A 72,089-nucleotide genomic window follows, 5' to 3' on the forward strand; every position below is an offset into this window, starting at 1 on the left:
CAAATATCTGTGGGAGGATACATAAATAACTAGCAAGAGCAGTAGCCTCTGAGGAATTGCTTTGTACTGATTGCATTTTGCTTTTAACATGTGCATGAATTATCTATTTATCAAAAGAAAGAAGGGGAAAGGGAGGAAGAGAGAGAGGGAAGAGGAGGAAAGGATGGAAAGAGAAAAAGAAAGAGGAAAGATGGAAGAAAGAAAGAAAAGAAAGAAAGAAAGAAAGAAAGAAAGAAAGAAAGAAAGAAAGAAAGAAAGAAAGAAAGAAAGAAAGAAAGAAAGAAAGAAAGAGAGAGAGAGAGAGAGAGAGAAAGAAAGAGAGAGAGAGGGAGGGAGATAGGGAGTAGGGAGGGAGGGACATAGGGAGGGAGGGAGAGAGGGAAGGAGGGAAAGAAAGGGAAAAGAGAGAAGGAAGGAGGGAAGGAAGGAAATAAATAACCTTTGGAGGATGGTAAGGAGTTAAGCTTTAGACTAATTTTACACATGCTATTTGCAGGACCTCCAGAAATATATTTTCTGTAAGCAGTTGCAATTCCAGTATAGGGAATGAAAAAGGGAGAAATTACAGGTAAAAAAAATAGTGATCGTTCAATGTGTAGTAGAATTTGGAATAATGGATAAGATCACCTTGAGAAAGAATAGAAGTACGAAGACAGGCAACATGGGAAACTCAACATTTAAAAAGTAGGCAGGAGTTCACAGGATGATGTTAAAAAAAAAATAAACAAAAAAGTAGGCAGAGGAGGAGGAGCCAAGAAGAGTCAAAGATAAGTGACCAGAGAAAGAGAAACAACAGAGCAAGAGGGAAGGAAGTTTCAAGAAGACCCTTCCACAGCTCTTGATTTCTTACCGTGCAGAAAGACCATATATTGTGCTGTATGAACAGCAAACATAAGCTGGAACGTAAGTTCTTTTGTGCTTATGTTAATTAAAGACTAGAGCATTATGTGTGTTTATATGGAGATATAAAATACTACATTTTGAATTAGTAAAAGAGCTTGTGTCCCTATTCATGATAATCATTAGTTTTGCTCTGTAAGGGCCTAACAAAGGGTCCCACAAAAACCTAGCATTTAATATTTGACATATTGAAGGAAATCAATAAGTGGAATAAGTAGCTATTGAATAAATGTTGACTAAACACAATCACTTTGTCAGGCTCAACAAAATGTTAATAGTTTCATAATTATAATAAACTCTGTACCCATCAATTAAACTAAGCAGCTATTAAATGGAGAAGTGATCAACTACAAAAGAGTTCCTTTTATATATTTCTAGCGCTTCTCCCTGACTGTAAACGATGGATTTAAGATGCTTGTTCATTTTCCAGCTGTGGCAGGAAAGAGGGAAGGGGAGAGGAAGGAGGAGGAGAGCTATGGATTCTGAGACACACCATGACACATACACTTAATTGTGCAAGTCACAAAGAAAGAAAGAATAAGATTCACAAACATAGGTGCTTTCTAAATACTATATTAAAAGTGATTTAAAATGTCATTTAAATAATAAGAAACTATTATAAAATAAAGGAAGCACTTTGGAAGACATTTTGGCAGTTACTCACAAACCTAAACATACTCTTACCATATGACACAGTAATCGCACTCCTAGGTATTTGAGTTGAAATTTATGTTCACAAAAAAACCTGTGCATGAATGTTTATAGCAGCTTTATTCACAATTGTTAAAACTTGGAAGCAAACATACTGCATGATCTCAATTATATGACATTTTGGAAAAAGCAAAACCATGAAGACAGTAAAAAGATCGGTGGTTGCCCGGGTTTGTGTGGATAAATGTGTGGAGTAGAGAAAAGTTTTAGGGCAGTGACACTACTCTGTGTGATATTGCAATGGTGGGTACATGTCATTAAATATTTGGCAAAGCCCATAGAATATACATCACAAAGAGTGAACTTTAATGTGAACTATGGACTTTAGTTAATAATAATGTAAGAGGGCTGTCCAGAAAGTATCCAGCCATGTAACTGTTCTCATTATAATAACAATAGCTGGATACTTTCCAGAAAGCACTTGTACGTTGGCTTATCAATTGTAATAAATGCATCACACTAATTTTCTATGCTGTCCTCTATCCCAAATCACAAAGTACACCTGGAAAAAGCATTTTTCAAAAAAAAAACAACCCACCAGATTTAAATGTTAAATGAAAAAATTCAAGTGAAAAAATGCAGTGTCCAATGATTCTATATGAAGTTTAACTATGTAATAAATGGTAGTTAAGTCATATGCTTTACTGCACCCTCTCAGTTTTTGAATAGTAGTAAAATTATCATATTATCATATTTGATAATGCATTTTAGTTACTTTTAAATGTATTTAACTATATCCTATTAGACTTCATCCTTATGAAGTGCAAGGATAGACTAAATCTTATTCTTCTGTATCCTTGACAACTAATTACATTATGCCTACTATCGGGCATATGAATTTAATAAATATTAGCTAGATTTAATTGACTTAAAATTTATATGAAGGTTTAGAGATGTTCAATCACTCCTAGGTCTTATCTGCTTGAGGGAATATAAGATGCCAAATCACCCCACTTCTATTTTTTTCTCTTTTGTTATGAGCAGATACCCAGCAAGAACAAGAATATGAAGAAGCTGAGTTGTGTTTGCACACTGAGGAAAGAGCTTGCATTGCTTAAGGTCCGACTCCATCAATACCAAGTTTTCCTGAGTAAGAAGTGGACATCAATTTGCCAACTTATCATGTTTTATACAGTGCCTTAGGCAAACCTCAATGTAAAGTCAAGTTCCAATTAAAGCCCAAAAATAACAAAGTTAGAAGTAGGGTTTGAAAGGCAACATGACTATCAAATTTTGAATCAAGCAGGTAAACATTGTTCTGACAATATTATGAAAATATCTCCATTTCTCCAATTTTCCTCAAGGAAATAAATATAGCATCATTTTTGTTTTTGAAATTTCTGACAGTCTTATAATATTTCAATGTTGAGCCAATATTTATCAATATTTCTCTCTATCATTTACATATATAAACTTGATCTCCACTTATTAAATTTATTATCAAGTGAAGGAACAGACAAAAAGTTAACTATCAAAGTAAGAAAATAGTAATAAATTGTACTATGAGGAAATAAAAAATAAGGTCAAAGACAGGGAGATAAGCAATGATGACTTTAGCAAGTATGGCCAGGGAAGGTCTCTTTAATGAGGTGCTATTTAATTTGAGTTTTAAATGGTGAAAGATAATTCCTGCAAAAGTCTGAGGAAGAAAATTTTAGGGAGAGGAGATGAATAAATCTAGAATAAAGAATGGTGAACACTGAAACGACTTTCTGAACTATTGTTAGCTTAAGGTGTCCTGTAAAATGGGCAAATCTACCCAAGAAATTGCTATCATTTTTTTATGAGCAAAGGCCAGACGGAATAACCAACACTTCTTGAGGAATTTCTGTGTGTCAGGTACTCTTTGAAGTCCTTTGTACGTATAAATTCTCTTAATTATCCCAACAACCCTATGAGATTTTATTATTCCCATTTTATAGATAAGGAAACTGAGACAGAATGAGACTAAGTAACTTCTCAAAGTCTCAGAGCCAGATACAAAGAAGGATTTTGACTCCAGCGTTTATACCAAAATGCTGTTCTGCTTCTTCTATGTTATGGAGCTTTTAGGAGGCCAATATGGGAATATCATAATCGAGCTTGCTTGGACAGCACTGGGATGGGGCAGAAGAGGGTACAAGGAGGTGAACTTAAGTTCTGCAAAAGCCTCTCTCTCCTACATACTCCCCTCCCCTCTTCATCTCTCTCTAGGCCTGAGGGTAAAGATATGGGAGCCTCAGGGTTATTAGTCCAGTAGATATAAGTCCGATGTTGGTCTAAAGCCAGGATATCAATTAAAAGAGGAAAACTTAAACACAGAAGCTGTTATTAATAGTAAGGCACTTCACATCCTGGTGCCCAGCACTTTACCTATCTAGCGGTGGTGGCTTGGGCCAAAAAGGTGGTCAATCAATCCTGAAGTTTCAAGTTTAGGGGTATAGGTATAGTTTCACAGAATTTTTCCCAGTGGATAAGACATACCTAGTCACAAGATGGCTGGAGTTCAGAGATGGAACTTTATTCAGAGGATGACTAGAGGCAGAGATTAGGAAACTGGTCAATGGAGATCTGAGGGCAAAGATGGAGAGCTAGTGGAAGAGAAGAGCTCAAAACCTGGAGAACTAGAGTAGCAAGGTCCTAGGCTGAGAAGTTGTACTGACTTCTTATAATTTTGTATTGCCTTGGCATCCATTTTGAATGTAAATTGGACTTTCTCATACTAGAATCTGGGCTTAGTCTCCTTTGACAGAGTTTCTAGCTCTCCACCTCACACCAGTTCTTCAATGGGATCAATCCAGACATCTGTCTTATACGCTCACTTCCCTGTGGATATCTAGATACAAACCTCTTGGCTCACCCCACAACCCCACACCCTACATGGACTGTGCAGATGCACTTCAGTGGCTCCACAGAATGCATGTCTGCTTGCTGTGAACCAACCAGTCAGAACTCCCCAAAGGGAGCCTGCCTGAATAATGCCCTGGACCCCAGGCAAGACTCTGGCCCACAAGTCCTTCTCTCTCACTTGTTCCTCACCTGCTGCTTAAGCCCAGTGTCCCAGTTCTCCCTTTCCAATTGGCCATGAGAGATGTGCTGCCCTCTTCTCTTTGGGATCTGTAAGTAATACATGACTTCCATGTGTTCTGTTTTGCGGCCTCCTCTGTATCTCCCCTGATTGACACACCCAAGTTTAACTGTCCTGGTCAGGGCTTTCCTAGAGAGTGGCTATCTTGGTTGGAATAAATTGGGCACAGGTCAGACAAGAGTTATGAGGGAACCTGCCAGCATAAACCAGTTTCCTGTGAGAGGGACACCTGGTCATGGGTCGGATACTTAGGTATTATGCTGTCCTCTAGGTTAAGGAAGTATTCCATGAAAGACACACTGTGAACAGCCACGACCTCCCCCTGGAGCTCCGTCAGGGCAGGGCTAGAGTTTATAGCCACTCTACAGAGAGAGACCTCAAGCCTACATTAGAGAAAACTTTGACACCAGTAGTAGTACGGAAGTTGACCTATTACCAAGCTAAATTTCCTCATTGCTTCCTTGCTTAGGTAGAAAGCCCTGGGACTTCAGCATTAGCCTAAGTGTTAAGTGACACAATCTGAGAGTCATGGAGTTTAAAGATGGAAGAGCAGTTTATATCACAGGGCAACAAAGCAGAGGCTACCCAACCCACAATAAACTCTGAGGCCCACCATGTGGCAGGAGCTGTTCCAGCTCATGGGATCCTCCCTCAGTGGCCACCTCCTCAGACACGCTGGAGCAGAGGCAAAGGTGTCTTTGGGCTTGACTGTCCTTCTTCAACCTGAATCCTTACAAATGGGAGGAGAAGTAACTACAATAATTTCTGTAATTAAAAATAAACCAAAACAATCAGTACACACACCATGTGCTTCTGCCAGGTAGAGATTCCTGAGTAGATCTAAGCCAAAATGTTGGAAACACAGAGCAGCAACAGAGCCAAGCAGCGTGAGAGCATCAGAGGTCGTCGCCAGGACAACAGAAAGTCTCGATGGCTCATCATGTCTTTATCTTAACTCATTCCAACTCACCTTCCAGAAATCTTCAGTCCGTTTTTCCGTCACCTTGTCCTGCCAACGGGGTTAAATCTTTATGGAGGAAGGGCAAAGTAGACAAGAAGATAACTTCCCTCCTTTTATGGAGAAGGTCTGTGTGTCAGACTCCACTGGATAAACATCCCTGACGCTCTTATTCTCTCACAACTCACAAAGCAGTTATTTTTGTGTTACTGGGAACTAAAATTGCAGAATGCTCCACAAATTGTCCTCCATATATCTGTGGGTGCAAAACGAGAGACTATGAAAACAAGAGTCTTACCTGTCACGTGTGGAAAATCTCGTGTACTCCTCAGAGAGAGTGTGCCAACACTGAGACCAATGCCAAATGAGAAAGGGAGACTGGAATAATTAAAGCAATACCTCACTCTGTGCCTGAGCAAGCCCTCAACAGCATGTTTAAACCCTGAAACAGAGCAAATCACTGAGGCAATGAAATAAATTTTCCAATCTCTGTTTCAATAAAGTAAATGCCTCCTTGAAGGACACAAAGAGCTAATGGAACTTTAGAGAGTAGAAGCTGTCCAGTTTTCCATTCAATGTGGTGGAGAGACTGCAGAAAGGGGGGCAAATTATATTAAAATGAGGTGAGCTCAAAGACATATCTGCAGTGGGAAGTTGAGAGGTGTCCCTTGTTTGTTAAGTCCTCAAAGAATTAATGGGTTAATATACTAAACACAGGGGTATGTTATATGTAGGTCAAAGAGAATGTAAGCTTTGTTGCTTCCTCCCCTGCCCCCCCCCCCAATTCTCTCTAAGCCAGAAACTGGTTTTCTACCTTTTGGAAAATTATTGTGTACAAGCAGGCACCGAGACCTCTGCTCAAGAACCAGCCAAACTGCAGCCCGTGGTTAGTGGAAAAACTTATTTGTTCTGGGAAGCAAAACCAGTGGAGGGGCGAAGCAACTTTTGAACAAAATACTAAAAAGAAACAGATCCGAGGAATCTGGTGAAATTGAAACTTTTAATCCAAAAAAGATAATAATGACTAAATGGAAAATAATCTTCATACCCTCATAGTTTGATTTCAAGCACTGGAAATTCTTTTATGGTCTAGAATCATTGCCATGGCCTTGGATAATTGTGCTTGATCTGCAGTAGTTCATTGGAGATATTTCTTCTTTTAACCTCAGTTTAACTGATGGCAGCACACACACACACACAAAAAAAATTAGTTGGGGAAATTGCTTTTAAGATAACTATTTTAAGTGAAAGCCCATCAACTAATAGTGGGCTCCTTTGACTTCAAGTGGAAGAAAAATTACACTCAAAACTAAAAGCGGGAACTATACATAGGCATGACTGGTTTCTAAACTTAGCATCTGAGCTTGGCTCAAGAGCATCTCTTCCAGGTGTTGGCATGATCTTACTAATGAACAGGCTTACATTTTAGGGGAAATATCAGTGTATATATTTTTCCATTCGCAGTTCACATCCAAAAGTGCTATGTTGTTTCCCATTTGGCAAATAGATATTGAACAGAAAAGATAGTATAAATTAGAACTGGAAAGATAGCATTTTCTACTTATTGCTCATACTGAGAAAGGTGTTTATTGTTTTTCTAGTTTAATAGGCCCTTCTTCCCTCAGTGAGTACAATCTCTTGGTTACATATTTCTTAATGGAAATATTTATTTTTTTCCAAAGTCCCCTCAGTCCTCCATGGAAAGGTCTTGGAAAAATTGTTTTTCTTTTTTTTTTCCATGTAAAGACCTAAAGTGGAAATGTAGTGAAATTTTATACACTTTTTCAGTGAATTAATTCTTTATAACATGAAATGATACAGTAAGGGTATCTTGTATTCTTCCTTTACATTATTTCCCAAATCACTTGTGTAGAGTGTGTCTGTTTGAATAATCCATCAATAAGGCAAATCTCAAATTAAGCTACTTTCTTTAAATACCTGTGAATCTGAGATAACAAGTAGACAAATTTTCTTTAGTGATAAAACAACAAGAAAATGTATTCTAGAGAAAAGGTTAACCTATTTGGAAGAGCAGGAGTTAACATTACCTGGTGGTTGTTATTGTCACAAAAATGTTTCCTTGAATAGTCTTTGACTTCTATTTAATGTCCCAACTCTCAGTTTGCCCTTTGCCCAACTCCAGACATCTAATTAGTCTTCTGAAATAATAAGATAGTGTTTATTCAAAGATCTATATTTGCCTAAATTTTATTGTATTATACTTAGATTACATATCACTTCTATTTTTATATTCATATTGGAGTCTAGTTAATTTCGGCATCTAGAATTGTAGGTTGGAAAACTATTCCTACTTGCACAAAATTCTGGAATCAAAATGTTAATACAATTAAAGCAAAGTTAGTTTTTACGTTACATATGTTAGGTGCTAGAGGTTTTTTAACTGTACATAAAAGTGAATGCACTTTCATTATTATATTAAAAATATCTATTGGAATTTTTTCACAACTGTCTACCCGTGAAACCTAGAATTACGAAAATGAATGCTCTTTTAAACTTGGGGGGGGGGGTCTCTGACAAGACTATCAGAAATTTGATGAAATCTCTCAAGTGGAAGAGTTTAAATAGAAGAATAACCTATTAGCATTTCAATGTGGCAGAACTCTGGTAGTTTAATAAATGTTTAACAAAATAAATAGTGCAAAACTAAAGCTTTATTTTTATTTAGAAGTAGAAAACACTGAAAAAAAGTCTGATCTACAAATTCTATGGTTGCATCAGAAATTAAATTATTTAAAGCAAAACTAACTTTAGGGAAGAATCAAAAACATTTGTCCATCCAAAGTCTAGATAATTTCTCATGGTGTAACTATGAGTGATCATAGCAACATATGGAGACTCCATCTAAGACATGGTTCCTTGATTTTCTTTACACCAACTACTTTCATTTATTTCTATAATCACTTGAGTTTTACTATATATAATAACAATTATTATTATTATTATTCACAAATAGTTATTTGGTATTCAACCAAGAGCACTGCCATTATTCAAAATCTATCAAATTCTCATTAATTCACTAGTCATCATGTCAAGAAAATTATGTACACAATTCTTAAGTACAATTGAGCAGTACTTAAGAGCACAAGTTAGAGTCAATTTTAACAGGTTCAAATCCTGGCTTACTTACTAGGTGAAGATCCACTTCCTTATACTATGCAACTATCCATCCAAACCCTATTCAGATTGAAAAGTAATGCAAAGATGCAGCCTTGTTTCTGGCAGTGTGGTAAAACAAACACCTTGAAAAATCCTCATACTTAAAATTATTAAAATTTTGCATAAAATATTGGTTTGTTTTAATGCATCACTAGACTGACATAAAATGAAGGACTCAGAAGCACAATTTATCAAAGGGGAAGCAGGTAGGTAGTTTCATAGGAGACTCCACATAAGGAAGGGCCCCTTCAATGTAAGAGAGAATGAAAAATAAACCCACCATGCAGAAGAAGACAACAGGAAAATTCAGCTGACTTGATCTTGGCACTAGGTGGTGAGATAATAAAAGAACAAGCCAATCCTAACATGACAATTGTTTCTAATCTGAATCCACTCTGTCTTTGTGGTCTGAAAAACCTGAATCAGGAAACTTAAAGTAGTTCCAGACTACTGGTAGTGTCTCTATGGGACAAACTGAAGCAAAGGAAGTTTCTCGTAGAGGAACTCAGCTTCAACCCAAGCTTCAACTAATGTACAGATAAAGATCCTGGTGTGTGTATGAAGTTTGTGAGTAGGTGAAAAAGGGCTTACGAAAAAAAACACAATAAAAACAAACTAGCAAGTAATTCAGGTATTAGCATTAGGAGATGTAGAATATAAAATAACTACACTTAATTTATTCAGGAAATAAAAGATACCTATAAATGCAATAAGATACTATAAATAATGACCAAGCAATTTTCAATAAAACCCAACCATGTCTTTGAGGATGAAAATTCAAATGTTTTGTCATTTTTTAGAATTATAATGTCTTTGCCTTTTTAATTTAGTCAATAATTCTGAATATAAATTCTTTTCTAGAAGTGCACTATAAACTGTTTCTCCCAGCTCATACCTTGCCTTTTCAATCTCTTGATTCCTTCTTTTGAAAAGTAGAGGTCTTGATTTTAGTGAAGACCACTTATTGATCTATTCTTTTAGGGTTAATGTCTTGCTTAAGAAATGTTTGTTTATCCTCAAATTATGAAGAAATTCTCCTAGGTTTTCTTCTAGAAACTTGATTGTTTACTTTTCACTTACATGTCTGTAAGTCGATATCAAATTAATTTTTGTGTATCTTGTGATGTAGGGCTCAATATTAATATTATTGGTTTGTTTCGGTTGTGTTCAAATAACAAGGAAACATATAGAAATATCAACCTCTCTCTAATGAATTGCAGTTGTACCTATATAATAAATCAGAAAACATATAGAGATGAGTTTGGTTTTGGTCATTCTATTCATTTGAATTTATCTAATACTACAGTGATTGAACTATTGTAGTTGGTAAAATTAGCCCATTGAGATCTGGTAATATTTTTCCTCCAGTTTTGTTTTTCCAATTCAAGATTTTTTGGCCATTCTAGGTCTTTGTGTTTTCGTATAAATTTTAGATTCAGGTGATCAATTTCCATAGAGGAACAAAAAACATTGGAAATTTAGTAAAAATTACATAGAATTCACAGACCAATTTGGAGGATATAAGCACCTTAAAATACTGAGTTTTCCAATTTATAAAATGATTTATACATTTCATTGATGAACTTTTTAAATTTCAGTAATTGTTTTTGTATTTTTTAGAGTAAAAGACAATACCTATTTTGTTAAATTTATAACTAGGTATTTGGTATTTTTGGTACTATTATAAATGAATTTTTAAATTCTAAACCTGTTTTGTTTCTAAAAAGCAGAAATTCAAACTGATATTTGTATATCCAGTGACCTTGTCAAAATAATTTAATTCTAGTATTTATACATCCTTTTGGACTTTCTGTGTCTATAGTCATGTCTTACATTGATAATGACAATTTTAACTTTTCTTTATATATATATATATAATTTACTTACATATTACACTGGCTAAGACTCAAATCCAATGTGAATAAAAGTGTTGATAGTGTACATCTTTTTTTTATTCTTGACTTCAGCAGAAAATTTAATATTTAATCAGATTAAGTATAATGGTAGCAGTAAGACATTTGTCATTAGCTTTTGTTAGATTAAGGGAGTTCCCTTCATTCCCCAAACAATAAGTTTTTATTTAATGACAATGGGCTGAATTTTATCAAATGATCTCTCCATTTCTATTTAGATGATAATATATAATTTTTTTCTTTTATTGTGATAGTGATGAGAATTATATTGATTCATTTTTGAGTGGTAAACCAACTTTAAATTGCTAGAATAACTACATCTTATTCAAAATATGTATAATAAACTATCATTTATATATATGTGTGTGTGTGTGTGTGTGTATTCCATTTAACTAGATAGGATTTTAGTGTCTTGTTTATTGAAACATATTGGCCTGTAATTTCTCATTCTTTCAATATCCTTGCCACATTGAAGCATCAAGCTTATTCTGGGCATATAAAATGAATTGAAAAGTATCCCTCATTTTATTATTTTTTGGAAGAGTCTGGAATTTAAACATTATTCTTCCTCAAATGTTTGAAATAATTAACCTGGAAAATCATTTGGTCCTTGATAACTCCTTGAAGGAATCTTTTAAATTAGAGACTCAATTTATTTAATAGAAATATTGCTATTCAGCTTTTCTGTTTCTGTGCTAGTTTTGTTAACTTTTTCAAGTAATTTATCCACTGTATTAGAATTTTCAAATGCATTGACATAAAACTGTTTATATTTTATTATCTTTCATCATTTGCAGGATCGATAAAGGGTTCTTATTTTTCATTCTTGATATGTCTTGTTAAGGGTGTATCACTTTGATTAATCTTTTCAAAGAAATACCTTTTTGATTTATCTATATTTTCTGTCCTACACCTGATTTTTTTCATCAATTTCTGCTCTTATGTTTATTGCTTTTTCTTCTACAATCTTTGAAATCACTTTGCTGTTTCTTTGTCAGCTTCTTGCTATAGAAGCTTAAATAATTAATATTTAAACTTTCTTCTTTTCTAGTATATGCATTTAAAACTACATATTTATGTGTGAGCACTGCTTTAGTTTTTTGTCTCCCTAGTATTTGCCATTGCTTTCATTATCATTCAGTTAAAAATATTTTATAGTACTACAGGTAGCTATCAGTGGCATTTGTTGGTCACTCATGTACCTGTGGGTATGTGATCTCGACAAAAATAATGTGATGTGGCAGCCTGACCACAGTCCTGCTGCCATGTCAATTTTTTCAATATTGATTAATTCTTCTGTGCTAATATCATGTAATAGAAAGATGAGCTTAGCAGAGACCTTGTAGTACACTAAAAATATTTTTAGAATATTTGTAAATATGCAGTAAGGCAAGATAGAAGGTAAATGCAAGAATAGAGATACAATTCCAGTGCTATTGGTGCACAAAGAAAAGAGAACGCATTTGTAAATAAGGAAACCAAAGACCACTAGAGGAGGTAAAATTAAAGATATGAAAGATTTGTGTCATGGAGGACTCACGCAAGAACACACACGCGCATGCCCAGACATGATTGTAAACCATGTGAGATTCCACGGACGTGTTGGGGAATGTACAATAGGATATAAGTGATAAGAGGCACTTTGGTTCAGATTTAGAAAAAATGTGTGAAGCCTAGCCGAAAGAAACTAGAAATATAAACTCTGACCTCAGCATGAGGGGGGTTAAATGTAAGGAAAATTGTCTGCACTTATTCTGTGGAAGGCAAGGAGTAAAGAAACATACTTGACCAGGCAGAGTGACATGCCAGGGTTGGCCTTGGAAAGATGGATTTCTCACTTGAAATGCTCAAAACACCAGAGATAATAGAGGTCAACTTGGAGAATACTGAATTCAAGGAGAAGAATTTCAAGAACAATTGAATAAACACTGCCTTTAATTCGATAGAGAGATTGGAGAAAATAAAAAAGTGCTAGATATTTTCATTAAAATCACAGAAGTCTTCCAAGGCACAGTTTTATTTGATGAAGAGCAGACATCATGCAATATTGGCTGAAATCTCACATCTTCAGTGAGGCCTGTCCTGCCCACGACCATCTAAACCACCCACGGTCTCTCTCTTCGTCATCTCTCTCCTTCCCTGCTCTATTTTTCCTCATAGCAATCATCTCCACTGCATTTTATTACCCGTGTAGTGGCTTCTTTATTTCTGCCCCCACCATACCCCAGCCCTGCCACTGAGATATAAGGTTTTGGTAGGTATGTACTCTGTCTGATTACCTGCCCCGTGAAATGTGCTCAGTAAGTATTTGTGGAAAAAATGAGTGAATTTTTAAAAGCAAGATTTAAGTGGGATAATTAGAATCTTAAGTCAGTGACTACAGACAGCACACTCATGAGTCTGAGTAGTGAGGGGTTAAACAGAGGCTGTGGCAGTGGCTATTTTTAGTGTGTGAAGTTGTTTCTCCTTCATTTTGGCTTAATAGCTCAAGTTCATGAGTCCAGCTGAAATAGAATCCTCACTTTCTTAGTCTTCTGTGTAGGAGAAGTCACTAAGTCCTGTGGGGAAAAGACCCATGTTTCAAAGACGCCAGTTAATTCTGTCATTCCCAGATTGCCCTATTTGCTTGACAGTGGAATTGAGGAGCAAAAGTATCCCTTGACATACTCATTTTCCTGTATTTCTTCTTTCTTTTTCTCTGTGGCCTACTCTTGTTTTTAAATACAGAACATGTAGGAGAAAGCTGAAGAACTTGGTGCTGTTCTCCCAGAACTTGAATTCTTTGCTTCATTCTCATCCATATAAGGGTGAAATCAGGGACCAACATAAAAATGTCTCTCCGGGCAGTTTGTATCATGAGTTGATCATTCCGACTACATGGACCTGTCCCAAAAAAGATATTAATTTAATTTTGATTCCAGCTACAGATTTTTTTTAAAAGCAACTTAGCAAATGATAGATACTAGTTTTCTAGTAAAGCAAGCTTGGTTTATTGCTTCTGTGACAAGTTAACTCTGTTAGCACAAATCTTTTAAGAACATAGATCCCTAGTTATTTTTCAGAATATTATGTAAAAATAATAGTGATAAATAATAATCTTTGTTTATTCCTTAGGAACTATTCCTTAAGGAACTATGTTAAATGCTTTATATACCTTATCTCATTTAATCTCTCCAAGTCCATTCGATCCTCGGTCCACCTAACAAATATGTACTGGCACCTACAGAGTACTAAGTACATTTCGAAGCTCTAGGAATACAGCAGTAAGAAGGTAAAATTTCTGCCTTCATGAAGCTTGTATTCTAGTAGGAGAGACAGCCATTAAGTCAACCTATGTCATGCAGTTTAACAGCACACACACACACACACACACACACACACACACACACACACACATAGTCATGGCACAGTTATGACAGTGTTAATGCTGTGGAGAATGACGGAAGAGTAACACACCTATTTTAGATCTGGAGTCAGAAAAGTGTCAATTAGGAGAGGCCAGAATGAAGTCAAAAGGAAAAAAAATCCACGTGACTATCTGGGAGGCAAGTGCTAGAGTCAGAGGGAAGAACGAATGAAAAAGCCCCAAGTAGAGGATGAACCTGGAGGGCAGAAAGCAAGTGGATTCAGGGCAGAAGGAGCCACGGAAGACAAGGAGAGAAGGGTGTTAAAGAAGGAGGCAGAAGCCAGTTCAGTCGAGCTTCTGTAGATGGTAATGAGGCAGCAGATTTTCTTGAGAGAGCATTGGAATGTCCTTGGAAGGTTTTGTGCAGCAAAGTCATCGGATGTGCTTTACTTTGAAAAAGATCAATTCAGGTGCTGTGGGTTTGGACTGTCAAAGAGCAAAAAGGGAAGCAGAGAGACATGTTGGGAAACTGTGTTTGGATTTGTCACTTCCAAACTTTTTGGTTGTGCAGCCTATTCATAAAATGTTTTAGATCTTGCACCTCCCACTCTGTATGATATAAGTGATTACATATGCTAATATGTATTAGGTTAACATGTATAATATATAATATTAGGACACATGTGGCTTTCTGGATCCTTGAGTAAGAACTTTTGACTGAATCCAGATTTTACAGAACAAATCGTTTGTTCTGTGAAGCTTGGATTTGATTGGGGGGCCACACTTGGGGATCTGGAGGCCACATGTGGGCTTGAGGCAGCAGGTTCCCCACCCCTATATTAGACATTAGTCATTAGTTCCCATAGAGCCCATGAACTAATATTAATATATTGGGTACATTACAAAGTATTTTTTATGTGCCAAAAGTCCTAATATACTATAAAGTATTTAAATAACAAAATATTTAGAATAAAATTTCTAAAACTCTTTAAATATGTTTTATGTTATCAACAATATAGAATCATTTTGCTTTCACCAAAATATTATTTGATATTTCTATTATTACAACTTTAATTTTTAATTGTGCTAGTATTTAACATTTTTATTAGAGGTATATGATCAAATGCGCTCAATAATTTTGAAAAATTTTGTTTAGCATATAACTTCAAGAGTCATTTTACATTTATGTAGTTTAAAATAATTTTCTAATTATGATAGCTGAGCTTACCAGCTAATCTATCAAGGCAAATGTTCATTATTGTTGAAGCATTAATAGCACATTCATGCATATATAGTGCTATCATGCATAATAGTCTTAATAATTTTGGATTCTTTGTCCACTCTGTCACATTAGATCATCATTGTTTTTACCTCATCCTGTGGCTGACAGAAAGCTTGTCATCATAAGCAAGGTAAGTATGATCTGGTAAATTTCCTTCGTGTCACTCGTACATTCATTATTAAATTATTTTCAATCTCGGTTCTGCAGGAATTTTCTGAGAATATTTGCCAAAGTCAAGTAAAAGCTGGGTTTCAAAATTAGTTAATTCTCTTACCTGGTTCACTAAAATGCAGTGTGTGGAAACGCCCCAAAAGCTAACAGCCACATGAGGAGTGCAGGTGATGCTGCTGGCTTGGGCCACTTGCCATTCCCTCAGTCACCCCTCCCCTTCCTTACAGACCGAGCAAGGATATCGCTGCCCACCTAGTATCCTGTAGGAAACATTAATTTCTTTCTTTTATAATGGATAAAATTATATATAAATACAGGTTCTTGTGTCTTTTAAAGCACTTTATAGGGAACACAAATCCCACTTTGAACATCATGAATCTATTAACTATGTGAGAGATGATGGCGTCTTGGATTAGGTTGCTAGCAGCTAAAGTGAAATGAGACCACGTGTTACTTTTGGAGGCAAATGGTGTTAGAGACAACAATCTGTGCACTAACTGTACTTATCCCCGTTGGATTGTCAGAGCTTTGAGAACTTTACACTTGAGAGATTTAAAAAATATATTAATTCTTCAAGAAGAAAGTACCTTGAGTTAATATCAATGTTTCAAATACATATTTTATATTTCAATATTACTTAACTTTTTTTGCAATTATACCTCTTTTCTCTTACATTGAAAAATTATGGCTTCTAAAAAGAAGCAGTCTAATTACTTATTTGCATTATTCTCGCTTTCCCTTCCCACTAATAATATTATGAACAGACTACTAAATAAAATGAAATAATTCTTTGCAACTCTGTCTTTACATATTTCCCACCATGGATGTATACTCAGATTACTGTATTTTGATGTTATTTGAAATATTTTTGTCCCTTCATTCTGTTCCTTTTTTAACACTTAAAGTAATAATTTACATTACTTTCTAATTCACAACTCTACTCTTTTGTAGTAAATACAAATATTGTTATAAATGCCCGGATGTGTATGTGTATGATACTTTGTTATAGCAGCCCAAATGGACATAGACAATAGTATTCCTCTATAGGACATAGACATACTATTCCATACAACAGTACGTCCTCATAGACATAATGGACCTTTGATTTGTTTCCGGCCCTTTACTATTACAAATAATGTCATAATGATTAACATTGGACACATGTCACTTCATATTTTGCCAGTGTATCTCTGGAATGGAATTGTAAAAGAGGAATTATTGGGTCAAAGAGTAAATGCATATATAATTTTTCAGGATATTGACAGATTCTAGGGCTTGTAGAATTTTAACATACCATATAATGTTTAGAATAAAGTAGTTTATACCACTTTCCTGCATTTTCTATTTTCAGAAAAAAATCATTTTTGAGATAATAATTAATCTACATCATGCATTGAATCAAGTTCAATATATTATGTAGAAATTTACAGAACAAGTTCCTGTCTGCACTCAAGTTTAGTAAAACTCATGTGTCCCTTCATAAGCTGGCATATTCCCTTCAATTAATAGGCTAGTAAAGCAAGAGACATTACAGGACCTCACTTGCCCTTCATCAAGGGAGAGTATCAGAGGCCAAGAGATTCACCTAGGAAGGGTGCCACCTCTCCAGTTTGCTGAGATGGGACCAGTCACTCCTGCAGTGTGTAACCACAGCACAGGAGGAAGTCAGGGCTCCCTGGGACCACACTGTCCAGGTGACTGTCTTAGAAGGAACTGGGACAAAGTCAAGTGACAGCAAGAACACAGTCTGCTGTATCTGGGAAAGCTGACGTTTGCCTTGTCAGGGTGTGCTTGCTTCTTGTGAGGGTACAGGCCATAGTTCTGGCTGATGGGGAAGACTGAATGGGACCATCATTCACTACTCCCCATTTCTTCACCTTCAGAGGTGTGCAACAACAGCGGGAAGAAGAGATTTTGCTGGCACCAGTCAAGCCTAATCTGAGAAGCTAGAATTTGCAACGCACACTCCGGTGTGCACACATGTGCGCGTGCAGACACACGCGCGCGCACGCGTACGTCAATGAAGGGAACTCCACCTCTTCTGGACATGGATGGAACTTGCTAAAGGTGTGAGTGGGAAGCTGAGGCTGGGGATAGGAGGAAATGAAGTGAATAAGGGATGATTAGCAAAACAAAGAGAAGCTGATTGAGAGCCAGAGAGAGACACAGTTGGGCAGGAGACCCTCTTTGAAAAGGCTCAAGTCAGTGAGGTTGTTGTTTGGTGTGAGATAAAGTAAGGAGAAACTTAAATGAAGGTCCCAGATTCTGGTCCTTCTCAATGAAACTGGCCTGTGAGATCTCCCATCTCACTCGAAAGGATGGAGTCACCTCTCTAAAAGGCAGAGCCACCCTGGGAATCACCTTCCTTGGACTGAGATGGTGCTTCTCCGCCAGGAACACCTGCACCTCCACATGGCAAAGCATAAACTATTGGTGGTCAACTGCCGGGACTTTTTGATGTATTGTTCTTCTCTTCTCCCTCCACAGAAAATGTCTTTTATATTGACATCTCAAAATATTTTTTTGGAATTTAGAGGGAAAAGAAAGGAAGAAGGAAGGGAGGAAGTAGGGAAAGGAAAGAAGGAAAAAGAGAAAGAAAAATAGAAAAAGTTCATGTAATTCAGTGATGCAATAAAGATATAATCATTATTGCTTTGGAAAAGTGATTTATTTCTCTTCAAAATTGATTAACAGTAGATCTCATAGGCCAGTTCATCTAATTCTGAATCTATTTTAAAACTATTGGGAAAAAAAATGAAAAAAATTAGATATACTTCAAAAACCAAACAATTAATTATATTCTTTTATTGAAAGAAAAAATAATACAGTGGCATTCAAAAGCTACATTTGTTATGGTTCATAAGGACAGAGGTTTACACAGGTTTTACGTATGCACACATTCATGACATCATATCACAACATCAAAGGCACCTTTTCACAGCCACAGCATTAGGTAATGAATAAAACTTATCTAAATTAATCTGTTTTTTAAAAAAATATCTAAAATGATACAGTATATTGGATGATTATATAAATATGTGAGACATATTTAGATAGTTTAAAAACATTGTTTTTATATGTGTACCACAGTCATCTATAATTCTCAAAATATGGCACCAAAATTCTGTTTTTCAAATAACAAAACACAAACAAGATGCTATAATATGTAACCAAGCACCAGGTTAGCCCAACATTTAATTCTCCTAGAAACTAAGAGAGGCTGCTAATATGGGCAAAGTTAAGTAAGTATTTAAAAGAACCCCCGAAATAATTTAGGCCCTCAAATTTTTTCTTGTTTGCTTTCCTTTCATTAGCTGATTATTTTAGAGAAAATGAGGGAAACTGGATGATTTAGGTCAATGTTGCTCTGTTTGATGGACTCTTATGGCTTAGAGAAGAAAGTTAACTGGGGAAGGTGTGAGGAATGAGTAGGCCCATTTTATGTGTATGTTGGAGTTTGGTGTATGATCTAGATCATAGAAGAGTTTCTATTGCTTTAAAATACGTTTGAAAATATTAATGTGGAAAAGAGCTCCAAAGTAAATTTTGTTTATACTAACATAATTTAAAAAATTCTTCAAAATAGATTATTACATACAACCAATTACATATCTCAATTGAAAATTTACTTAAGAATATTAATGACCTTTATTAGTTACAGATGGAAAATTCTAAACTTTTATGTCCATTTGTTAGTCTAGAAGGACTTTTAATGGAATAATAAAATATTAACATTAGCTCAATGATATGACCAAATAACATTGCCAAAGTATAGAGCAATAACTAAAGGTGAGGGGAAAATCCTTTTACATAGGAATTATTTATTATTTTAGTATATCTCCTTTTTGTCTTATGTCATGTGCTAAATAAAAATAAATTATTACTTCTAAAAGCGAGACACAGCTATAATTCTGTTCTCTTATTGTTATTCTAATTATATTTATGATGTAAACTAAATGAAAAAATATATTTTAGCAAGACCTGGTTCAGAAAAGGAAAAAAACACTAATAAGCACCTCATATCTGGAAAATCATGAAAAAACTATTATAATGCAGAAAAGTAAGTTACAGGATATATTAACTCTCTTTTACTTTTACAGATGTATTTCAATATACTCAAACATTTTTAAATGCTGTCAGATTTAGGGAATATCCAAGAATTCTAATATTGGACAATTTAACTTTTACTGCTTTGGGAATTTTTTACAACCACCGGAGGGCGCAATTGCCTGCAACATGGTTAGTGTAGGTATAATCTCAATGCCTTAAAAGAAAATTGATAGCTTCTAGAGAAATGTATTTACATTCTGTAACACCTTAATCATGTTGGACTGGTATACAAAAAAAAAAAAAACAAAAAAACCAGAGTTCACTGGCCTATTTTTGGTGAAGATTAATTTAACATAGGATTTTATTAATAATTCTGACTCAGGAATGAAATGGAAGACATTTTTAACAATGAATAAAAGAAGCATTACTAAAACCATTAACACTAACCATTTATTTAGCACCATATATTTAGCACCAGAATAGATATTGATAGTTCACCATTATAAAAAACTTCTAAGAAACTTTAAAATTATACCAAGGATATGTGGTAATTGTAACATATTTTCAGCACCATTAACCAATGAATTATTAAACCTTCTAAGTTGCTCATTGACCTCTCATAAATTCCAAGTTAGACCATGACATAATTTTAAAAAATTATTTTGTATGTGTTTGAATGATTACATGTGACTATGTGTGTCTTCACCCACACATATAATGGCAATGTAAAATAAAACTTAGAAAAGATAATGTTAGACATCAAAACAACTGTGACCTTATTCTCCCTAAACACTTTGGTTGGTAAAGGCTTTCATCTGTGATAAGATTTGCATCCTATTTCAGAACAGAGGGTATGTGGTTACACAGGGGAGAACATACACCAAAGTCTAACCATTGCTTTTCCTTCATAAACACATTAAAATTACCTGTTTAGCTTGTCCATGTATTTAATAAGCAGCATATGAACACAAAACACTTAAATTGGCTTCAATAAATATTAGATTTACTTATGGAGATGTTATAAATTGATTTAACATGAACACGTATAAATGAGAAAAATGAGAAAAATATATGTTATTTCAATTCAAATATTCTGTGTAAATGGTATTGGTTGAACTTGCCCTAGTGTTTGGTCAATTATGTGCTAAAGTTGCCTGGAACTTTCAAATGCATGTTTCCATTAAGGTTTCAAATGAACATTACAGCGCTGCCCAATGAAATTTGTAGGGCAGCTCTTATAGGTCACAGAAGTAATAATGCTTAGACTACCAAACAGAAGCAAAAATGATAATACTAATAATGGTTTCTTCCATGTTTTTAAAGCAAACTTATCTATCATAACCAGAAACATTAAAGACTGTGCCTACACAACTCACAGACAGTTCTATAAAGAAATCTGTCAGTTTAATACTAAAATCGTAAGTTTTTCAATCTTTTGATGACTAATGGAAGCTATAAAACATATTCTGTGACAATTAAAAAACTTTTTCTACTGAATAAGGGGTGATATAAAAAGTCTACACCACAGAGAGAATCAATGCTGTAGAATATGTATGCCAATTAATATTTCTTTTGAATGACACCTTTCCAAATAAAAACCTCAATTCTGACTATTTAAAGCTGCTCTTATGAAATAGTTTATACCCAGACCCTTTCTGCCTCTGGGAATTACAGTGAGAAATAACTTTCCTAGCACCATTGTTGCATGCTGTGAAAAATATGACACAATGTGTTGATACTAGCAAATTTTCATTTGCTTTAGCCTGGAAATAAAATATTTCTCATGGCCACTTTATATTACTAACTTTAAAAAGTAGAGATAGAATAACAAATATACCCTTTATATGTTCAGCTGAGTTGTTAAATTATAAATAAACTTATAGTTCTAGCTGTGGTTTAGAAAGAACAGTTATGCAAGTGTGTAGACCCTAGTCTTAATCTGAGATATGTGATGATTTATCTGGATTTTTGATACAATCAAGACTTTATATTTAAGACATTTTTGTCTTAATAAAGAATGGAGAGGTGGGATTTCTTTCAATTGTTGCAATTCTAGACTTTTTTTTGGCTAATTCTAAAACTCCATTCACATAAGCATTTATTAAATGCTATTATGTTACAGCCACTATATAAGAGGCTGGGGAAAATGCAAAGAATTACACAGAGTTCCTGCCAAAAAGGGGCTCATGAAAAATTTAATTTTATCTAAAATAAAATTCCATAATATAATTGATAATTTTAATATTCATAATTTTTTATTAATATGATAAATTTACCTTCATAAGAAACTCTGTAAAATATGTAACAAATATCATTATTCTTCTTTAGAATGGAGAAATCAAGCCACACAAGCAAGCTAGCAACAGAACTGGAACTGACAATGGTCATCATCTTTCTAAGAGTACTTACTACTTTTTCTCTTGAACTGACATAGTAAATTTGAGGATGGAAACACTTTTTAGATAAATCAAGCAAACATCACAGTAATGAGCCTAGATATGTTAGATAAAAGTTGAAATGAGGCCTAAATAATATAATTACTTCTGTTCCCTATTTTATTCTTCAGAAATTTTTCATTTTCAATAGGGTCTACAAAGGCAGAGTAGTGTGATATGAAAGCATTTGGTCCTTACAGTCAATTTGTAAAAGTAATCAAGCCAGTTGTTTGTCATCAAGTAGACCCAGATGGTCAATTCTTCTCCCAGTTAAGTGGATTTAGTTAACTGTCTGTCATCTTTCAAAGCATCTACTCCAAGAAACTACAAATGTATGTGGAATTTTAAACAAGCAGCTTCCTTCTGTTATCTGCACTCTGGAACTAACCACATTTACTTGTTCTGTAGTTCTATGGGAGTATAACCTCACCTGAATAAAACACACACACACACACACACACACATATTTGAAATGTAATGTGTTAAGTGACTTGTCGTATTTTCCTCTCTGAAAGAGATTTCCTGATAAGGAAATGTTGCATTTCCAAATCACATGAGTGACATTTTCTTAGAGACTTTGATTTGATTTCCATAATCAAACTCAACAAAGAACTGAAAATTTTTCTTCTACAGAAACATAGAACTTGGTAGTCCTTAGAAAAGCGTCTGAAGAGGGCTACTTGAACAAAATCCTATCTCTATGCGGTGTGCGTGGAGAATCTTTAATATGATACTTAATGACTCAACATGATAAGTAGATTGATTCTCTGCAAATAATGACAGGCAAAACAATGAAGAGCTGGAGGTGTCCTCAGCACCCCCCACCTCTCTGCAGTCCTTATCTCCTGCTGACAGGCCTCCAGATGTAGTAGGCCCTCCAAATAGGTCCTTCTGAAGATCCCCACCTGGTCTTTTTTGTGCAATTAACCCTATTTCTGTGACTTTTCATACCTGTCCCCCAATTTTTTTTCTCTTAGTCATCATCAGTTTTCAGAGCATCTTGCCTTCTGTGACTTTCCAAAGTCACAGCCCCAGAAATCTCCAGGTATTTGTTAATCCTTCCCTTCCTTTTCTCGTTCCAAGTACTATAGCTAAATCTTCATGAGACTCAGAAGGCTTACATATTACACAGCTTGGCTTATTCCACCTATGGGTGAATACTGTTCTGCTCACTTACTCAAAACTACATGAAAATCAACTTTTAAAAAAACAATTTTACAGCAAAATCACTTGTCTGCATTATTTCCTGAATATTTTTGAGAGCTTCCTGAGGTCAGGAACCATATCTAATTATCTTTGCATTATCCAAATATAATTAGCAGAGTGCCTCGTGTGTAGTAAGCACTCAACACATGACTATGGAGTCAATAAAATGAGATTAAGGAAAATATTTGATTTGAAAATTTGTATAAGTTCAGCATATCCTTTGGTGGACACAAATAAGATAAAATATCTCCAGAATGAAATCCATGGCTGCTTAATTAAATTATTATTTCCAAATGTCACTAGGTGAGTGTTATTTTGCAAACTATCATTTTATAGGTATTACAGAAATGGGTGCTAAAGATGTCTGACCACTTCACATATATTTTAGAATAGTTAACTATTCTAAAGTGAGATGATCAGACAATTGACAATTGAATTATACTATTATCTATTCATTACATCAAATATGTTTGTGATTATGTGTGTATACGTACACACACACATACATATATGTGTGTGTGTATATATACACATACACATTATAGGTCAAATATAAAGATTTTATTCCTTAAGAACATAATAATATATTTCCTCTGGAATACAAGTTTTGGAATTGGATGCATCAACTATCTTATCACTACATATATAATATTTTAATTTAGGGTTAGACATAAGAAAATAGAAATGAATGTTTTGAATATCTCAAAGGATTAAACAAACATACTAGACAAACACTAATTTATACAAATGAATACTGAAAAGAAAACAAGATTATCATAAAATATGTATAATATGTGCAAAATTCAATATATATACATGCCTATGATTCCCAGAAATCATTCTATTTCCTGGAGTAAATGCTAAGCTTATTTAAACCAGTATAGGTAGTTTGACGTTACTCCTGGAAAACATAGATTATCAGTACAAGATCCCCCATAACTTGGAGGACAAGATGAACATGGTACTCCTACTTTATATGGTGCTTCTCCAATCCAATTGCCCCTGAAAGGGGAAAAAAAGACAACATTAGTACCACCCACTCATTTAAAAAATTCAGATTGCCCTTAAGCATACGTTCGTGTGAATTGACGTGCGATGACCTTTTATGAGAAGTTATTTTAGAAAGGCACTGAAAATTACATTTGCTTCTTATTTCAATAGTAACTTATTCTATATATCTTGTTTTTTAAATACTTTCTAAGTTAATATTATCTTCATTTACAGGTAAGAAGTGAGGACTCACAACACATAATGACATCGTGAGCCGTGGAATGGCAAGTTTGTTCCACTCATTTCTCTCCTCCTACAGCAGCTTTCTAGAGCACATAGTCAGGCCATCCTCCCTCTAACTTGCTCCCTTGAAACTCATGCTAATGCTCGTCTAAGGATAACAACACAAAACAAACAATAAAACCTTTAGTATTTTCTGGGTGGCTTAAGAATGATGAAATGAGTGAGAAGTTATCATATACACAAAAATTAACTTATAAATGTTCACAAGATTTGTTTCTAAAGTTATAAAATATTTTAGATTCCCAATCTTCATAAAATAAGGAGATATAGAAAACTTTGTATGTGGTATTATGGTATAAATTAATATACCATTATTCTCATAGTAAGAGAATAATGGCTCACAGGGACAATTAAAGATTATTCCAGAACCTTTTTTTATAAATAAATTTATAGCTACTAACTTTTTAGTTCATGATATTAGTTTTTTGGTACTGCTGGACACATTGAACTAAATTAGTTTGTGTTGTCAATATTTTTCTTTGACTGTACTGGTGGCCATCATCATAATAATAAACCAAATTCGCGGTTTAGGATAGTTAAAAACAGCCATGATGCCTTGCTGTTACTTAGCTCTATTAATTAAAAGGCGAAGGTAATAAATGTATTTTCAGTAGCTTGGGGACTGGAGTACCAAGCAATAGCAACATAGACAGCAATATGAAGGAAAGTGGTCAGGAGAAAATTTGGTCATCGGTGGTAAATAGGTTGAAGACAAGAGGTAAGAGGCTAAAATGTGAAGCAGGTGGTCCTCTTCTTTCAGATCTAAATAAAATTAGTGACTCATCAAGTGCATTTACAGGATAAAGAATATTGCTAAACCAAGTCAGTTAAAAATCCAGGCTTTTATCTATGTAGGAAAATTTACCTACAAAATGAAAAACTTGCTAATTAACTATTCATATTACAAAGTAACACAGGATTTTAAGGCTGCCCACCTCTATTTAATTTATTCTATACTCTGCCGTAAGGATAAGCTTCCTCAAGCATTTTGATGACATCACCTGCTTGCTCAGAAATGTTTAAGGGTACCCATTATATTCTGAGTGTAACTCACTCTTTTATCCTAATCCTGTAGCATTCTATACTTGTAATCTTATTTCCCTCTATATATTTACCCAAAGCTATCAAATATATGGACCTAGCCTATGCTATCTTAATTTTAAATTTTTTGTATTTATTTTACACAACTTTTTGAAATTATGGGGCACATGTTTTTTTATAACAGGAACTTAGACTTTTATTATGTGTAAAATTAGTACATATTATATTATATTTTAACTTTTACATAAATCACAGATTTTATTGAATAGAGAATAATTATATTCAACAGTAAATCCATTGTTTTATTTTTGTCCTACTCTATCTAATTAAATTTTCTCTTTCTTTTCTCTCTTCACTTTCTCTCTCCCTCTTTATTTTCCACTGAAAAAGACTGAGATAATTTCATACTAGCATTGGAAGAATTATATTCAGCTACCAGTCAGAATCTTAAAACTTTCTTCATTACTCAGGTTCCAGAAAAACCGTTCTTTCTTACAACTGAAATACAGTATGCTAATGCAATATCTTAATCTCTTGGACCTATGAACTGATAATATGTCTCATCAATAATAGAAAATTCTAACCATTGGCTGAAAATAGAATAGTTACATGAATAAAACAAAAATTTCTTTGATCATTTGGGTACTACTTGGCTTATATGTCAGGGGGAAAGGATAAAGGCTTAATAGGAAAATACAAAGTGTGAAACTAAAATTATCAAACAATTGCACAGTTTTAATGCTTTTTAAATAATGCTGACATGGTCTACCTTCTAAACCTTCCCATTCTAATAGTTATGAAGAGGAGATCATAGGGGAAATCACTATTTTTCTAACTTTGTAAAAACACTGCCACTGGCATACTACCATATAAATGAGTAATGCAGTTATTTGTGAAACATTTTCGCATTCCCTCCCCATGCTGGAATAGCTGGAGAAAAACTTTGTTTGGGACTTACTTTGGAAGACACCAAGAGTGTCATAAATCGTTTGCACATTTTAGTATTTATTCCAAATGGGAATGGAATCGTGTACAAATATTGGAACATTTTATCATCTAAAGAGTTATTGTTATCAAAAAGGCATGTTATCTAATGTTGGTAAGTGTTTATTTACCCTCCTATTATAAAGAATGTTCATAAATATAGCCTTATTTTAAAATCTTTCATAAATTTGTATAATACATTTTATGTATGCCCTAGGATGAAATTATTTTTAAAATCTAAAACATAAGAGAAGGAAGCAGAAATTCATACTCAATGGTTTGCTTTTCTAGTGAAAATTATAAGCCAACATTCTAGTGCTGATACATGAGAATATTGTGTTGTTGATAAATTCCCTGGAAGATTCCTTCTCAATGCCTTTTATATAGCTATTAAAAGACTATAAAGAACAGTGTTTATTTTACCATTACTGTGACTAAAAAAGATGGCAAGGAGTATTTAGTGAGTCCCAGTGTCTCAAATTGTTTTGCCTACAATTTTAGTCTAGAATCCTTGTCCTTGTGAAAAGAAAACTTTCAGCTAATCAGTTTTCAGGAATATTGGAATGATGGTGGATTTGAGGATTAGAGGCCATTATAGCTAAGTCTTACTCATATTTTTTACCTGTCAAAAATGCCTATCAACCTGGAGAATTTAACATCATTAAAGTACACAGGAAATAGAACCCAACCTGGCACTTACTTTGGGGCATAGTTGCATACCAAGTAAACTGCACGCCGCCACACGGATCCCCACACGTTCATGTTTTGGCAAGTGTGAATTGCACATCCTATCCGATTGGAAGTGGCCCAAACCATCTGTGAAAATAAACCAATATATTGAAGTCAGAGCTGAGACAATGCATGTCCACCAAAACAATAAGAGCAAATTTTAAAAGACTGAATCAAAAATTAACAAGGAAATTATAATAACCTGTGTATAATGTGTGCACATGGGACCAAAACATCTCATAGGACATCTGGGGTTGCAATCTTGGGGATATGGAAAAGCATAATCTTTTACTTCATCATACCATGGCTTGACCAACTGGAGAATAGAGCGATATCTAGATATCAAGAAAAAAACACAAAAGAACTTTAGAGTAGAGCAGCAGTAATATATAGTGGACTCACGTTAAATTGTAAATTAATTTGTTCTTTTTGCAGATTATTTGTGATTATTCAAGAGCATATGCACTCCTCACAATTACCATCACCACCTAGTAGAGTCCTGTAATCCTCCAAGCAGGATTAAGCAAGAAAATCGCCAGGAGTAGACCAAGTGATTCTGCTTTTGTCTATGTACATGTCTGTTCAATTTCAAAACAAAAAAAATGCAAATATATCACGAATCATCGGTATCTTATTTAATCCATGTCAAAAATTTCCTCCATCAGAATTTTATAAGCAATCCAGAATCAGATACATAACAGTAGTCACAATACTAAAACTCAGTGCATTTTTTTCCTTAAGTATGAATCAGCTTAATTTTAATAATAGCACTCCTGATTGTCCTTCCCTATAAGGAAGAGAATGGTCTTTGGAATGTTGGATAATGACTTTCCACAGTGATAGAACAATTATCGTATCAATGGGAATAGCTTTTCCCATAATTGCACACACCTGCATGCCCCTGTGTGTGTTTGTACCTATATGTAAATGCATACACTTTGTAATTAATTTACATATTTATACACAGGTGTATGCAATGATGGGCAGTTGCATACACACACATACATACACACACACAAATAGTTTCTGACACAGGCATGGGACATTTTCCTGAGGTAGAGAAGACAGGATCCAGCACATGCTCAATTGTTTCTAAAATTCTTCAAGGTCAGTGAAAAATCCAGGCTAAGGGAGGGCGTTCCAAGAGTGAAAAGGGAAATTGGTCTTATTAGGCCCTTTTAACTAATTGAATAATTCTTGAAGACATCTAAAATACTCATAGATGAAGCATTAATCAGTACCTGACACATAGTGAGCACTCAATCAATATTTGCTGGCATTACTTGAAATTGGTGCCATTCCCTCTTGGAGTCCATAATTAATAAAGTCACGAGGATGAACTGCATCAGTGAAACTACTTCCTACCTTCCAGTTCGTACAGATAGATTTTGGCCCAAAAATCTCAGTAAGTAAGAAGGTCCGTGGTCCCAAATGCAAGTAGCCGCCCAAGCCTCTGCAGATTTTGCAAGATTTTCATCCCAAACCTGTAGGGGTAAAAACCTTCAGCTTTACTGGGTTTGCTAGTAACAAACAAAACATAAGAGGAAAAAATAGTGGCACTATTTCCTAGAGTTCCTTCAATTCTGGTGCCTGAGACTATTTTAACTAAAAGAAAAACATATTCAGAACACTGTACTCAAAGTTCTTTAATGCAATATGGTTATACTAAAAAACAATTATTTACACTGTCATCTGAATCCAGAATCCAGATATCAGTTTTTGTAAAGAATAGGTTATCAAAAATACTATAACTAGTTATAACTTGGAAACATCTTGTACTGATCACTGAAATTTGAATACAACAAAGTCAGTTGGTGATCCTAGAGGTCATTTCCACAGCAACAAGAAGACATACTATTATATATATTTTTAAAATGATCAAATTCATTCAAATTGATTTACCAAAATTAACAATGTGTAATATTATATTGCAATGTGTAAAGGACAAATGGTTTTATTCTATAATAAATTCCATAGATCCTTCATATTTTGTATCGTTTGCATCTTTAATAGTAATAATATGAGAATTTACATTTAGTTGGTATGAACTGCAAGCAAACTATGATTAAAAATAACTTGACAATGCTATATAGGGTGCTATAAAAATATAGTACATTATGTGTTCAATTAAATACATTTAAAAAATAGTAACTGTTGTTCTTGAAAAAGGTAGCTAATTTTTTCATATGCATAATTCCCATATTTTGTAGTTATGTTGTTTGAGGCTGGAAGAACTTTTTTTTTTTTAAATCAAGTTCCTTTAACCCTCTCCTTCTACTCTTACAAAGTAAAGCCATTTTAATATCATTTAATTAATCTAATCAGTACCGCAAAATTTTCCGGCCAGTATTTCTGGCCAATCAGCAATGCAATAAAAAATGGAAAGCAGCCCAAAAATTACTTGAGACTATACCTCTAAATTTGTGAGATGACATTTCTTCTGAAGCCCACTGCAGGGACAACTCAGAAGGCCTTGTGCTCTTTTTTGCCTCTTTATCCCCAAACAGGACTCACACTCACTTTCTAGAGAGGGGGAAGGTCTGGCTTGAATAAGGAGTTCAAAAATATCGGAATTACATTGTATCCTCCAGTAAAGTTGAGATCCACATCTGTTATTTCTGTCTTTCTTCATTGGTTATAACTCTCAGGAAAAGATGGCTAAGTGAGTTATTCCCTTAATCTTTAGCAATATTTAAATTTATTAATATGATGGGATCTTTGAGGTTTTAAAATAATGTGCAATGATAACTTTATTTAATAACTATAGGAACTACATCAAGGGAGGTTCATTAATGGATAAAAATATAGTTTGATAAAAGAAATATGACCCAATGTTTGATAGATCAATGGAGTAACTATGGTTTACAATCACATATTATATATTTCTAAATAGTTATAAGGTAATGATTCAAATGTTTCTAGCAGAAAGAAAGAAAATTTAAAGTGTTAGGTATCCCAGCTACATTGATTGTGATCTTTACAAATTATGAGTGTATTAAATTATCACATGTACCCCCAAATATGCACATACATTATGTATCAATAAAAAAATTAAAAAATTAAGATATAAAAAATTACTATAGGAAATTTCAAAAAATATATAGACCCTGTAAAGACCTATGATCTTATTATTTTCTACCCAGAAGTTCTAAATTATAATGAATGTTGCCAGTGTAATCATGTGAAAAAATTTAACAACTTACAAAAGTTCATGGAATGAAGTTGTAAATTGAATTTGACTTGATTTATAAACTTCTGAATGCTCAATGGGCAATCTACCTGATGAATTTCTCTAGCATCTCTGAGAATACATCTGTGGTATTTATTTTAAATGATTTTAATATCATATCCTACAGGTTTATCAACAGAATAAAGAAGGGCACAGGTGTACACTTATTTCTATGGAATGTGTAGTAAATATGCAACATATTGTTATCTTTTGTTGGAAAAGCTAAACATCTGATACTTATTTAGCTTTCATTCAACCAGATTCAACATTCTATCTTTCCAGTTTTCATCCCTCTAAATAGAAAAGATATTTTCAGAGATAATTTGCTCATAAACACTTAAAATCTTGCCTCCTAAGAATGAGGCAAAAATTGAGAATATCATGCATAGATATGCAGAAAGATTTATAGAACCCACTAGAATTAGTTATCATGATTAAATTAGATAATTTATAAAATAAAAATGGATCCTAATGGTGTCAGACATGCACATGCTTGTAAGGTTGCCCTCTGCCCCATATGGTTTTCTTCCATCATTGTTATTAAGAACCATTTACTTGGTCAACTCATAAATTGATTGATTTGGCCTTGGACTAAAATATTTACCATGAGCTATTATTCTTGTAAATAAAGTTAGAGATAGCTTGAGCTAGTTAGAGTACCTTGTCTGTTAAGCATAAGAAGTTGAAACCGCATAGTCAGACTAAGACATGAGAGATACCCAGAATTTAAGCTAATGCCATTGAAATATCTGAAAGAGTTGTGATGCCAGGAGATAGAAAGAAGATGGAAACATGTAGGGTTTTCATCAAGTTCAGAGATCTTTAAAGCTTGAGCTGAAGAAATAGACAATCGAGTCAAAGAATGTTGCTGTATGGGCAAAGGTTGCTGACTTTCACAAACAGGAAGAAGAATTTGATGATATGAATCCAACCTAGATACGAGGTTGTCTTATAAGATGGTTCCTTAGGTTTTGGAATCTGCAACATAGTGGCAGCCAGAATCATGAAGCACACTGACATCTGAATCTTCCTTCTTAAATTCCAGCCAGTATCTCTGGCCAATAAGCAGTGCAATAAGAAATGGAAGGCAACCCCAAAATTACTTGAGAGTACACCTCTAAACTTGTGAGATGACATTTCTTTTTTTCCTTTAGGTAGGTAATATCTTTTAATTCCTTTTAATTTCTTTTAGTTTTTAATATAAAAATTAAGTGTAGAAATATTTTTAAAAAGATCAAATTTAAGGTTTAAAAAGATAGATTTTTTGGCTAAGGACTCTGCGCTTATTTGGTATTACTAATATTTGTAATGGTTAAGAGTATGTGGCCTATTACAGTAACACATTAGTCATATTTTCAATAAAAATATATATATTTGAGTAATTACTTGAATTCATGACTTCAAGTTGAAAATGATAAGAACATGTATTAAATTTTTAAAACAATATTGCAAAATTTAAAAGAACTTATGAGACAGTATTTCTTAGAATTACATGACTTATTTAAATATAAGGATATTATTATGAATAAATCAATTAAAATACTAAAAATGAAAACTGAATACATTAAAACTATAAATGCAGTCTATGAAATTTAATTTTTAAGTGGTAATAAACATTAAATAAATGTGATTGACAAAACTTCCTATATTTATGAAGAGAACAAAAAGATTCATAAATTGAATCTAAAATATTTAGGGAAGAAACAAGAATATTAATTTTGAATATTAAAGTGACCTTTGAAAAATCTATTCTGCATGTAGAAACCACCTTCAAAGTCATAAAATGCTAAAAATAAAAATATCACACCTTGAATTTTTGGAGACAGATTTACAAATTGGTTATTGTCATGGATGCTATGATAGCAATGGTATTGGAGAAAGTATGGCATGTCCAATAGACCCTTATTTTCCTGGATAATTATGTGGTTATTTCTCATATATTTGGATAGATTGTAAAGGCATTTTACACAGAGAAGTTTTTGGTTTTGTATATACTTCAGCTTGGTCTATTTCATCTTTTTTTCTTAATCAGATTGAGAAAAGAGCTTTACAGAAGTGAGAAACGGCCATTAAAAAAAATTAAGCGATGCTAAAATTGTTTCCCCTGGAGGCAGCCAAAGGCTTCAAAACACTTCCTGGGCATGGTTGTGGTTCTGTTTTAAAACTGGTAGGTTTATGCTCATTACATAGAAATGCTTGTGAAATGGCAAATAAAGGGAACAGGGATGAATATACAGGACCCCATGTTAAACCAGCCAGGAAGGCAGCACTGAGTGTTGGTTAGGCTGGATGGGGAAGAGAAAGAGAAAGGACTTTCATAGGAAAATGTTGGGATACTGATTGGATTAATTAAATGATATTAAAATGGTTCTACTTTGTAAGAGTAGAAGGAGAGGGTTAAAGGAACTTTATTTAAAAAAAAAAATTCCTCCACCCTCAAACAACGTAACTACAAAATATGAGACTACATTATATATACAAAAAATTTAAAATAAGATCCTAAGAATGTTTTAAGTGTTTGAAAGAAGATAATGAAGACTTTCCTTAGATAAGATGAGAACTATCTTTCATGTAGGTTTCTTTATCTATGAAGATATGATGTAAGGTACACTTTTTTTAGGTGCTCTAAACTGAATCATTGCCAAAATCATAAATATCTTAAAAACAAACACATTTTAAAAAGCCCTCTCTTTCACCCTTTTCCTATCCCAACTACTATGCCTTTCTTCTCCTTCCTTTTGCAAACAAATTCCTTGATAGAGGAAATTTCCAGCTTTTCTTCTCCATTCTCTCTTGAGCCCACCTCAGGCAGGTTTTCCACCCCATCCCCACTCTACCCAAAGTGCTCTCTCTGAGGTCACCAAAGGTCATTTCCTGGTCATCACCTTACTTGGTCCATCAACAGTTTCTGGGATTTCCAATCACTTGTTCCTCTTGGACATGCTTCTATCCCTTCATTCCATGACTCCATACTTGCCTTGTTTCTCTCTGGCTGCTGCATCTCCACCTCTTTGCTGATTCCTCCTCATCTTCCAAACACTCCCCACCCCCAACTTCCTTTTTTTTTTTTTTTCTTTTCTGTTTTATTTACATTTCCTGCCTCAGTAACCTCATCCAGTCTTATGGATTGAAATATCACTTACATGTTGATGTTGTTACTCCAAATTATATCTGTCAGCTGAATTCCAGACTAATTTATTCACCTGCCTACTTTAAACCTCACTTAACATATCCAAAATTAAGCTCCAGACATTTGCAACCTTACCGCATCCATCCAAATCAGCTGCTCCTGTAGTCTTCCTCCTATCAGTGAATGAAAATGCCCTTCCTCTGGTTCAGGGGTTAGCTATTTATGACAAGTGGGCCATATCTGTCCCATTGCCTGTGACCTATTGTTTACAGCTGTTTCCCTGCTGCAAAAGCAGAGTTAAGTAGTTGCAACATAGACCATAGGCCTGAAAGGCTGAACATATTTACTGTCTGTCTGGTCCTTTACAGAAAAAAATTTACCAACTGCTTTTCTTTTTGCTCAGGCCAAAATTCTAGTAGAGTTCTCTTTACCCTTTTTTTCATAATCCATATCTGCTCAGTCAGATCTTGTTGACCTTACCTTCAAAATACAGTATATCCAGAAGATATCCACTGATCACTACCACTATTGCCAACACCTTGACCAATGCCACCCTCATTTGTTATCTGGATTATTGAAAAAGGCTCTTAAATGAGGGAATGGTCAATATAACCTTACTGTATAAATGAATGAAGGAATAGATAAAATAAAAGTAGTCACAATTTCTTAAAAATACATTGTTGAGCAGGGAATCAAGGAAAGAAATTTCTAATGCTTTGACTCTATGTGGGGTTAAATGTGCACTGGAAAAATGTCCCATGCTTTGGAACAGCAAAATTCTATATAACATAATCAAACTCAAAGATTGGCTTGGGAGGATGGTCTGGAAATGAAAATGAGAAAAGCAGTATAGGGTATAAGATGACACGTGGCAACTATGGCTTGACTTCTGGACAGTTATATTAAAAAGAAGGAGAGAGACTCAGAAACCAGCAGAAGTCACCCTACCTGAAGAGCTTACCCCTCTCCAACCTATTGCTGACAGGTAGAAAGTGGGCCCTAGACCTTACCATTCCTGGGGATAATCTAGAAACCCTAATTATGCGTGAAATCTATCAACTTTCACATTTTGCAAAATAATTTTTACACATGGGAAACTCTGTACTTCAACACTATGCACAGCAAACTAAACATGCCTGCTGAGAGTTATGACCCTCTGCTGTAAATTGTCACAGTTATGCTTACACTGATGGGCTTTCTTCCCTCTTAATATCCGCAGGTGGTGGCAGGAAGGAATGACTATGGAATTACCTTTGCCCCAAACTCCCTTACAAACGAATTTACCGAATAGTGACTGCTGCTTTGCCCTTAACAACTAAAAATGCAAGAAATGCAAATTTCCAGATTAAACAATATAACCCTAGACAATTCATTCATTTAGGTAGCTAGTAAATGAATTATTTATGGAAAGGCGCTGGGTGCTTTGAATTAAACAGCAGGACTGACATGACTCTACCTTAAAGTTTCAGGGAGAGACAGACAATAAATGCTACCAAACAAATAAGTGAATAATTGCAAATTATTTTACATTATACAAGTACCTTATTTTATATACAGGTGCATATATAATGTATATAATGCATGATATAAAGAAGCTCCAAAGAGTCATGTGCTACTTAAAATTTTGCTTCTTTTGAAGTTTTCTTAGTCAATCAAGCACATTCCCAGTGAGGGTCATTCCATGTTGTAGATATCTGTAGCTTTCCCCTAGGGCCCACATAGTTTCTAAAGGGAGGAGCTGAATGAATTGTCCAGTGAAAATAAGTGATAATATGGAAGTTATCCCTGTAATAACTCTTTTTTTGTTTGTTTTAACCTATTCTTTCAGTATACAGTCTCTTGACAAATGCATTGATATTTGAGCTACATAATATTTTCCTCAACTCAGTTTTGGGACCTGAACCATGACTTTAAAGTATATTTTAGAGTTCTTTTCAGGGAAATAACTCCGGAATCTCCTAAGGAACTTTTGAGAAGGCAGGTGTCTAGCCTAATCCTGGATCTGTGAAATCAAATTTGCAGGGTTGGAGACTTTGCATGTGGACTTGGCAAAGTGGTTCTGTGCACAGGGGAATTCTAAATGGCTTTATTAATGGGGATATCAGATGCAACATGTGGGAGAAATATTTAGGTAACTTCCTGAAAAACCAAATCTTCAAAAAGAAAAAAAAAATTTGTTTAAAGTAAAGCAATCCTTTCCATGACTACCACATCAAATCTGCATTTAAAATATATCCATAATACCTACAAGCAACTTAGTTTCCAAGAACGTAAATCATCAGGAGAATATGCCTGCTGAATCTGCCCAGATAATTTTAGGCTGTGTCCACAGATGGAGAGTAATTGGAGAGTAATTTGCTGCACTGGTCAGGTGACACAAATTCCAGGCAATCTTGCTGTCAGAGGAATACACACATATTGGAACCCAACCAGGGAGGACAACCCGTGAGAGGCATTCTTTGCTCAGAGCCACCCAGCTTCCAGTTCCCAAGATGATCTAATTGGCGCTGTTCATGTGCGCCTGCGTGGAGTGAGGGCTGGGCGGGGAGGCCCTTGATGTTCCATTTTCTAACCACACAATTTGAAGAAATCAAAAAATCATGTATCTTTGGGCAGCCTCCCCTGATAGCCTGAGTTGGCAACACTCTGGATGGGAGAGATGATACGTGTAGGTGTTTAGCACAACCAGCTGGAGGCTGAGAGAGGGCTTATTGACTGGGAGTCAAAGGTTGATGACATAGATAGACGTTTTCTTCCCTCTTACTATCCATTCTAGGACTTGACCCTCTATCTTAGTGCAGAGGTTTTATGTGTATGGTTTCCAAGGGTAGAAAGAGCACAGGGAGAAAGATTTGATTAATTCAGTGTTGTCCTCAGATGAAATGCACGTAGAGAAATTCTCCATCCACAGGCTCAAGGACAGCAGAGAGGAACACATGAAGGGGAGCACATAATGTACCGTCCTTTAAAACATGGGCTTGTTGTCAGAACCGCATTCTTATCACTTTGATTTACTTGCTCTGTGACCTTGGGGAAATTATTTATGCCCTCCAAACTTCAGATTCCCTGTCTCTAAAGGAGGAAAATCATCCCCATGTTCTAAGACTTGCGAGAGATAGGGGAAACAGCGACTCATGAGCAGTTAGCACGGCCCTAGCAAGGAAAGGGGGTGCTTAATGACAACTATTATTATTGTCAGGGATTTGGGGATGTGGTGGAGTCAGTGAACTAGAAGGTTGCCTAAAATGGGAAGCAGTGAGGTGCATTTTTGATCACATTATCTGCCTGCCTGAATTTAAGAGACATCAAGCGTTAACCTCAACTAAGCCAGCAATCAGATAAAGTGAAAACGGATAAAGCCTGAAGCAACTAAATAGTCAGAAATAGAATTGTGAGGAGAAAATAAGGAGCTTATTTACAGACAGGGGAAGCTGAAAATCAGAGATTTTAGAAGTTTTCAAACTTATTCATTCCCCTCCTTAGAACCCTCTTTAATATATGTTTTATCTTTAAATTTTAAGACCATTCATTGATGGATTCCGGCAATAGTCCCCCTTTTCAAGGAAATATAATACCCACCAGCTATCATTTAATATTGGAATTGTGAGCCGGGAAGACATTCTCATGTGTGGTTAATTTTTCTTCACCAACTCAAAGTAACAATGTTCTAAGAACTGATTTCTAGATTGCTGAGCTATCCTGTGATACACATGCAAGCCCATATCTTGCCATTGCCCACTTGGTCAGAAGAATTCAAATGCCTTTCCGCCTACCTACTGCCTGCTGAAAACATGATCTCCCTGGAATGCAGAGACAGATTTGGTAGAATGTTCATATTTAACTAAATTATTAAATGTGAATTTGATGCACTTTGTAGTAGGAAAAAAGAGTGTGCCCTTAAGTAACATTTTTGGACTGTTTCAATTTGGAGTATGTGGTGTGAAATTTTAAGAGGTTTCATGAAAAGTTCAGTCTAAAAACAACACAACTTGTTGGACATTTTCCCATATTCATGTAAAAAAAAAAAAAAAGAAATGCTTTGGTACCTGACCTCAGCTGCTATGGATAACATAAACTAGAAGCATTCAAATCTCATCCCTCCAAACCTCAGAGCAAGATGTATTTTATGCCACATATTTTTCTTGATCATTTAAAAACTGTTATTTTTTTTATCTTCCTTGCTCCCTCCCACACAATCCTTCAGAAAGTCTCATAGACAAGCAAACATGTCAAGTTCATAACTACCTAATGGCCATTTGCTGGTTATTAAATGTTTTTCAGATATACTAAATCCATGACAGCATACAAGCCAGACTAGTCAACTTCTATTCTGATGTCCTTTGACTGGTTTCCAAGAACACCTTATCCTGAGTGTGTCAGGAGGACTACGTAGGCCTGGTACTACTTAGGGTTCTGAAACAAATTTTGGATTAGTGATGGCTATGTCTCAGCACCTACTCTCCATCCACCCCCCCAAAAAGTTACATTTTCTTGCAAAAATTCTTGAGTAGATTTCCAGACATAAAATCATCCATCCATGCTGTCTCTATGACACTAGCCTACCTCTTTTATGCCAAGTGGTCCATTTTAAGTACCAAAGGATATTCTCATCCAAAATTATTTGCAGTAGAAGAATGTTCTCTCCCACACTCTAGCTACTCTTTTCAACATGCATAGGTATGTGCCTGGGTAATAAACCTTCAGCCTCTTAAAGGCTTCCTGAATTCTGCTCTTTATTTTGGGTTTTCTAACTCAGAGAAACTTAATTGTCCCTGCCAGAAATGCAGGCATCCTCCTTGACTTGACATCATATAAATCCTCATTCAACCTCAGCATATAAATCACTTACTCCTCCCACTGATTTGCACCTTAAATATTCACAGCTCTAATTCCCTTTGTCATATCCCTATTGCATTAAAATTAGCTGAGGTTTCAATTTTTTCCCACCCAGGCCATCCTAATGGCCTCTGGACTGCATCCTGCCTTTACCCTGCCTCCCCCTCTGACACCTGCCTCACCCTCTGGCCAGAAGGACCTTTCTGAAATGCGAATGTGATTACATAACTTCCCTGCTTAAAGTCTTCAATGACTTTCCTTGATCTTAGGATAACGTTCATGCAAGTTTCTGGGAGCTTTCTTCCACTTCATCAAATATCACTGTTTCTTTTATACCCTAAATCCAAACCACACAGAAGTTTCACCCATGCCTGAGTGTATGTACAATGTACCTTCTTAGAACACCCTCCTGTACCTACTATTCATTCCCATCTTCCTTACCTCCCTCCTGTATAACTTGTATTTATTTTTCATATTTAACATTTAAAATCATTCCTTCTGGAAGCTTTCCCTGCCCTCCTACCCCTAGTCCAAGTCTGGGCTAGGTCTTCCCATGTGATCCGAAAGCACCTGCATTTATTCTAGCTCAGCACTCAGCATGCTGCCTTGCCCACCGTTAACAGTGCTTCCCATTGAATCCCTCACCGCGGTGCCGGGCACGTGAACAAATATTGTAGAATGAGTGACTGGCTATTGAACAGCTCTTGCCCACCAGAGCACCACAGTCATACACTCTAACCAGAAAAAGTTAGAAGACCTCATTTGGTTGTTCCACAAATAGTTACTGAGTATTCTCTGTGGGGCAGATTTGATGCTAGGTTCTATAAATACCCAGCAGGAACAAAATAACAATATTTTTCTACACCGTGGCATGTAGTCAAGTATCAATTGCCACCAAACAGCAATGTTGAACACTAGGAAATATGGTCACCATATATGTGGCCTACCTGTGATTCACGGCACTTCTACCCGCCACCTGATGGTGAGGTTTTGGGCCATACTGCATTAATGTTTTCACATTTGCACGTCTTAGAACAGGTATGGGAAATGGTAAGAAACAAAACGTTCTTACCTTCAGCTGGCCCCATATGTGGAGGGCTGAACAAAAAGGCAAGAACCTCCAAGGTCACTACCTTCTCCGTTCAAAGACAAGTCATCCCAAGCAGCACACGTGCCACCTGGAAGAAAATTCCTACAAAACGTGCCCAGCCTTCATTTGAAGCCAAGACACTGAGGAGGTTCTCAGTCCAGGAGAGCAGGAATGCAGAGTTCTGAACGTGCTGGAGAAATGCCCCCCGCTGTCAGCAACTCTGCTCAGCCCGCTGCTCACTGACAGCGGCGCCCAGGAGGCCTTCCAGCGCTCACGAAAGCATGCACTGAAGAGGTTTAGATTAGACACATCAAATTTCTCATGTTTATAACAAGAAAATTGAGTTATCCTTCCCAAATAAGAGGAAATGTGCCATGTGGGACAATATATGGCTGCATTAAAGTATGTATATACTTTAATATATATTAAATATAGTATGAGTATAAATGAGTATGTGGACACTCACTGTAAGTGTTTATCCAACTACTGAATAATAGAAAAACAAAACGTTTACATTATCCACATTCTCCGCCACATGAAGCCCAAATAAACAAAACCAGCTTTTTCTTTATTCCTAAGTCATAAATTATCACTCCAGGCAAGTGGTTTATTGGCACTTTCCAAGGGTGGATTCATCTGTTCTCCATTCACTCATTCAAGTCATGTTTTCTGTCACATTGCTAGCAGGGCCATGACTTGGTAGCCAGTATTTTTTTTTCTCTTTTCCAGAAAAGTGTACAAAGCCTTATTCCTTTAGCTCTGCAAATAATATTTGCAGCATTAAATACGTACATAAATAAAATAGGCTATTATGACCAATATAGCTATTTTTGTCTTCTTGAAATTGCATTACACACTGTCTTTCAGTTTTAAGGTGATCGGTTCATTCTCATCATTATCTGTACTGTCTGTGAAGACTGCTCTCTCACGCACACAGTTCAGTGCATTGCTCCTGCCGGTCACTGTGTGTAGGTGCAGCTGCACTTCCTCCTTCTGCCTGAAGGAGTGGCATTGCTGACTCAGTGGCCACCACCTCTCTGGCCACTTTCACTGCCAATATCAGCTCCAGCAACTGCCAGGGTCATCCTTCTAAAATGTACCTCTGACCCTCCCTAGATCCTTCACAGTCTCCCTAATTGCTTTTGTATTAAGGGATCCTCAATATTTTCCCAAATGCCTCAAGCATGTGGCTAAAGTATACTGGTTTTTTTCTCTCCCAGTGATTTTGTTCATGCATTGCTTTGCCTGCTGTAACAGCCAAGCCTGCCCTTCCTGAGCATAAAGCTCCTCCTCCAAAGAGCCTTTCATGGTTTGCCAACCAGAGATTATTGCTTCCTTCTCCGACTCCTTCATGGTATTTCTCTGTCCTTCTTTTATGACATCAGTCTTATACAGCAGAGTATTATACTGAATTATATGCTTAGTGGTTTTGTTTTTACTGTATTGTTTATACTTTAAAGACAAAGGGGTTTTTTGTTGTTATTTTGGATCTCTTTCTCTCGTGGAGGAATCTCAAAGTTTTTAAAATTAATTTATTCAATTGACTTGAATTCAGAGAACATCCTACAAATTTTACTCTATGTGTGGGTCTTGTAATTTCATTCTTTTGGAGATAATTCTTATTCTAAGAAACTTAGTGTGGTTTGTGGTTTAGAGTCGTGGTTTAAGCCATCTTTAGGAAGAATAAAAAACAGCTGGTATCCAAGGAACTCTGGAAATTAGTCAACAAATTAATTGTAGAACAGAAGCCAAGAGTGAAGAAGTTTCACTTGCATACTTTAAGTTCTGTCTATATTATTATTTCTGTGAAAAGATACTGTTTTAGGAAATTAAATATGTCAAATAATGTTTTGTTTTGTTTTCTTTTTACTAAAAGTATGGACAATGCATCCAAAGAAAATACTATAGAACCAAAATATGAACGCCAATACCCTAGTGTTCAAATTGCTTTTGCTTTATTTAGTCAAGTCTATACTATTTAATATAATCCAGTACTTAAGGAGGTTAAAATTAATCTGGAGGGATTTTTTTTTGTTTCAAGTGTGTGGGATAAAATATTGTTATAAATGATGAGAAAAACTTCTATGAAAATATTTATAATAATATCAAAATTGATGCTACTTATAACATAGAACAATTCACAAGGATTTCAACTAAATTCAACAAATAATGGTTGATCATCACCTATGTCCAAGAAATTCCCCATGAAAATAAGAGACTCAAAGACAAATAAACATAGACTTAGCATCCTGAAAGCTCAAATTTAGGAAGTTTGTAAGAAATGTACAAATAACCGTAAGTTAAGAGATGGGAGCAATATGACAGACATCAGGGCTGCCCTAGTTCAAAAGGAGGAGAAATCACACATGGTTGTGGGTATAACAAGCATTCTGATATCAAAAACTTGAATGATAGGATTATAAATAAAAGAATAGTTTATTCTTTTATTTATAGGAGGAGACTTTGGGGAGAGAGAAATCAGCATGGTCAAAGGCTCAGAGACTTGCAGATGAAAAGGATTAGAAATCAGGTTAGTGCCATGAGAAGAAGCCCTGAGCCAAAGGCCATCTTCATTGGTTCCCTTGGGTGACATCACTCACTGAGGAGGATAATTTGAAAATGTGGTTGGTGACTCAGAGCACAAATATTTGTGAGGTTGTCATAGTGAGGGGTGTCCTATAGTTTTGAGGTTCATAGAACAGGTTGGGAACAGTACTAGCTTTCAAATGCTCACAATCTAAATCAATGTTAAACAAGTTAAACTGCAGGCAAACTGCATCTGTATTTTTCACGTAGCCTAGAGAATTAAAGTCGCTGGCAAGTCCCTGCTCCAGCCCAAAGCCACCTGTTATATTGCACTTCCCTCCAAGTTCCTCTGGGTCTTCATGAGGGATCTTGATTAACTATTTCCAGTGGCCAAATTACTCAAAAAGTCCTTCTGAGTTATGATTTCACTAAAATGAGCACATTTTTCTCAATGAACTAATCAATTTTCTCCTGCCTCCAATCCTTTGTCCTGGGTCCTGCCTCTGCCTCTGTCCCCTAGCCTGTGGGTGTGGCTCTCTCCCTCACTTTCCTCCAGGCCTTTCCCAGGGAGCTCTTCTCAGACACCTAGCAAATATCAAAACATCACCACAGCCCTCTTCATGTTTCTTCATAATCTTTTCAACCTCTAACACCTGTGTAATGTATTTATTTGTCTGATTTATTGTCTGATTCCTCACCCAGGAGACCCAGGATGTCTATGTTAGTTGTGAATGTATTCACAGTGCTTAGAATAGTGCCTAATATATAGTAAATGCTCAATAAATCTTAAATGAATAAATACATGTGTGAATGATGTACATGCATGATATTTACGTGAGTATTTGAAACAGTCCCTATTTTACTTTATAGCACTTACTGTTCTGACTGCTCTTTCTCATTACTTTTACTGCATCAAGGAAGATTTATGAAGCACTTCCTATATAATCATCATTGTATCTAGTCCTTAGAAATCATATATACTGGTTCTGATGTTTAGGAAGAAAATAATGAGAAAGGAATAATAAATAGAGTATGAATACTATAGGATTTAGCTGGTACTTTAAGGGAAGAAACAAAGATACTCTGACATCTTTAGGGGTTTCCCCCAATGGGTCATTTGCTACATTTAGCAAATGAAAGAATGTTCTACAATAAAGCATGGGCTTTGGAATTGCACAGATCTAAATTCCAATTCCAGCTACACCACTTATTATCCATACCTCATACTCCCAGTCATTAACTTCTCTGGGTCTAAGTGATTTCATTTTTTAAATGAAGATCACAATCTTAACCTCACATGGAGAATGTGAACTATCAAATGAGATCATCTATGGAAACAATTAGTCAAGTCCTTGGCATGTAGGAGCAATTAAATAAATGCATGTGGAATGAATTAATTTTTGATAAGTGGGGAAAATATAACTAGAAAAATTTGGCTTTTTGTCAACCTATTTCTGCTGTGTTGTACCCACCTATACCTTTACTCATGGTGGTCCCTCTGTCTTCAATATAATAAAAAGAGTGAATTGCATTATTTATTGATTAATTACTATGTATACTGTTATTTTGCAGAGAAGGAAATTGGGCTTAGTTAGATACACTAAGTAACTTGCAAAAGCCCACGTGGTAAGCGGAAGAGTTAGAATTTGCACCCAGAGGAGCTTGCCTCCAAAGCTAGCCCAGCAGTCTTGGTCCTCATCTTAGTCTGCGGAGCAATGTGATGGCTGCAAAGTCCCTAAATTCGTGGTCAAGACATTATGATTATCTAAGCTTACATAGAACCTTATGCATGTTTCTTTCCTAACTTATAGTAATTTCTTAAACTTATTTGTTTCTCTTCTTTTCACATGCCTACATCACATCACCTTCTAGAACCATCTCTTCTATGTAACTCTTTCTATTTTTAGATCTTGAATGGGTTTTCACTGAACACGTTTCACAAGAGGTTCAAAGAAACCCATAAAAACTAATGTTTGTTGAACATGTATTTAGCTATGGGCTCTGGTCTGATTACTCCTCAATTGATGTATTCATCACGACAACTCTACATAATAGATACTATTTTTACCTTCATGTTAAGGATGATGAAAATGAAATGCAATAAGGTAATGAGTTCACACAGCTTATACTTCAGGACTAGGATTTGGACTCAAGCATTTAGATTCCAGAGCCCATATTCTTGATCATGAGATTATATTGGCCCTCATACACCAGGACAGATTTGGTCATTTATTTTTTCATAAATCTTATGAAAATACATTTTTATAGAGTCTAAATTGTACTTCTAAAGAAAAAAGAAAAAAATTATACTTCTATGAACTTTGAAGTGCAATTATTTGGCAAGTTTATTTTTCCTATGACACTGGCATCTGCAACTAGTCAAACTTAAAAATCTCATTTATATAAAATAGATTAATCTACAATCTCATAGAAATTCCAAATTTTAGTACAGCACCTATAAAATTGTTAGTGGTATCAGTCCGTTCCCCCTATTCCAATTTGGAAACACCATGTTGGTGATCTTCATTGCCTTAAACAGGCTCCAACCTGTGATCTTGTAAGATGCTGGATTTTAAATCTTAACCTTGCATAAACTCAAAACCAAAAATAAACTTTAACACGACTTTTTTCTTTCAATACCAACTCAATTTTTTTTTTTTTACTTTCTAAGTAAAATGATTTAAACATAGTCTATTTTTAAGAGAGAGCAAAGAATGTGTTCTCAGTAAGTTGGAACACTGTGCAAGTGCACTGGCTTCACTGTTATCTGAAGGACAAAGCATTAAATCACAAGGAGGGGAAAGCCAGCATGTTCTCTTAGAATACAAATAGATTAGCGTCAGGAAGAGCTTTGTCCAAGAAAGGGAAAAGACACCTACCCAGAGAATAAATCATGCACATGAAACCTATAATTTTAAGAAATATTTTCAAGAAATGTTTTAGCTGATGATTATGACTGCTAGATAAAGAAAGCACAGATTTAAAGTTCCAGTGAAATTTTTTTTTCAAAAAGTGGACCTTAAAAATTTTGGTCAAAGTACCCCACTTTTTATCTATGTTCCTTATATAAGACACGATTCACCAGTGGTTTTGGAGCTCACAGAAGAAAAGTCTATACAAGATTCTCTCTTTGTGTCCTCTGTTTCTTTCTCTGTGTCTATTTCTATCTATCTCTCTCCCTCTAATTCTATGACAGTACTTAACATTATTAGGCATATAAGAACCTTCCCTGAGTCGAAATGTGTAAGAAACCCATATCCCTGGACATATAAACACTCGTGGTCCCTTCAGGTTTCTCTAACATACAATTTAAAGCGCTCTCTCTCAGAACTCAAAGAAAAATATTTCTTCTTACCATATATTCCATGTTTGCAGCCGGTGGGAACACTTTGCCCCGAACTTGATTATGATAATCAAGGATAGCGATCATGTCATTCTGCGAAATGTAGCGCTTCCGCCTGGCTTTGGGGATATCCGCAGAATCTAGTTGCGCTTTCAGAGCTGCTTCAATATCAGTGAAATTATTGGTTGGCGGGGATGAGTCAGTGGAATTGAGTAAGACGACGGTGCTTGCTTCACAGAGAAGGGAGAACAGGAGCGCGCTGCTGACGGCAGAGATTGCTATCATTTTGAGGGGTGGAGAAGAAGAGGCCACCGAGTTTACTTTGCTTTAAAGCAGAAAGGTAGAGTTAGGGTCTATGAAGACAAAAAATAGGGCCAGAGGGTATGAATTTACAAAGTTATCATTTGGGAGCATTGCTTGATTTGACTTTCTCCAAAAATCCATACAAATGTTGAACTCAAGCTTAGGAGATAACCTATAGTATTCGTTTTGTTTGGTGTTACGAGGCAGACCCGTAAGAGGAACTTTCTATAACTAGAGAAAAATAAACAGCATGATCACTAACCCTAAAATGAATGTGAACCATTTGCCCCAAATGCCTGCACCACAAAATGCATTGCTGCATATTTATTTGCAGTGGGAAATCTTTAGGAACTGAAGTTCACCTGGACAGTGAAGAGGAAAAGATGCATTACAGGTAACAACAGAGAATGTACTGACAATGTCTCCCAGACATATAGGTACACCAAAGTGACAGAATACATACAAAAAAGTTATAGTAATCCAATCTCATTTCTTTTAAAAAAATTGTGAGCTACTTTAAAATCAATGCATGCAATATAAACTTGTTGAGCTAAATAGCTTACCTCTGCACAATGCCAAAATGAATATATTGTTCTTCCAAAAATGTAAAGTTCTTTGCTATGTTGTAGCATGAACTCTTGTAAGAGGAGTGTGTCTTATTACAAACTCTCAGAGAGCAAAACTCTGCAAGGTTTGAATGCTGCTGGCTACGGGAGTAGCTAACAGCTTTTATATGTCACAGTGTGCAACGTCCAGAAAGGGCAGTCTTTCTTAGGGTCTCTCTTAGCCAAAATCAAAGGGGAGGGGTTTGGGATAGAAAAAACAGCGATTGGGTGGCAACCTTTTTTATGTGGGTGGTGAGGAAATTGAGTCACACCCACAGCTTACAAAGTGCAAACCATAAAAGACAAACTCTCTTTTCTCTGGGCTTCCACCTTTTCTGAGTGGTTAATTTTTCTCATTTAATGCTTTCTAGTTCCTGGTTCCCATACAAAAAGAAAAAAGGGAAAAAAAATAGACCGTGGGTTCTTGAAAACACAGACGGCTTAGTAATAAGCAGTACATTTTTTTTTTTTGAGACAGTAAATGACATGGGAGCTAAAAAGAGCAAACTGATATTAAATCAAGAGATCAGCTCACACAGTTAATCTGGGTGGCCACAACTATGATTCAAGAGGGATGCCAGCCAACCAGCAGTAGCCAAACTATAGCGTATGATATTAGGATGATAGATGCTCAAGTGGTTGTACTCTGTCTCCATGGGGTTTATTTCTCTAATTTATCTATTTATCCCTCTCCTGTTTCACCTCCTCTCCTTTTTTTCCTTTCTCTATAGAGTGAGGTCAGCAAATTACTTGCTTTTTACCTGCTTTGTATAAGATGTGAATAAAGGAGCTGATGGCAAATGACAGCAGCCAAGATAACATCTGTTTCAGGTTTAGAAGCATATAGTTGAAATTTTAAGCAGAGAATAGCTCAGCCTCTCAGGAAGCATATTGGAGGGCACAGCAGAGAAGCCATGAAGAATTTAATAGCAGCTGCAGCTGCCAACAGTCAGATGTGTCTTATTAGGAGGATGTCGTTGGGCGAAATCAGTGTCAGGCAAAGCAAACGCCCAAGATTATGAATATTAAGTCCCCTTGTATTGAAAGGACCTTCAATGTGTGTATGCCATGTGTCATAATCTCATTAACAAAATGTGGATCCTTTACAGTCAGTAGCAGTAGGAATCCTGGAAAACCCACACTTTTCAGTTGAGAAAATTACTTAACATACACTGACTTTTCCAGTTTGCTAACTTGATTGTCTCCCACATGTTCAGCAGGAGAAGTACTATGTGAATTTACAGTCATCAAAAATGATGGTCATGTGGCCCACTGGACAAGGAGCCAAGTTTCCTAGGATGTATTCCCAGATGGGTCACCAGCAATATGTGTGGCCTGATGCACACTGTTTAACTCTTCACTGGTGCATCCAAAAATGGGAGAGAAAAGGTGCATGTTCTATGGTGAGACAGACTTCATCACATCGCTTTTAAGAGGACAAAAAGGTGTTTGAAACCAGAGTGCCACTGACATTCAAAATACAGCACCGAGACAACGACTTAGCAATAACATGTGTGAGAGTTCAGGTTCGATATATTTTAGTGAATACAAAACACCTAACTAAAGTGAAATCATTTGAGGAGAGATCTCAAGTTGCAATATTGGGAGCTTTGAACAAGGAATTAATTAACACAGTAAAACTGAAAAGGCGAAAGCAGGCAATATAAGCACAGGAGGGAAACAGGAATAGTATGACACATCAGAGCAACTGATGGAAAACATGATTGCTCACAGCTACAGATTTTTAACAACAGGAGCTGTCCAACTAAGGGTCCTTCCCCTTAAGAAAGTACTCATGGAAGCTTGAATGAATCTCAAAGGTGCTGTTTTAAGGATTTCTGAATCAAATAGGACCTTAGATGAGATACTCTCTGTGGGCCCTCCAGCCGTAAGATCCATAGACCGTTAGCAAAATTAGTGCCAGCAAAGATTAGCCTCTACTTTCTACATATCTCCGATAGATGCCCAGCATATAGGAAACTAAAGGACCGAAGAGCAGACATGAGCCTTTCTTTCTCCAGAGTGGCTGAGTTCTTGCTTAGAACATCAGAAAAATCAACCACTGTATTCAAGATTATACTCTTTGTCATGTACACAAAGAGATATTGTCCACCTCTTGGGGTCTAATTTAAAAGACTTCCATAGGGATAAAAATGTGATCCATGTCCCAGAAACTTGTCCAAGCCATAAATGGATTTCCTCTAAGTGGAGGAAGTAGAGGGATGGAGGAGGAGAAAGAGAAAGAAGGAATTTCTAAACAGAAGATCACCTCTTCGAGTCCAATTACATAAAGGCAGAGCAGATAGTTGCCTAATCCTGAGACCCTGAGGCAAGTCAATAATTTCAGATGTCTTTCAGCGCACATACATTACGGTGTGGAATTTTTGGACCATTAAAGAAACCCACAAGGCAATGGAATTATAAAAGAAATGACCTGTAGGAGGAGGGTTAAGAATTCTACTTCCAAACAGACATTATTGCCAGAAGTATTTTAAATGCTTTGGAAATAATTTTAATTCTAAAATACTTGCAAAATTAAGAGGCATCCATCCAAGTTGTCAGTAAGAGAACTATTAATGAACAACTAACAATGAGGTGGTTCTTTATGAGATCTCCCCATGAGAAAGACCGTTGACATGTTTTGAAATCTTTAGGAAACTGCTTGCCAACAGAGGCAGAAATGGAATGTGGTTGTATTACTGAAAAGAAATGCATGTACAATTGGTAGCATCTTGAAACCTGTGAGAAAATGGTTGTGATTTTAAAATTGAAATCAGATACATTATAAACTTTCCAGAATGGTACACCTACTTAAGCAAAGGTACTTTGGTGTGCGCAAGTGTATGTGTATGTGTATGTGTATGTATATGTATGCATGTGGCTATAGTCTAAATCCTTTCTAATCAAAAGGTGTTCCAGGGTCTGGTAGCATTGAAATCACCTGGGAACTTGTTGGAAATGCAGAATTTCTGGTCCCATTCCAAGACCCACTAAATTACAATCTTCATTTTATCAAGATCCTGGAATGATTCATATGCACATTAAAGTTAGAAAAGTACTTTCTAAATCACTTTGTTATTAGAGACACAGAGACACAACCTACTACACACATGCCCGTTGAATAAACTACTGTAGAAGTCCATCTATCTAGTAATATGGGGAGAATGAGGGACAATAGAGGTATACACAAGTGTCTTAGAAGAGGAAAACACAAGTCAATATCTATTTGATAAGGGGAAAAAGATGACTGGGAAAAGAACCTACATACAGCATCTTACAAAGAAGTGATTTAGTCATGGTCTGAGCCTTTGTAAGATTACAGCATAAACCCTACCTGTGAGTTAATGTATGTTAATTCATCACAAGGCTGTTGAAACAATGGAATGCAGTATATGTGAAAAGGCTTATGAAGTGTGGCATGCCATAAATAAAAACTATTATTTTATTTTTTCATTCCCAAGACAGAGGCCCAAATCATCCGTAGCTCCTAACTCTTTCTCAGCTTGTTTTATATATCCAATAACTCTGGAAAACATGTGGATTTTTATATCTGAAATGTTTTACCAGTCTGCCTTTTCTTTTATCATTATCATGGCTGCTTAAAGTTACTCAATTATAAGGAACGACGGTGATCCAGCACCTCTTATATTTTCCTGGCTAGAATTTGAGCCCATCCTCCCAAGTGAGGTGTCACAAGAATGGAAGAATAGGCTCCACACTTACTCGCCATCAAATTGGCACTGACTTATCAACACTAAGCTGCTCACATGGTAGTGATATTCTTTAGGGATTGGGGAGTTGTGGGTGGGTAAGCTCTGAACTAATGGACTTGGTGAGCATTGTAGGGGGGAAAAGGCATGCATCAAATCATGGTTTGGGTGTGGCAAAGTCATAACATGTAACCAAAATGTTTGTACCCCCATAATATCCTGAAATAAATAAATAAACAAAGTTGATCCCATTATCTTTTTCTAGGATTAGAACAATCATCTTCTAGCTGATATTTCTCACTTTATTGTTATCCACTATTCACATTGCCTTTTGGCTATCTTCCTAAAAACACAAACTGAATCATTTCACTCATCTGCATACAACTATATTTGCTCTTCCTTGTCCATAGGGCCAATTCAAGTGCCTTGACCTGCCTTACAAGGACCTTGAGAATATAAACCAATTTACCTTTTAAGTCTAATTGGTTGCCGCCATCCCTTTCTATTTCTCTATACCCACCACATCTTGTGCCCAACTACATTTAATCACTTCCGTTTTCCTATTAACTTCATTAAGAAGCCCATGTGTGTTTGCTCATTGAGTAGGTGGCAGCCTTCTTGCTTCTGATAATGTAATTATTAAGATAATTATGTATGTTTTTATTCAAAGCGTAGTAAATGGTCAGATGATGTTGTATTAGTTGTGTACTAATTCCCTTTAAAAAATTACTTTCTTGATAACAAGTCTCATATAGCACTGTAGAGTCATCAACATCTATAGATATTTCAGTGAGCCTTGTAAACATTTGTTTCACCAGTCTAGCCATGAATAATCCAAATTAATTAAGCATATATATGAAGTAATTCAAAGAAAGGTAGAAACCTTGCAAAAATGGTAAGGCATTTTGGTGTGAAGGGTATCAGATATTTTCATTTGTACTGTAGACAGTTCTATGTGTAATGTTGAATTTATTGGATTCAGAAAATGTACAGAATAAATGCAAAATATTTTTAAATGTTGAGTCCTCTGCTTAATATTATATATCATATAATGTTATATAATTATACATTCATATAATATCATATATTAATAATATATACTTATAATGCTAAATATCAAAATACTACATTTTTAAAATATTTGAGAAATTTTATAAAATATATGTAATATATATGTAATGCCATCTATTTGTATAATTTATTTTATTACCTAATATTGTGAAACCAAATTCAAGTATCTACATTTTAACTCACTATTATCTCTTCTTTTTATCTTTCTGACAAAAGTTAATTAGGAACTAAATATCACATAATAATATTTGTGTAATTACTCCAACTTCTAAGTGTTTATTTTTCATCAAGTAAAACAAACAAACAAAAAAACATGTTTAGTTTTTCTACACTGGAAAATTATACAAAATTAACAATTCTAAGTGTGACCAAACTTGAGATTCCTCATTGTATAACAGTTCTGAAAAACATGGTCCCAAGTAGCTTTTTAAGTCTCCAACGCAGCTTGATTCTAAAATAAACAGTTCATAATATGAAATAATAAAGGACAACTGTTCAATGGGATATTTAGTGTAAGAATAGAATAAAATTGTTTTACAGTTTTACATTCATACAAGGCCCCCAAAACTTACCATTCTATGCACTCTTTTTTGGAAAGTTGTTAAAGGATTTGCTGCAACAAAACAGAGGAGTAAACCAAGAAAGAGATAGATATGGAATCCAAGAAACAGATGCTACAACATGAGAATAAAAAATGAATAAGGAATTCCCATGATGATGGTGGAGGGAATAATCAGGGCAAAAGCTTTGAAGTATCCCAGAATGCAGTCAGTCTAGACTGGAACAGCAGCACAAAGAGCTCTACTATAGAGTGTTTCCAAGGGAAAAAAGTGAAATTGATAGGCACGAGGCACTCAGACCTATTCAGTATGGGAGGGAACTACACAAAACCACAAACCAATAATTGAGATTTATTGAGGGTCTTCTTGAAGGCTGGCTACCACAGGAATTTTTTGGAAAATAATTATTTTTTAAAAAATGAAGAAATGTGCATATTACTTGGAAATAAAAGAAAGTGATTGCTTCTGGAGAACAGAAATGTAAGTGGGAGTAAGCAACATGGGATTACTATGCTTTTTATTTTAACTTCGTAGAACTATTTGACTTAAAAAAATTCTATACATTTATAACTTGATTAACATAAAAAGTCATTAATAAAAATTAATTTGGTAAACAGCACATATTAAAATATGCTTACTGAGAAAATAAACAGATGACAGACTGGAGAGTTAGATAAAACTGAAGCCACATTTAAGTTTGCCTAGCATCTCTCTCATTGGGTTTGGTTATATTATAGAAGTTTCTCAGTGGCCGGAGCTTTCCTCTTATAGTTCAAAAGCCTTACTCCTAGAATATCCCTTCTATGTTTTAAATGGTTCTTGTTGTATTGCCTTTGAGTCTATGCTTTCATTCTCCAAGTCAATTGAGTAAATGAGGCCCTGAATTAACACGCATGTTGCTACTGCACAGTAGCAGTTGCCACTGTGGAATCATGGCCCTGGATAAAGAGAGAGTAGCCTTAACTCTTCAGTTTTCTACCCAATCCTTAGAACAGGCATATATTTTTCTCTAACTCTACTACACATCCTTCAGAAATGTTGGGTAATAAACTCAAGGCTCTTAAAAAGACCAAAGCATCCAGTGAATAGAGCAGATTCCCAAAGCTGAACTAGACTTCAATCTGGACTTCGTTGGCCCTGAAGAAGAACAAGCATGAAAGAAACTCTTGAAACAACTAGTGCATTTGTGTTGCTGTCAGCAAAATAGCCAGTTGGAGAGCTGTGTTATTCTACACTAAAAGAATTGTAGATCCATTGGGTTTTAATAGATCTGAAAACTATATAATTGAATTTATTATAATCATCTGGCTCCAGAAGGTATGCAAAATCACATTCATAGTGTGTGCATAAGAGATATGGTTACAGTGGAAAATTCTGGTATGAAATATTGGTTATATCTGCTAAAAACATAGGATTAACCAAAGGCACTTTAAAGGCAGATGATTGGAGTTGGGGTATGGTAGTTGGTGATATGATGGAGGGAAAAAGACTTAGAAATTTTGTGGTTACCCTACAGAAATGATAAGCCCTAAAGTTATACTGTAGCCTACATTTAGGATAAAGTTGATGCTGGAAAATAAGAAAAACACAATAGTGATACAAGAGTAGAATATTTATTTTCCACATGCCAAGAATATATCAAAATAAAACCCAATAGGCTGTCTATGTAGTGGCCAAATAGACTGAGAGATTTTAACGCACTTATTCCTGGCGTCCTTTCAGATTTTGCCTATAGTAGGCATTCAAAAGATGTTTGTTAAATTTGATAAATAAGCAAGCACTGTATCAGCATGGCCTTTTCCTAATCCAGGACCTGGGCACACAGCCAGAACAAACTTGAGCTGTCCAAAAGCCGTGCACACCAGAGTCGTCAATTCTCTCTAGTCCTTTCACTATGAAGAAGGTCTGGATAAAATTAGTGAGAAAGTCCCATTAGCTGTCAATCTAGGATTGTGTATCCACACATCCTTCAGATTTTGTCCCTGATCCATTTGTGTCCTTGCTGGTCATGATTTTAAATTATCGCTTGTTTTTTAATATTGTTCCTATTTATTTTTATATGTCACCCAAAATTCTTTAATGACATCAAATAATGATAAAAAAATAATAGTTGCTGTGACATATTGAGATTTCCTCTGCTAGGAACTCTTTTGAGATAAAATTTCATCCTCATAACAATGCATAGCTTTTGAGAAAGTTTCCATACATCTCTATTTTATACTAAAAATACTGAGGTTTAGTGAGATTATGCAGTTTACTCAAATCAAGTTCACAAAGCTAGAAAATGCTTAAGCTGAGACACAAGCCTGTATCTATCTGAGGGCAAAGCCTGGTCTCTTCTGTTATAGCATATCATTAATTTGAAACAAAGCGAGGTTTATATAAATAAATAATCAACTCTTAATGATCGATTTTCAATCATTTATTTAGCTCTAAAGTTAACAGCAATACTAATAATAATAGAAACAATATCAGTCTGTATTCTTAAGTACCTTATATGTTACTTGTGGAAAGAAGACATATATGGTGAATTATTAACAAATTATAGAAGAGAATTTGTAACAAAGTATGTTCACGTATTATATAGTACAAGAAAGTCATCTGGAAATTTTAAAGTGGAAAGAAATCTACAAATATTAAGTCAACTGGGGATTTCTTCACAGGAAATGAAATTTAAGCTGAATGTGAAGATGCTAAGAATCAAATCGATGAAGGTGAAGACAGCTTTCCACACAAAGGAAATATTAAAAATTAAGCACAGAGACAAAAATGAAAGATAACACTTTTGGGGACAAAGTGATTAGCCAAACCCAAGGAATAGGATTTTTTAAGTAGGTCAATAAATAATAAGGTTTCAATGTCTCAAAAGTTTAAAGCCTAGATGCTTGGGGAAAAAATATTTTTGAGCAAGAATTTGAGAAGAAATTCCCCTTGGAGAGGAAGCTTAATTTGCATGTGTGGAGTTTGACATGATATGCAATCGAAAATCTCGAGTTGTAGAGTTGGAGACATAGCCCTGGGAATTGGGTAATGGTCAGGATTTATTACACTGGGACAGATGAGGGCAGGACATAGAATATACTGAAGGTCAGGCTCTGTCCAGAAACCAATCAACACCAGAGCATTAGTGAATTTGTGAATAAGTGTGTGTATCTTAGTCCAGGAACGAAGCAGGTTTAAAATTTATGAAGTCTATGGGAGGAAGCCGTGGAAGTAAATATAGGGGGGAAAAACCCAAAATCTGAATATACAATCTTTCGTCCAAGGCCAAGTTATATGTTGCTAGCTCTAGATCGGGGGGGGGGGGGGAGGGGGGGTTGGGGGGGGTGGATAGAAGTGTGTGCATTTGGAAGTAAACAGAGAGCAAATCCCATGAAATTTAGTAGACTATGATCACAACAAAGAGCAGTAGACTCTCAAAAATAATTCTTAAAATACTACACATAAATATAGATAATCTTCAAAACAGAGAGGCTAGTAAAATCCTTGAAAGTATACTAGCCATCTAAGAAAGTGGTGGTAGAGAGGGAAATATGTAAGTCAGACAACAGTCCGTGGAAAATGAAAGGGGTTAGGAAGTAACAGGAAGAAAATCAAAGGATATAGATGAAGAAATGACTAAGAGAAGCAGGACAAGAAGGAACTATGCTGGCATTTTCATAAATATAATTATACACACTATGTTTCACCCCATTTTATCTGCATTTAAAGATTATACGAAAATAAGGAAATATAATAAACTACATAATATAACATGTTCGAAAATAAAGACCTTGATTATTTTGAAGATGTCATTGTTTTGGGCTGGTGTTCTGTGGATAAAGAATGACTAATGATGTGTGCTTTGAAGAATATTCAAGACTCTGCTTATCACCTAATCTCCCCACTATCTACTGTGATATTACCCCTGCCCTTTTACTGATGGAAATGCCCAAACTTACAGTTCCTCATGAGATAAGCAACAAATACAAGGCAAATGTGTACAAAAGGCCAATGTTAAAATGCATTTATGATACCTAAGAACAACTTTCCATCTTCTTTTCCTATTGATACACTGATATCATAAGTTCATTCCGCCTACATACACCTTGAAAGCCATAAATGATGCACCCCCAACCCCCACCAAAACCCAGCTTGTAATTGGCCTTAATTCTCCAATTCTTTTAGGATAGTGGTTCTCAAACTTCAGCATTTATCAAAATCACCTGGAGGGCTTGCTTGCATAAGATTACTGGTCCAGAGTTTCTGATTTAGTAAGACTGAAATGGGATCAAGAATTTTCTTTTTTAACTTACTCTCAGGTGTTGGTGACACCACTGTTCTGGGCATTATGAGAACAACTGGCTTAGAAGAATATTGTGGTTTTTTTATATAATTACAGTCATTGGTTAATTTCATACCTATCTCCTTCACCAAGTAGTACAGTAAGGAGAACACTGTGTCTTACTCATCCCAGAATCCCCTGCCACAGTCATAAGCATGGACCTAATGAATGAATGGATGAATGGAAGGATTTACCCTCATTTCTACCTCAAGACATTTTTTCTGTGTGTGTGCCTATCCTCTAATTTAGTTATTCCCCTCTCTCTCATTCTGAGAAGAAGACACACATTTTCTTCTTTTAAAAGTAAATCTTGAAACTTGCAACCTGATTTCCTGCATTTCTGGAAGGGATACAGTGAGGCATCTCACTTCCATAATGAAGCATATCACTTCCACAAGTATCCCTTCCTTTTCCAGGATTTTCAGTATTTTTTCTCTACTTTTTTTTTTTTACTTTTCTCTGACTCAAAATATGTACATGTTCTACTTATTTCAGAGCAGTTTTTGAATAAGTTTTCTAACACTTTAATTTTCCCTATTCTCTTTTGTACCTTGTAATTTTGGTATGCCTTAAGTCTCCCGTCCCTTATCATTCAATAGTACCTCTCTAAGAAAGCTATCTAGAGGTCTTTATCTTCAAACCGACCCTCTCACTCAAATCCTCATACTCCACACTACCTTCTAATAGATAAATACCTCAAAACCTCATACTCCACACTACCTTCTAATAGATAAATTCAAACTCAACAATACCAGGACAGACTACAGGCATACCTCACAGATATCATGGATTCACTTCCAGACTACCACAATAAAGTGAATATCGCAAAAAAACAAGTCATGTAAATGTTCTGGTTTCCCAGGGCATATAAAAGTTATGTTTATACTCTATTGTAGTCTTTAAATATGCAATAGCATTATATCTAAAAAATTGTATCTTAACTAAAAAATACTTTATCGCTAAAAAATGATATTAACAATCATCTGAGCCTTCAGCAAGTTATAATCTTTTTGCTGGTGAGGAGTCTTAACTCCATATTGATGGATGCTAACTGATCAGGGTGGTGGTTGCTGAAGATTGGGGTGGCTGTGGCAATTTCTTAAAATAGGACAACAATAAAGTTTGTGCCATTAATAGACTCTTCCTTTCACAAAAGATTTCTCTGGAGCATGCAATGTTATTTGATAGTATTTTGCCCACAGTAGAACTTCTTTCAAAATTGGAGTCAGTCCTCTCAAACTCTGCCATGTCTTTATCAACTACATTTTTGTAATATTCTAAATCCTCTGTTGACATTTCAGCAACGTTTACGGCATCTCCACCAGAAGAACTTTCTTTGCTAATCCATAAAAAGCAGCTCTTCATCTGTTCAAGTTTGATCGTGGATTGCAGCAATTCAGCCGCATCTTTAGGCTTCACTACTAATTCTAGTTCTCTTGCTATTTCTACCACATCTACAGTTACTTTCTCCACTGAAATCTTGAACCTTTCAAAGTCATCCATGAGGGTTGGAGTCAACTTCTTACAGACTCCTGTTAATGTTGACAAGTTGACCTCCTCCCATGAATCGTAAATGTTCTTATGGCATCTAGACTGATAAATTCTTTCGAAAAGGTTTTCGATTTACTTTGCACAACTCTGTTAGAGGAATCACTATCTATGGTAGCTATAGCCTTATGAAATATATTTTCTTAAGAAATACAATGTGAAAGTTGAAATTCTTCTTGACCCATGGACTGTAGAATGGATGCTGTATTAGCAGGCATGAAAACAACATTAATCTTATACATCTTCATCAGAGCACTGGAATGACCAGGTGAATTATCAACAAACATTAAAATTTTGAAAGGAATCTTTTTTCTGAGCAGTGGGTCTCAACAATTGGCTTGAAATATTCAGTAAGCCATGCTGGAAACAGATGAGCTGTCATCTAGGCTTTGTTGTTCTATTTCTATACCACAGGCAGAATAGATATAGCATCATTCTTTAAGGGCCCTAGGATTTTCTGAATGATAAATCAACATTGGCTTCAACTTAAAGTCACCAGCTGCATTTGCCCCTAACAAAAGAGTCAGCCTGTACTTTGAAGCTTTAAATCCAAACATTGACTTCTCTTCCATAACATGAAAGTCCTAAATGGCATCTTTTTCCAACATACGGCTGTTTTGTCTACATTGAAAATATGTTGTTTAGTATAGCCACCTTCATCAATTATTTTAGCTACATCTTCTGGAGAACTCACTGCAGCTTCTACATCAGCACTTGCTGCTTCATCTTGCATTTTTATGTTAGGGAGATGGCATCTTTCCTTAAACCTCTTCAATCAACCTCTGCTAGCTTCCAACTTTTCCTTTGCAGCTTTCTCATGTCTCTCAGCCTTCACAGAATTGAAGAGAGTCAAATTGCTCTGGATTAGGCTTTGATTTAAGGGAATATGGTGGCTGGTTTGATCTTCTATCCAGATTACCAAAACTTTCTCTGTATCAGCAGTATGCCTGCTTCACTTTCTTATAATTCATGCATTCACTGGAGTAGCACTTTTAATTTCTTTCAACAACTTTTCCTTTGCATTCAGAAGTTGACTAACTGGTACAAGAGTCATTAGCTTTTGGCATGCAACACCTTTCGACATGACTTCCTCACTAAGCTTAATCATTTCTAGCTTTTGGCTTAAGGTGAGAGACATGTGACTCTTCTTTACACCTGAACACTTATAGGGTCATCAATTGATCTAATTTCACTATTCTTGTGTCTCAGGGAATAGAGAGCCCCAAGGACAGGGAGAGAGATTGGGGAACAGCTGGTCAGTGGAGTAGTCAGAATGCACACAATTTACTGATTCAGTTCACAGTCTCATATAGGCGCAGTTCATGGTGCCCCAAAACAATTACAATAGTGACATCAAAGATCACTGATCACAGATCATCATAACAGACATAATAATAATGAAAAGGTTTAAAATATTGTGAGTTACCAAAACATGACACAGAGACAGAAGTGAGCACATGCTGTTGGAAAAATGGCACCTGCCCAGTGGTCCTCCTCAAGGTTGGCACAAACCTTCAATTTGCTACAAATGCAGTATCTGTGAAGCACAAAATATGCAGTATGCCTGTAATTATTATATGCTTTTCAAAATATTCTCCTTCAACTTTTATGTCTCTATTAATATCATCATCAATCTAGTCATTCCTATGCAGACAAAAACCTACCAATTTTCCCTTGAAATAGCTTTATATTCATTTATCTCTTTCCTTTTGTACTTTGACTGCCCCATCTTAGGCACTAATGATGACATGAGATGCTCACATAAATGCTTAACTGACTACTTCAGTTCTTCCTAATCCTTATATAACCAACTCCTGTTACCAGAATTCCTTAAACACCCTTACATCTTATTATTCCTCTGTTTAAAGTTTCAAAAGACCCCTACTCCATGCATTTAAATTGTTCTTTCTCTGTAATGCTGTCCTTTTCTCTTTCCTGTGGTACTCGGCCAGCTGGGCCAGGTGCCTCAGTGCAGAAGCCTCATGCTCTGGCCTCCGTGACTGTGCCCAAGATGTCCCCTAGTGGCCTGAGCCCACTCTCTCTTCGTCTTTGCAGATCTTCTCCGCAAGCCCCCTAAATTACTTCCACAAGTTTTCTCAAGTTCTTTGCTTCAAATCCTTTTAGGGACAAGATGACGAAATACAAACCAGCATTTATCTCACTTCTCTGAATTAATCCTATATCTGTTACCATTTTATTCTGTATTGATTAAATACATGATTATTGCCTTTCTGTTTTATGTGGATTAATCTTCTAACTACCACATAACCATACATTCCTTGTGGACAAAGACTATATAACCTTTGCCAATCCTCCACCAACTGCTTGTTAACATTACTCTGTAACCCTACAGTATTTAAAAAAGCAATTTGTGCATAATATGAACTCAGTAAATACTTTTTGGTTGTCAAGTTATTTCAACATCTAAAAGTTAAAGAGAACATAGCTTGATGAGAAATAATGATCATAATATGCATGGAAGAAAACTATATGAAAAGTCTTAAATTGTGATTAACATAAACCCCTAAAAATTTAAATGAAAGGTACTTTATTGTTTTAAGTGACTGTCCCTTTAACATCTGAAGTCAAACTGTCCTGCAGAAACCACAGCATGCAATATCTATCTCTGATTAACAGTAACTCAAGAACAGAGAACAATTTCCCAACATTGTGGTGAGTAAATTATGCCATATTATCCACTTTTCTTGTAATTTTCAGTTGTTTAATAAACAAGGGATTTTTTTTCATGTGTACATACAGTCACTACAGTGTGACATCAGAGTGTAATCCCTTAACTCCCCCAGGTTTGTACATTTGACCAAGGACCACATCTTTAAGCCAACTCTTCAAGGATCTGAAAGGTAACAAGGGGTACTCAAAAGCTAAGAGACCCTATAACACAGAAACATCTATTATTTTTCTTTCCCAGAAGACAGTAGCAATCAAGCCACAAGACATACACTAAGTCTTCCTTCTTCTTTCTTCCTATCTCTAAGATTCCTCAAGCTCAATCAAGTACTGGCCTCACATTTAGCAGAAACTCGCTCAAGACTTTGGGGAGAAAAGTGGAGACAGTGCAGCAGGGAGCCGAGAGCACGTCCTCTGGGAACACACGGCCGCACTCCAGCCGTGTGCCCGGCTCCACTGCTTCCCAGCTCTAGGATCATCAGTAAGCCACCTAACCTTTCTTAAGCATGTTTGTTTCTCTATAGGATAATAACCCACCCCAGGGGGTTGTTGTGAGAATTTAAAAAAAATAATCTACAAAAAGCATTTAACACACAATTATACACACACCCATGTACATATCCCAGAGCACATCTAGGGCATTTCTGCTTGTGCCTGAGAACCCTGAGAGAAGGAAGAAAATTGGGAACATAGGGAGGTGGGAAGGCAAAGGAAGAAATGCAGGGTAATGTGCAGACTTTTGATGAAGGGAGAAAAGAAACATGTTCTAGCAATTTTCTAATTTTTTTGTAAAATGTACATGGTTGGGAAGATAATCATAAAGGGAGTAATATAATCATATTTTTAGAAAGTGTGAATTTAGTGTACTGAAAGAGAGAAGAAAGAAGGGTCAAAAGGAAACAGCTGTCTAGAACTAAGGGACAGAGTTTCCTACACTGTTCCTAAACACCAGTGCCAGTCTCCGCGTGAGGTGGTCACAACAGCTGCCAGAGGAGCATGTGCCAACTCCCCAAGGTGGTGCAGATTTGGAAAGGTGGAGGAAGGAATGGACAGGGAGAGAGGCAGTGGGAATGTGTCAGGTAAGTAGGCGTTCACAAACAGCAAAGGGAGTTGGTGGGAACATCTGGGAAATCCCAGAAGTCTAGACACATCAGGGAGGTCGCGGTGTCACACTGTCCCAGGACATTGAGTAACTTTTAGAACTGGAAAAACTCAATGTCCTTTGATCTTTCCCCTTGCTTCATTTTCCCACCAATAACAGTGATTGCCCGTGTGCTTACAGAATATCTGTGCATCATCTGAGCTGCATTAGTCCATCGAATGATGCACTTGTTCAGAGAGGTACATGTGACTGTCCAAATGTTCAGGCCAACTTCAGAGAACGCCAAGCAAGATCCACTTCAGCAGATCATAATTTATACTGGCAGCTGGACAAACAAAAGCAGAGTGACGCATGAACCAGCTTAAGAAAATTGCCAATCCTCCACCAACTGCTTGTTACATTACTCTTAAATGTTTCTAAATAGGTCAGTTAGAATAACATCATGCGGGCCATAGTAAGTCAGAGAAAAATAAATGTCGCTTCTAGCAAGTTGAATTCTTCCTCTCCATGCCTTCACTTTGGTCCTTTTATTTAACCATCATCTATCTGGCTAAGGGTAAAAAACAAAATTGTCATGGTTTTGTAGCGGAGTGGTCAGCAGTTTCAATGATTCACATTTCAACGTGGCCCTGGGACAACTGTGAGCCTTTTCCAGGTGGTTTTTGGCACTGCCTACATGGCTGGTCACACGATGTATTTTGCCTTGGAGACTGGAAGAATAATAACAATGACCCCATCTCTCAGAGAACCACAGCTTCACTCTGGCGGAAGTTCTGAGCCAAAAGCACTAAGATCCCAAGCTTTAGGATTGAAAGGAGTTCCAGAGTCTCGGGTCACCCAGCCTTTCTTTCCTCAATATTCAAATGACAAGATAATCCCTGTAAGTGACCCAGATCAGTTCTCTGGCTGAGCCTGGGTCTCATGTCAGAAGTGATCTCTAAGAAGATCCTAGCCAAACAGAGTTGTGTTAATGACTTTGTACATTTAGAAATACAACCAGAGGAAATTCGTCAGCACTGATAACTGTAAGGGCAGTTGACTTTTTTTTTTTTTTTTTTTGCTCGTATGTGCTGTTCTATTCTATGATGCTACTGAGAGAGGAAATTACGCGGGTCTGTTTTTGAGGTAAGGAAACAGCAAAACTGCAAAGGATGAAAGTGGAGCTGATGTAGCTTTTTTTTCTTTCTATACATTAAGACGATGCATGATAATTTTGCCCTCTTTTCAATATAGAAAATAGTGGTCTCTAACCATTCCTAAATACCGCTAATGCAAAAGTTTTACTAATTGTTAAGTGTCAGTTTTCAGGGTGTAAAATTTTTCTGTTCTGTGTTCTACATTTTTTGCTAAACCCATTTATTTATGCAGGGACTAAATATGAACCCACAGAACTAGTTTAAAATCCACATTGTGGGCCTGCCCTTATCTACCTACAGTAAAGTGAGCACTGTGTGTTGTTCTGTTCCTCAGAGTCATTTAGGTAAAGGCAGGGTCATCAATGTAGCTGTTTTTCCATAGATAAGCTGTCCTTTAATATATTGCTACCCAAATATATTTAACATATGTGTACAAATATATATTTAAGAATATTATACCTTTGAAAAATAGCATTTAAATAGCAATAGAAAAGCTTCAGCAAACATTTATTGAAATCCTTCTATGAGTTAGAAGTAAGTACTGGCCACTGAAGATTCCCACATGGATAGATCTAGTCTCTTCCTTTAAGTAACTCACATTCAAGTAAAGCAAAAGATACACAAATGCGCTAGTCATAGCTCAAGCAAAGATTAATGAGTGAAATATTAAAAGCACAAACATAGTATTCACATGTGTATGAGGGATCATCTCTCACTAGCACAATAGAGACAGCTTCATAGGAAAGAAGCATTTTATCGGAATCTTAAGGGAAAAGTAAGTTTTTAACGGGGGTGGGGGCGGGTTGTGGAGCAATAAGAGAAACAAAGGCAAGAGACTTTATGGGAGCTGAAGTGCTCATGGCACGAGGGTAGAATGATGAGATCAGAAGGTAAGGTATATAGAGGAGGAGAGAGTGGAAAGTTGAGGCTGGAAAGTACTATCAGGTCCAAATGACAGAGGGCCTTTAATATTAAGCTAAGAAATTTGGACTTCATTTTCTTTCAGGTGAGGAGCCATCGAAGGTTTTGATCAAGTAAATGTCATGATGACAATTGTGTTCAAGGAAGATAACTCTTGAGACAACATAAATGAATCGAGAGAGGAACAAGTAAGAAGGCATTTTAAAGGATTATTGTAAAAGTCCAGGTGACAGGTCACAAGTGATGGAACCAAGAGAGTAACAGTGTGCTGTTCTGGGGGACAAACTCCAAAATTCAGATTAAAGTAGGGTTGATTTAATACAAAGATATCTGAATAAAGGAAATAAAGACAAGGGATAATTTCAAGCAAGAGTGGAGTGAGAACATAGTGCTCCTTAGATAAAATGAGGGAGGAAAAGCCAGTGGGACAGGGGAATCAAAGTGTAGTTTCCATCATGTTGGGTGAAGTTTGAAAAGGGACAATTGTACTTAGAAATAACAGTTTCCTTTACAATCTTTTGGAAATAGTATCAATCAATTAGTGCAACAAAACCCAGACTTCAGTGACTTCAAGGAAGGAAGAGAAGAACACACAGGCAATAGATGTCAGCTTCTATTGAGATTTGCACAGCTAACTGGGCTGTTAATACACACTTTGACAATACCTGTCAAATATATTTTGTTTAATCTTTGTTTATCTTAGAGAGAATTATTTTGAGTGGAAATATTTATTTCAAAAAAGTATTATAAAAATTTATGGGGTTACAAAAGAAGAAAGTAACAGACAAAATTAGATAATGATGAGTTTAGGTAGACAGTGACAGCAAAACCACAATTGGTTAGAAAATACTGTTAAGTGTGTTTGTCTTCCATTAAAAATAAAAAAAATTATTGTACTTTAGGAGAAAGAGAGTGGAGAATTCTTTTGCATTCACCTTAAACAATGACATGTAGGAGCTAGAAATTATCTTAGAAATTACTCTACTTGATTTTCTCATATGAGAAACTAAGGCAAACAAACATCTCTACCTAATTCAATTTAAATTTCTCTTCATAATATTAAAAACTGCAAGTAACATATGCTCAGTAAATGCCAAAAAATGGAAAAAATAAATGATACAGAAGCTACTGAAGATTTGCTCTATTTTATCTTTAGATGGGATATAAATGCTAAAAGATAATAGATACATGTTATATGATGAGGATAGAAGAAAACCCAAGATGCAACTTCAAGCCATGCATCCAAGGAAACAACAACTTCAGAGAAAATAATGTGACATAAGAAAATGGAAATAATGGTGCTCAGAGACTAGAGTAATTTGGGTGACCAGAACTTGTCTGTTGTCACATAATGTCGTAGTTTCCTTTAGGAATGTTTTAGGAAGAGTGTTAATTGACATACGTTGGGATTTAAAAATTAGGGAAGATTTAGTGACATAGGTTAGGAGAACATTTCATATAGAGAAGATATAGCACATTTATGACAGAGAGGAATAGAAAGCAAATGATAAATAGTTAGCAATACATTGCTAATTTTTGTTCTAGTTTAGAGTGTGGAATGGGATGATATTGGATGCAAAAAGATTATTGCTGTAAAGTATCAATACACAGAAAGTTACTAAGCAAATTATTGGGTTAAAATTGGATGTGAAAGTTTACCCTTAAATTTTCAGCTGAACTATTCTATTTAATATAAAATCGTGTTGAAGGGGAAACTCTGCTGAGCATAGAACTGCAGTCCCCAACCCTCAGGCCATGGACTGGTACCAGTTCATGGCCTGTTAGGAATTGGGCCACACAGCAGGAGGTGAGCATGGCAAGGGAGAGAAGCTGCATCTGTATTTACAGCTGCTCCCCATCACTTGCATCACCACATAAGCTCCGCCTCCTCTCAGGTGGGGGGCAGGCAGTAGATTCCCATAGGAGCACCAACCCTACTGTAAACTGTGCATGCCAGGGATCTACTGTGTTTCCCCCAAAATAAGATCTACCCATAAAATAAGCACTAGCAGGATTTCTAAGCATTTGCGCAATATAAGCCCTACTCCCAAAATAAGACCTAGTGATGGGCGTGGCTACGCAGCATATCTGCACAACCCTTGCGTGTCATCCTGGAGCAGTAAAGATGAGCAGCCCTTCTCATCTGTCCCATGAGAGCTCTATTTTGCTTGACCTGAGAGATTGGGGCCAATGGTTCTAAAGGAAACAGAGTTGCAAGAAATTCAGGATGGAATTTGGGGTTTGGAGAGTTATGATGATGTTCCAGAAGAAGACGACTTAACTATATTTGAATAGATTGTTGTACCGTACTTAAAAAAAAATAACACATGCCCTGAAAATAAGCCTTAGGGTGTCTTCTTGAGAAAAAAAAATATAAGACCCTGTCTTATTTTCGGGGAAACACAGTAGATTGTGTGCTCCTTATGAGAATCTAATGCCCAATGAGCTGAGGTGGAACTGAGGTAGTGATGTTTGCACTGGGGAGTACCTGAAAATACAGATTATCATTAGCAGAGAGGTTTGACTGTGGGGGCATCATAATAAATCAATTGGTTGCAGACTCATATCCAAACCCTATCAGTGAGTGGCAAGTGACAATATAATAATAATAGAAATAAAGTGCACAATAAATTTAATGCACTTGAATCATTCCAAAACCAATCTTCCCACTCCCTATTTGTGGAAAAGTTGTCTTCCATGAAACTTTCCCTGGTGCCAAAAAGGTTGGAGACCACTGGTGTAGAAGATGAGAAGGGAGAACATCACAGTAAAAAGGAAATGGTCTATAGACAGGGACAAAAACAGAAAAGTGGACTACTCTTAGAGGAGTCCCAATAAATGCTCTGAATAAAAAAAAAAATTATAACTATTGATAAAAGCATATTTAATTTAAAACCAGAAATAATAAAGACCAAAAGACAATGAAATGACATATTTAAAGTGCCAAAAGAAACTTTATCAACCCAGAATTGTTTATCTAATAAAATTACTCTTCAAAATAAGGTAGAAATAAGGACATTTTCAGAAAGAAACTTGAGAAAAATCTAACACTAGTAGACCTGGACTATAAACAATTCTTAAAGAAGTTCTACAAAATAAAGAGAAATGATACCTGATGGAACTTCAGATCCACAGGAAGGTATAACTGGAACTGTTCAATTTTGTTTTGGAGTCTAAAATCTTGTGACAATGATAAAAATTAGCACATTCTAAAATAATTTTCCTTACAGTTAGTGGAGTTGGGAAGCTTTCTCTAATGAATAAATATGTAACTAATAAATTTAATGCACAGATGTTCCACACATTAAGTACAAAATTTTAAAATAAAAATTGAGAAGTGAATGGACATTTCTTTCCATACAGATTGGGACAAATGTGATCAAATTGATTCAGAAGCCCAAGAAAACTGTGTTATAGAGGATCTGACTGTAACCTTCTTAATTTTAATGTAGATAATACTAAAAGCTTCCAGAATTCAGGCAACCACAGGAAAATATCCATACACTATGCAGATATCAAAGACCTAAGACATTTTCTTTTGTGACTTTACGTAAAAAGATTAACTTGAGTGATTGCCTATAAATTCATGAGTAGATTAATAAAATGTGGTATATGTATACCATGGAGTTCTACTCAGCCTCAAAAAACAATGGTGATATAGTGCCTCTTGTATTATCCTGCATAGAGCTAGAACCCATTCTACTAAGTGAAGTATCACAAGAATGGAAAAACAAGCACCATATGTACTCACCATCAAACTGGTATTAACCGATCAATACTTAAGTGCACATATAGTAATAACATTCATCAGGTGTCAGGCAGATGGGAGGGGGGAGGAGGGGATGGGTATATTCACACCTAATGGATGCGATGCGCACCATCTGGGGGATGGACACACTTGAAGCTCTGACTTGGGTAGGACAAAGCCAATATATGTAACCTAAACATTTGTACCCTCATAATATTCTGAAATAAAAAAGTAAACATCTAAAACAAAACAAAAAAGAATGTCTAATAACAATATTTTTAATTAAATTATCTAACTAGAGAGTTAGTAATAATAGAGGTAACCAAAATTTTAATTTTAACACCTTAAAAAATAAAAGAAAGAGAGCCACAGCACATATACTTCTAACAGAAAAAAAGAAGGTTATGCTTGAATTTTGTTTAAATGGGGTACTAGAAAGGCCATTGCTGAGGTGCAAAGGCTCCTCTTGGTTTATAGTAAGCCTATCAGGAAAGTGGTTTTCATGATGCAATAATTATCTGAGGATGTCATAGCACACTTATTAATTATCTCCTTCAATTTAAATGGGAAATCCTCTGCCCAGTCCCACCAGTCTAATCAGTAGTGGGATTTCATGATCATCTTTTTCTGCATTGCTTACATTTTTTATTCATCTCATAAACTGTTCATCTAAAAAAAGTTATAATATAAAGCATAAACACTTCAGATGTGTCCCATTGGTTAGGAATATGTTTATCATATATCATTCCATCCAGAAATCTGGAGGGAAAGCACAATGTATAAAGGTGCACAGTTGTTTGTCCCACCTTTATTTTTTCATTTATTAATGCTAACTAAATCCCAGATGTGAATATGTAATTCTGTTCTCCCTCCACTGGGAAATTACCTCATGCCTTCCCTGACTCATAAACTACATACACAGATACTGTAGGTCATTTCCTGCTCAAGTATTATATTTTGGGAGAAGAATACTAAAAGGTTTAAAATAACACAAGTACCACAGTCCAAATGCTACCAGTTAATCAACACTATTATAAAATATTTCTGTGCACTATTAAGTATAATATGCATAGACATTGTAATCAAGAGGAGGAGCAAAGCTAACAAGCACAAAATAATGACATAATATACAGAAATAAATGATCAAGTGCTAAGTGGGACAGGTTATAAATGCTATCAAAAATCAGAGAGACCAATAATCTAAATAGTCAAAGACAGAGGCAGAGAGAGGTTGGCATTAATTAAAGTTTGGCCTTACAAAGCGGATTAAATTTGGTTGGAGATTAAAGAGGAAGGGCATAGTGAGGAGCAGCATGAACAATCATAATGAAAGAAAGTCCTAGAGTGGGGGTAGAAAGAGGAAGTAAGAGAAAAATTATAAAGAGCACATCATAAGACTCAAGTTAGGAATGATGGAAAGAAGAATGGATCAATTACTAAGGCCCGATTTTTATGAAACTAAAAAAAATGATGAAGAGATCAGACATGATATGTTGGGCCAGGGTAAGTCTTGAATATTTCTTGGGACTAACAATCACAAGAGAGAAATTGTGTTTTGGTCTGGTGTGAGAATTAAATGAATTACCAGTAAAAAAGAATGAATGACAAAAGGTTGGATCTGGGTACTGTTAGAATAATCTAGATAATGGAATTATGAAATTGAGATCTAGCATGAGAGGAGTGGGAATTAGTGAGTGAATCCAAGACACATTTAAAAGTAAAACTTAATTGTTGGAATAATGGGATTATTGATGCAAAAACATGTTAGAAGAGTTCATAAAGCCACGAAAAGAAAAGAAAACCATGGTGTGATGGTTAATTGTATGTGCCAGCTTGACTGGGCCATAGGGTGCCCAGACATGTAGCCAAACATTATTCTGGGTCTGTCTGTGAGGGTATTTCTGGATGAGATTAATATTCGAATCAGTAGACTGAGTAAAAAAGATTGTTCTCTCTAATGTAGGTGGGCCTCACCCATAAGTTGAAGGCCTGAATAGAACAAAAGACTAAGAGGGTTCTCCTCCTGCCTAAATGCTTGAACTGGGACATGGATTATTTTTCTCCCTTCAGACTCAAACTGAAACATTTACTCTTCCTTGTCTCATTCTGTCATGTTGTAAACTGGAACTATACCATAAGCTCTCCTGAGTCTTTTTAACTTGCCAAGTGTAGATCTGGGGATATGTCAGCTTCTATATTGCCATAAGCCAATTCCTATCTACCTATCTATCTGTCTATCTACATACTATTAATTCTGTTTATCTGGAAAGCCCTGACATTTACACATGGTTATTTGGGCAATATGTCTTATTTACCCTTTCAGGGATCAAACACATTATTAACAGAGATCACATATTCTTAATCCTGTTGTCTCTAACATTGCCTAGCAGTGGTAGGAAATGTTCAAGTTAGTTTTGGAAAATCAGTCAATAAATGAACACCTGCAGTTAAAGGAGTTCTAAGGAATGAATATAAATGGAAATAAAGAGAATATGAAAAGAAGTACATGCTGTAAAATCAGTGCAATGTAGAAAAAATTCTTGGTGTTTATTATTGAAAAATTGAAGATAATAGGAGTAGGGCAGAAAAGAATGAAGTTTAGTGGTATTTGGAGGCTTAGGAGTGTTTGGCGGGGGTGGGGGGGAGTTGTTGGCTTCCTTACATTTACTCTTTTTTTTTTTTTAGAGGAGAGATATTGAAATTTTTGAGACAAAGAATAAGGAGGAAGGGGAATGTGTGAAAAGAAAAACTCAAATATTTAGATAGATATTAAGTCAGTAACATTTTCCAATTGACTCCTTATGCAGGCTTGGATGTAAGATCTTCTTTTAAAAGGACAGTTCCTTCTTTTTTTTATTTTTAATATAATTGTCCCAATGCTATCTGGTGTTAGCAACATGACTAATTCTCATTTTTTAATCTCACATAATTATTTTATTTATAATACTGGTCCATTTTTTCTACTGACAACATAGATGCAAGAAACAAAATTACTAAAAGTTTAGAATTCTGGAAAAGATAATGGAAAGGTTGAAACAATAGTAATGATTAGTCATCTATCCAAAACCCATGGATTTAGATAAAGATAAAACAAAGTCTACTATTCTTAATTCTCTAAACCAAATATGAATAATTTAAATTTACATAACAAGATAATCTCAAGTATGTTTATGGTAGTGAAATTTAATATTCTAGATGACTCAAAGTAACAGTACACAAAAAATAAGATTCCCTATTTTCAATCTAATTAGATATTTCCACTATGTCAATTTAGCATTAGACTAAAATTGAGCTATCATATATTGAGCATCTAATATGTGCTCAGACCATCCTGAAAATCACCCTTTAAGGCAAGTGCTGCTATTCTAAATTTACACTCCAGAATACTAAGGTTTCAAAAGGTAAATTAACTTGTCAAAGATTAAATAAGCTAATAAATTTGAAGCTGGGATTCTAGCCAAGTTCTTTTGACTCCAAGTCCAGACGTTTTTCTGATTATATTTCGCTGGATTGGGTATAACTGGAAAACTTTTTAGGTGGCTAGGTCTTTTTTGAGGCCAAAATGAAAGATTGATATGTTTTAGATAATTACTAGAACCTTGCCTGCTAATTAATTCCAAGCCGTCTTTAGAACCCTGCACATCGCTAATCCTGAATTTCAGCTTTTGAGAAGCTGTATTTCCCAACTGGGCTTTTTGCTTGTGATCACAGACACAGGCAATAGCACAGCCATTGCATGCTGGCTGTCCCCAGGAAAACTATTGGTCAAAGGACAGTTATTCATTTGATAATTAATTTTTGCTGGCTTTCAAAAAATATAAATAAATTATAAAGTACTAGGAGCATTTGTGGTTAATCCAGGCCTAAAATTTATGATTAATATTCTGTTGGGGTTTAAAAATAAAATATTAAGGAAAAAAACACTTAAAATTGTAGGGGAAAATGCACTAACTTTATAATATAGTTTAAATGAAACATAAGAATTTTCCTTTCAGGTCTTTTAAAAAATTGATGGTCATTATATTCAACAGAAGCTCTAAGAGCAATAAGATAAGTAACTAAAAAGCAAACATCATGACTAGGCCATCAAATTTACCTCAAAAAACTCACTAACAGATCAACACAATCAAGCTTATAACAGTTATTTAGATATGTCAAATTAGTCAATTTGTGAGTTGTTTTTCTGTAGATTCTGTTAAGAAAATCAAACTGTGTTTTTTAAGAAAATGCAATTCAAGACTACATGAATAAATGACTTAGGAAAATAAATGATTGACCAATAAATGTTTACATTCTTTCAAAACCACTTTCAAACCTGCACAACCAGATGATGTGGGAAAAATAAAACTAATGAAATATAGGCAGAAAACTAACACTAAACTTATTTAAAATTGATGCTCTACTAATGTAGGCCCATACATGATATCACTATTACACTGTTTGAGCATTAAAATTTGCCCTGTAACTGGCTCATTAAACCTTTTCCCCCATTTCTTTTCCTCCCTTCCTTTTTCTTTAATTAACTTAATTTCTTCTTTATACTGCCTCCTGAAACCACATCTTGAAAGTGCTTGGGCATAATTCTTTCTATTCTAAAGCCAATTAAGCAACATTAGGATTTAGTTGCCTCAAATACATGTTACTTAGTAAAGAATTTAAGATGAGGTGTGGTGGTTCACACCTATGATCCTAGCACTTTGGGAGACCAAGGTGGGAGGATCGCTTGAGGCCAGGATTTTGAGACCAGCCTGAGCAAGAGCCAGGTCTCCTCTCTACAAAAAATAGAAAAATTAGCCAGATATGGTGGTGTGCACCTGTAGTCCCAGCTACTCCAGAGGCTAAGGCAGGAGGATGGCTTGAGCTCAGGAGCTGGAGGTTGCAGTGAGAAATAATGACACCACTGCAATCTATCCCAGGCATCACAGAAAGACCCTTTCTCAAAAAAGAGAAAGGAAT

General features: G+C 35.7%; 1 protein-coding gene across 3 annotated transcripts; it reads right to left on the reverse strand.

Annotated features, from left to right (window-relative positions):
• Nucleotides 1-11,735: 11,735 nt before the first annotated feature.
• PI15 (peptidase inhibitor 15) lies at nt 11,736-46,419 on the reverse strand. 3 transcript variants are annotated; one of them, XM_012735349.2, is made up of 6 exons: nt 46,284-46,419; nt 45,430-45,742; nt 28,629-28,747; nt 27,466-27,598; nt 27,235-27,350; nt 18,316-24,218 (listed from the first exon to the last, which is right to left on the reverse strand). In XM_012735349.2, the coding sequence occupies exons 2-6, from the start codon at nt 45,700-45,702 to the stop codon at nt 24,083-24,085; spliced, it is 777 nt and encodes a 258-aa protein (XP_012590803.1). In that variant the 5' UTR covers nt 45,703-45,742; nt 46,284-46,419; the 3' UTR covers nt 18,316-24,082. The 3 variants fall into 3 exon arrangements, with proteins under 3 accessions (XP_075861321.1, XP_012590803.1, XP_012590802.1); XM_012735348.2 differs by having other exon boundaries at nt 45,430-45,770; XM_076005206.1 differs by lacking the exon at nt 18,316-24,218 and adding an exon at nt 11,736-13,609 and having other exon boundaries at nt 45,430-46,419.
• Between the last annotated feature and the right edge of the window lie 25,670 nt (nt 46,420-72,089).

The sequence above is a fragment of the Microcebus murinus genome, chromosome 7, assembly GCF_040939455.1.
Source record: "Microcebus murinus isolate Inina chromosome 7, M.murinus_Inina_mat1.0, whole genome shotgun sequence".
Taxonomy (NCBI): Eukaryota; Metazoa; Chordata; class Mammalia; order Primates; family Cheirogaleidae; genus Microcebus; species Microcebus murinus.

What these genes read in the sequence shown, in the direction of transcription:
- PI15 (XM_012735349.2), bottom strand. Translation starts at nt 45,702, where the DNA reads ATGATAGCAATCTCTGCCGTCAGCAGCGCGCTCCTGTTCTCCCTTCTC. An exon ending in CTATCTGTACGAACTGGAAG is followed by an intron (nt 27,599 to 28,628) that starts GTAGGAAGTAGT and finishes CTTGATATCTAG; the next exon opens with ATATCGCTCTATTCTCCAGT. An exon ending in TGTGCACACATTATACACAG is followed by an intron (nt 27,351 to 27,465) that starts GTTATTATAATT and finishes TTATTTTCACAG; the next exon opens with ATGGTTTGGGCCACTTCCAA.